The following is a 72,089-nucleotide window of genomic DNA, read 5'->3' on the forward strand; positions in this document are numbered from 1 at the left end:
TAAAGGAAGACAATTGTATATGCCAAAGTTTATCATAGGTGTGAAATAATTAAAAGAAAAGAGGTTTGGTTTTAAAAGTTGGATCCTGGGTCAGGATTTAGATGGTGAATATTTCCAAACAAACTTATTTTATTCATAATATCATTTTAGTTAGTCCCCATACATAGCCTCGTATCAACTGAGACCAAAGGGTCAAGGGTCATGCCCACCATCAAAACCAGTGCTGAAGACATCCTAACAGACTTAGGCAAGACTCAAAGTAATATGTAGCTGGGGCTGTTTGTGAAACACAAATATTTGGTATTAGACTGTGTCCTGGTAGAGAATCTAAGTGGAATGTTGAGGGAAAGGCCCGTTTCTTGGAAGTGTGGTTCACTAGCTCAAAATCAGGAGACCAGAGCTCTTAATTCCATCTGCGACCTTGGACTCTAACTGAATGTCTTGGAAATGTTCTTATAGTTTCTTTAGTAGAAAATGGTCTTCCCTTCCATGTAGTATCACAGGGAAATTTTTCTTCTGCAGTGGGCATAATAGTAATGTAATATAGGAAAATGTCAATAGCTGCAAAATATTTAATATCACTTATTTAGTTCTATTTAGGACAGTCTATTTGAAACTTTAAAGAAAAATAAGACTTTCAGAGTTTCATTCATGTGAGCATATCAAGGCAACTATAAGTGACAGGATTTCTTGAATATAGAGGAACAGAAATTAAAGTAATCTTTTCAAGAGGAATGTAAGAAGTGATACTCAAGAACCCGGCCAGGTACAGTTTTCGAAGGACTTGCTCTATGTCCTATGACTTTATTCTTCGAAAATATTTAGGTAATGCTTTCCTGTGTTCTCTGAGGTTTGTTTCTAATGGAATATACATACTCACCATGTAGATGGCTGCAAAGGTTCTGACCCTACCATTGTGATTTCCAGTTTAGTAGGAAAACTACCAGTTAACTGTTTTGCTCAAGGATCCTGGAAATAGGGTTGACCATCAAAAGACGAACAATAGTATCATACATAGCTGGGCAGAGAAAGCATATTTCAGAAATGCCATTGATTTGGGAAAAAAATGAAAAGTCAATAAGTTTTAAGGACATTCTCAAGAGGACTTATCCTTGTTCATGAAATAGTAAATGCTAGAGCAATAAAGCAATTGGTTAATGCTTAGTCTTTGAGGACCTAAGGGCAAGGTATCATTCTACACTGCTCCCTAATAAATACAAACTGATTACATTTTAGTGTTTTCACTGCCACTAGTATCCATTCTAAACTCCCAAATGGAAACAGTGATATGTATTCAATTATCAGACCAGTAAAAATTTGTCATCTACAACCCTCCATACAACTTGTATTTTCCATTAATTGTTCTTGTTCAAAAGGGTACCACAATAGGGATCCAAGCCAACATTCTAGTCTCACGTTCCCTTGACCCTGTGGTTGCCAAAGATGTTAACTCCCCTTCCATTTCATCAACTTGTACAGGATTTCTTACAGGAGCGCTGTGGACACTTTACATGGGCGCACTCCATGGTACCCACATTGCTCAACACAGTGGCTGGGAATCACACTACCATATTTCTTGTGACCCTCACAAGGCAGATCCAAAATTATTTTCTCTTCCATAGGTTTTTCTTTCCTCCTTGTTCCTCTGTTAAATCCAGTAGGATGTATCGGCATCTTTCTTGCTACACTCTGCAGGGTGTTTGATTCATTTTTTCTCTCTCTTCCTTTTTCCCCTCCCTCTTCCTTCTTTTTCTCTCTCTCTCTTTCCCTCCCTCTCACTCCCTCTCTCTGTTTCTCTCTCTCACTTCCTATTCCTCTCTCCCTAGTCTCTGTGCCAATTGAGGACAAGAACTGTGTGTGTTCACCTTGATATCTGCAGCAAACACCGAAGTGTCTGACACAGAGTGGGTATCCAATAAGTATTGTGGAATTGAATTAAATTGCTTTGCTTTACAAAGGACCGCAGGATTTTCCAACCCAGAAGTACTTTAATCACACCAACTGGCATCCGTCTAATTGCAGCTCCTAAGCCAAACCTGCCAGGCATGAATATCACTTAGAGAACGTTTAGAAATATGGATTCAAAGGACCTGCTCCAGAACTACTGAATCAGGATCTGCTGCAGAGAAGCCTGAGGAACAGTATTTTGAAAAAGTTCTACAGCAATGCCAATCCTCTTCTCAACCACAGCTTTTAGTAGAACCTTTTAATTTCACTGTACTATTAAGAAAATGGGGAGATACTCCTTGGGAATATCTCAGATCCTTTTCTATCTCATAGGGCAACCTACAAGAATGTGGGGTGACTTGAAAAGTATTCACAAAACAAATGCACTGAGCTATCATGTATTTTTGACTATATCAAAGTATACTGAAAAGCTGCTATCGAGATAGAAGCCTAAAATTATTCAAAGATGTGGGGAAAATGCTTGATAAAGACACACATTCTAAAATATATTTTCTCCTTTTTTGTGAAAGGGTTCAAAAGTAAACACACTTCTAACAATCCCAATACTTGGCAATGATTTCCAGTTATATCTATGTTTGAAACACTCCTGTTGCACAGCCATTTGTATATTGTTCTTTTTGCTCCATCAAATAGATTTTCAAATGTCAATTCAGGTCATGGAATTTGCATTTGGGCTTGGGCTGTTAGAAATCTGAGTCACTCTTTTCCTTCTCTTCCTCCTTGGATGCTCTCTCTATTCCTTCCATTAAGATGCCTCTAGGGTAATCACGTTTATGCACAGTAATGATCGGTGGGGAAAAAGGTATGAGATTGGAAGGCTGCTGGGGGAACTCTAGGCTGGGAAAGCCAAGAGGGTCCAAATCCTCCCTTGGCTCAGCAACTTCTCCTCCAAGTGAGTTCCCCAAGGGAGATATACCTACAGGGAAAGTGGAGTAGATTAAAGCAAAACGTCACTTGAGTTTTTTTGAGAAGTGACCCAAATTCAAAAATAGCTGTCATTAAAAACCTGGGACAGGGGCTTCCCTGGTGGTGCAGTGGTTGAGAGTCCGCCTGCCGATGCAGGGGACACGGGTTCGTGCCCCGGTCCGGGAAGATCCCACATGCAGCGGAGCGGCTGGGCCCATGAGCCATGGCCGCTGAGCCTGCACGTCTGGAGCCTGGGCTCCGCAGCGGGAGAGGCCACAGCAGTGAGAGGCCCACGTACTGCAAAAACAAACAAACAAACTTGGGACAGGGTACATGACGTTGGTTTAAGGAGGCCTCTCCATCCTTTCCTTCCAGCCAAGACCTAAATCTGACTATTTTCCCACCTTTGGACCCGGACGTATGGGACAGAACAGTGAAGGGATGAGAATGACGGGCTTACAAATGAGAAAGGACCTGGCCTTTCCCTGGATGGAAGATGTCATCCACCAATAACCACAGTCCTTAGAGGGAGGGAAAAGGAGTTAATTGGTGATTGTCTGGGCTTCTTTGTGACTAAATGAAAGGAGAGGAAAAAGAAAAAAGACAAATAGACAAGCTCCTTCTAATTTGAGACGATATTTCCAAGGAAAGATGAACTAAGCAGCGTGTGTGTGAACTTTAATGAGGGCAGTAAACCACCTCTCTGGGGGACTGGAGGTAGAAAGCTGGAAGATGAAGACCTCCTCCAAGGTGAGGAGAGAAGCGTCTAGCTCTTCTGTCTTCTAGAGGTCTGAGGCTGCCATTCACTAAGCCCTCACTAAATAATAGGCACTTTTCATGAGCCACTTATGTAGAAACAAACAAAGGCCAACCAAAGAAGAACAAGCAAGGGCTTTCTATGCAGAGTTTGCTATAGCAAGGGAGTCAGCCACCATCACTTGCATTTTGGCAGAGACTCAAAAGCAGGCAGAGGAGTGGAATAGTTTTTAGTGGAAAACAGGGAAGGCTTCGGGTGTGCCCTGATTGGAGGCTCTTGGCATGGGGATGCAGGAGACAGGCTAACTAGAAATGGAGCGCCCCATATGATTGGTTAAGGATGCATATTTGGCTTTGTCTAGTAGGTCCTAAATAGGAAGGCTAGACAAAAATTAGGGAAGCTGTCGGCTACCAGTCAAGTCCTGATTTTGGTCTGATTGCTACAGAAGTTATTGCTTGGCTTCCTGAATTATTACAACAGATAGCAGTCTGACTTCCTGCAGGTCTGACTTATTGTTGGCTGGCTTCCTGGGCTACTTATTAAATATAAGGGGTTGGCTTCCTGGGAAGGTTGCTGGAAGTTATGGGTCTAAGTTCTATTTTCATATATGGTTGGCTATTATCTATTTGTATATTCAGGCACCACTTACAATCTTCTACCACCCAGAGTGTGATCCACAAACCAGCTATGTTAGGGATCAACTGTGAGCTTGTTAAAATCTACCAAGTGATTCTTATACAAATTGACACTTGCAAAACACTGGGTCATAATTCACCTTCATTGTACCACAGACAGGCACTATCCTCATTTTAAAGACTGGGAAATGAAGGCTTGGAAGTGTTTAGTGACTCACCCAGGTACGTGTCTAGTAGGTGGCAGAACTAGGATATGAACCTGGCTAACTTCCAAGCTCTGCTTTTTGTCCTGAACCTAAATGCGAATACTAACTTTTCTCAACAGATGTCAGACTAATAAGGCCTTCTTTTTTTTTTTTGCAGTACGCGGGCCTCTCACCGTTGTGGCCTCTCCCGTTGTGGAGCACAGGCTCCAGACGTGCAGGCTCAGTGGCCCAGCCGCTCCGCGGCATGTGGGATCTTCCCGGACCGGGGCACAAACCTGTGTCCCCTGCATCGGCAGGCAGACTCCCAACCACTGCGCCACCAGGGAAGCCCAGGCCTTCTTCTTAACAGGAAGCATCAGACAATGAAATAAAGTGTCAGTGCAGACTTTGGTGAGGTCTTATTCAGGGACATCAAGACTAGTGAGCATTAAGTCCCCAAGGCAAGGATGTTCCTGCTATTATGGGATATCTTAAGAGGGCCCTTATTGGAGCAGAGACTATTGAGCTTTGACATGGGACATTCCTTTCTTTCCACAGGAAACAAATGGGATTAATAATCTATGACCATTATTCTTAAGCAAGGCATGTCCCTTCACAGAAAATATAATTATACAGATTGCAACAAAGGTAGAATCATGCAACGTACCCCAAGTTCCTGAATTCCTTCTTTGTTCAGAAATAATGCTTTAGCTATTTTACTCTATGTTTTACGGTGTAAAGAAAAACTTGCCTATGATGTCCCAATGAGTAGGAAAGTTGTGATTATGTCACTATTGAAACTGCTTCAAATACAATTAGGAAAATTTTAAAAACGTGACATCAAGGATCCCCAGTTTGTGCATCCAGTGAGGCTATGGTAGGGATGAAACCATTTTCTTGCCTCTGAAACAAGAAGTTGTGCTCAAGAAGCTTGGCTGTGGATTGCAGGATTTCCAGGTTCTCAATGGTCAGGTGAATTACAGCAGCTCCTGGAAACAACACAGGTGAGTGTTAAAGATTAATTAACAAAGATTGATATCATTTGAAGTTTAAAATGGAAGTAGTGACCATTGTACTTAGGTTTTATCCTTGCTTCTTGTAACCTCTCTTTGCCTATGTTCTACCTACAGTGAGGCAAGGAATGCAATCAATCAATGCTTTAGTTTTTTGGACAAAGAGTTACATATTTTATAGAAAAAAGTGGAAAAAAAGACTTTTTCTCTAAATTTTTGTGTAACCACATTTGGGGAAGAAATAAATATCTTTATCCATTCATTCTTTTTACAACACATTTATAAGCAAGGCACCATCCTTTACCTGATGACAACCCTCAGAACAGTAGGTATAAAGAGTATAGAAATAAGTGATGCATCTGATGGCAGATGCCAATATTTTTATTCTCTTCTCTATGAAAAAATATAATCAAAGATATCTTAAATTTTTATTTAATCCCAGTAGAGAAAAAAAATCTGATTTTGAATAAAGATCCTAATGAAATTAACTGAATTGTCTATTTAATAAAGAAACAAAAAATACAATCCATTGGAAATGGAATGCAGCATAACTGATACACCAGTTTTAAGTAAGAATTCACCAGTAAGAGTTATAAAAGAAGAGAAGAGGAAAGTTCTAATATATATGTATATATATATTTTTTTTATTTTATATATATATCTTTTCCTAAATACAGTTTTGGACTTTCATTTTTTCTGCATGGGATATGCAGTCTCATCCTTGACTTACAGGAAAAGACATTAGGAAAAAGGAAGCCATTTCACTTCCTTTTGAGACTTCAGACCTTCCCTAGGACATTGTGTTCAGGCTCATGTTTTATTTTACAGAAGGCTAAATGCTATGTGGTCATGGAAACTTTGGGGGTTATTTCTCATGCATCAGAATACTAACCTATAGGGATAACAGACCTAGAAGTGAACAGAGTCGAAAAAATTCTGTTGGTTATGTCTTTCAAAGTCTATTAGAGATGTTTCATGCAATGCTGGGCCCAGAGGAGGCTTAGTTTAAAAGTGACAAATCAATGTAGTAGCTGAAAACAATGGAGTCCTTTAATTTATATATAACTTTTTGTCACACAAACCCTGCATGTATTCTTTAAAATTTGTAAATGCCTCCAAAACACTACAATCTATCTTTTTGATACACTTTTTCATAGTTCACATCTTTTTCTAAAAATTAAATATACATATAAATGAATAAGACTGTTGGTAAAAATATTTTCCCAAAGCAGACAGAACAGTAATGAAATTGTAATACAAGACACACAGAGTGCCAGGGAGAAAAGCCTTAGATCCTGGAATCCCAAATGAAACCAAGCAAAAGTTATGGCCACACTCATTCCCAACTGGAAACAGTTATTAATGGGGAGGAGAGTGAATATAAATAAAGCACCGACATCACTCAGTACTTAGGGTCCCCAAAATGACAGAAAGTATTTTAATTATAAACTCAGTATACATCGCTTACATTCATTAAAGAAGCCAAATTGCAATGTTATTTTTACTTTATGAATTTTCCTTTTGGTATTCAAACCCAGAGAAGGCATCGTATTTCCACTTTGACTGCAAATTCAGTAGTGCTGAAGGATACTTAATAGGTGCTGTGGTGTTTTCAGGGTAAATTCAAAGAAAGTTAAAGTCTTGGGTGAGTCACAAAACAAACATCTTCAAGTACAATGGAAAATGCTTTACATATGGTGTGCATTTTTCCTATTAAGAGGAACGACATCTTAAGGAACACAGAAAATAAATAGATATAATGTTGATTCATCTGTGTCTATAAAGCAATAATTCATCCATCCAACATTTTTTTTTGGCCACACTGTGCAGCTTGAGGGATCTCAGTTCCCTGACCAGGGATTGAACCTGGGCCATGGCAGTGAAAACCTGGAATCCTTACCACTAGGCAATCAGGGAACTCCTGTTTGTCCAACATTTAAAATAATGTCTAGTGCTCTAAGCAACAGGTGTATAGTAAATTGGGCTAAAAAGTTATGATAAGAATTAGGTCCAATTTGGAGAATACATGTTTTGCAATGGTTGCATTCTTTATTAATTCTCAAAATAAAGTGATAAGCATTTTTAAAAAGATTTTAAATAAAAACTTCTCATTGTTGCATTTAAAGCTTAACCAGATCCACAGACTATATCGTATCTCAATGGAATGAAATAATAGTGACCACCAAAAAATACTGCAATTGCTTCCAGTGGTACAAGTTTTCTTCTTTTATCTATTTCTCAAAAACACTCTTGTTGAACTGAGAAGCAGCAAGACAAAGAGGAACACTGGAAAGAGTCAGAAATCTCAGGTCCCTCTACTAAAAACTGATATGATTTCAGGCAGGTCACTCACTTCACCTTACAACCTCAGGAAATGATGATGTTAGCATTTATCTCCAAAGCCTCTTGCAGTGCTAGTGTTTAGTGATCCTATTATCTCTTGGATGTTTCATCTTTATCATAATAACAATATTAACAGCAACAATATCAATAATAACAACAATAATAAGATGAGAGAGGCATTGGGGAGTAGTTGGGAGAACAAAACAATGGGAGTCAGGCAATGTACATTCTAATTACTTCTTTGTCAGTAGATTGTGAAATGACCTAGGATAAGTAGCTCCTCTGAGCCTTAGCTTACTTTTCTTTTTGCTGTTTGTTTTTTTTTTTTTGGATCTGGAGGACAAGAATGATGCTTTTCCAATGAAATTCTACATAACTCTTGGATTTCATGTAGGCGCTTCATGCAAAAACACACACACACACCCATGCATATATAATGGTTGAAAAGAATAATAAAGCAACATGGCTGCCTAACTATGTATTTCTTTCTAATTATAATATGCTGGAGCCCATCAACCCATTGATTAGTGCTGTTACATTACCTTGTTTTATATATATTGACCCCCAAAGAAAACACATCCTGGCATTTCTATTTAATGGGAGAATATCCTGAGATTTTTGGAATTTGGCTTTAAATATATGTTCCAACAAATACCTTTATGAGCCACGTGGAAATGAATTGTTTGATTTCAAATATTCATTTTATCAAAACTGGCTCTTTGTTTTTACTGACTTCACAAGAAATTACAGAAATTGAATTAGTAAAAAAAAAAGTGATACTAATAATATTGCTCTTTTTGTTTTATATATTAAAATTCCATGGAAAATTTCATGTGACTTTAAGGATTCATATTTTTTAAGCTTGAATATCTTGAATAAATTATTCTGTAAGTTCTCTTCAATCTTGAATAATTTTAGACAATTGACCAGAGAAAATATCTAAAAGTTATCTTAGACACAGAAAAAGCAATGTTTGTATTACCTATCAAACGTGGTTGCCTGCTGAGTTTCTTCTAAGGCATCTTTGAATGTAGACAAATGTCATTCTAATCCTGGGAAAGTCCTGACAAGAATCCAAAGTCTTTATTGACAAAGAATACTTTTTAGTCCATAATGCAAATTCTGTTCATTCTAAATTGAGCTAGAAAAAGTGGAAGCAGGGAAGAGGTGAATGGAAATCAGCATTTCCTTGGGGAAGAAACATGACCAACAAGCCAAGGATATCAGTGGGACCAATTCCTTTACGGGAGCAAGGGGTGATAAATACCTTCCTATGCTGCTGTTTCACTGGGACAAAATGGCATGACTGCTGCTTCCTTTAGCTCAATAAAATCACCAAGTTCATTTGTCTGAGGTCTTGTACACTTTGTACTTGGTCATAATATATTAATAATTTTGTACTACCTCTATCTAGTAAGTAGACAAATTCTCACAAAATGGGAGACAAGTTTTAAGGTAGAATGGAAACAGAAGAGAAGGGATGGAAAATAAAATTATTTTTTCTCTTTTTTAGAGAAATTGGGGAATAAAGTAAGAACAATGTAAATGATAAGCTACCAGATCAACATTTAATTCTCCATTGGATGGGTCCAATCCTAGGAATTTGTAAATGAAAACACTTGTTTGCCTGGCCTTTCTTAAACCAGACAGTTTCTTCATTTGTTGTTTCATTATTGCTAAGAGTTTGCCTTGCAAAGCCATTTGGGGTCCATCTCTGACTTTTGGGATGTCACCTCCTTTTTCAAAGCTCAAGTATCTCCTCACCTGGTAAGGTTCTTTCGATCCTCCCAGTGGTCTCATTTCTATCTCTTTTACAAAACCAATCAAAGCTCTAGTAGTGATAGTAACATGTCTTTCATGTTTTATAACATTATTATTTTAGGACAAAATAGAGGAGCTTTTTCAAAGAAGCTAACTATTTTCTCATAAAAGATGAGAAACGATGACATATGGAGTGGAAACAAAAGAGCTAAAATAGCATTTATATATTCCAAAGGAAGGAATATTACAGACAGAAGGAAAGAAACCAAGGAATAATCGGATACGCAAAATCAAGAAAGTTAAGATTCAAATAATTTGCAAAATGACTCCCATTTCTGAAACAGTTCATGGTTAGGAGTATTTCAGCAGGTCTCTCCAAAGGAGTGGGCAGTGTGCGCTCTTATGGAAAAGTAGTGCCTGCAGCTGGCGAGGAGCCTCCCTGTGACCACAGCTACCAGCACGCCCACTGCAGGGCACTGTGCATGGTTCTCCTCTAAGCAGACTGAGAACTCCTCCAGTGCAGCTGATACTATAGGAATCCTATGTAATTAGGGAAAAGAAGAAATGAATGAATGAGGCAATGGTGAACATGCTCATTATTCTCAGTATTTCACTTTAGAAAGAGTTTGTAAAACTTCCCATGTTCATGTTGAGTTGTTTAATGAAATACCTTATTTCAAAAAGTTGTTTGTTAAAAAAAAGAAAAGTTGTTTGTTATGCTGTGTCCAATCCAAGACATACCTTCACATCTGCTACCCTGTAAATAGCTTTAGAAGTTGTTTTTCTGATTTCCCTGGGATTAAGGCCTGAGGATGATTTCTGTCTCCAATCTGTTCCGTGAATATGAAACTGCAGTCAATCCCTGCAAATCCATGTCTCTCTGAGAGCAGGCAGAGGCAAAATAAACCTCTGATGAACTTCAGGCTGCTTTTATTCAGCCCATTTTGTTTGGTTCTTAGTATCCAGATTACCTGGAGTGACATGATTCAGGCTGAAGTTCTCGTATGGTTTTCTTCTCAGACTTGAAAGCAAAAAGCATAGCAACATGAAGCAAATAGTGGTTATTGACCATGATTCCATCGACAGCCTTCTCATTTACATGCAAATGAATAAAAAAAGAAAGGAGGCAACTCATCTTTGTGATCTTGCACTATTAAATGTAGCTATTCCAGGAAAGGTTGAGAGGAGGTGAGTAAACACCTCATCAAAATCTGTAGATGCAATCAGTGCAGAAAGGCTTTGTCAAACGTTATGTGATCACTTCCCTCTCAGTATCTTCTACTTGCTAAGCTCGCTCGTAGCATTTAGAGCGGTAAGTGGCTTGAATAGCAATGCATCCCCTTGTCATGGTAAGGCTGGCAGTGCAATGGCAATGATAATGGTCTGCCATTCCAGCTTATAGATGCTGTTAACCCTTAAGCAAATCATTCAGTCCATTCTGCTATGAGTTATTACATAGAAGTTTGACACTCAACCCCTAAGCAAACTCTGTAACTATATCCTACTGTTATTTTTTATTGAAGTTCAGAATTCAACACTATGCTACCTTTTTTTCCCATTTTCCCCTGATGATTTCTCAGTGTCTAATTTCTTTTACCCATAGTAGTCCACAAAGCATATTTCAAATGCTTAAATGTTCATGTCCCCTGCAATGTGTGCGCATGAGCATGCACACACACACACACACACACACACAAACTCATACACGTTGACATTTGCTGTAGCCCCTTGCCCTATTGACTGCTTCTCAGTTCCAAGAGATACACCTGAAACATATAAAGAACAAGGTTGTCACTTTTGCCTAAACCAGTATTTTGCAATGTGTAGTTTGTAATAGTCTGTGGACTATGTGCCTTGGCTTCACCTGGGGTGCTTATAAAAAGGTAGATTCCCTAAGCCAGAGCCTTCAATTTCACCAAATTGAAATTGCTGGAGGTGGTGCTAAGGAATCTGCAGTTTTTGATAAGTCAATTTCTTTGGGTGATTCTTCCATGAATTACATTTTGAGAGACACTGAAAAATGTAAACAAAAAATCTTCATTCTCTGTTTCCTCTCATGTCTCTCTATGAAACTAACCAAGGTTGCACGTACGAGCAGCATCAAATTTCACACTCTCCTATTGCCGGAAGTCTGGTCCACAGATGTCTCCAGTAGCACTCACTAAGCCCTGACACACAATCTTGCTGCTAGCTACTAAAGGTGCACTTTTACTTGACTTCGTGGCCAGGGGCCACTGGGAGTGAAAGCCATTCCCTTGTATAGTAAAGATAAGTTATCTCCACCGCCCCCCATAGTCACTGGAAGAATAGATCATAGGTGTCTCACAAGCTTCATCACCAGGTGTTCATTCCATCATCCCACTTCACTCAGGCCATCAACTTGCAGTCTGTATGACTTCTGTAAAGAGAGGCAGAGGTTGGAGGCTGCGAAGTCCTGGTAAATAACAGAGAGAGTCCATAGCATCCCTTGGGTCAACATGGTACCCTTTTCATTAAAAGTCATGATTCTCCTCTTGTTTAATTACCTATCATTGAGATTATCGCTCATGCTTTCACTAAATTCAATAAAAGGAAAGATAAACTCACACGCTCTAGTGGGTGGGGAGAAAATTACTAAAATAATAAGATGAATTGAGCAGAGGTTAAGGGAGAAAGCCCATGGTTTTTAATAGAAACCACTTATGGCTTAAAGGATTCATTATGTTAGCTGTTTAGTCAATTTTAGAACATTATAGTTGAAAGAGTCTCCTAGGTAATTAAATGAATTTCTTCACTGACTTCTAGCCCTCTCTTTGAAGATCTCAGGATTAATGAAGCTCATATAAAAAGTATCACATTCCAATACTTTAATTATTTTGCCGGAAAGGTCTTCCTTCAGTTGAACCAAATTCTTCCACTTTCTAATTTCCACAGAGGGTTCTGGATCTGCTCTCGGGTGCCCCATTATCAATCCCAATCCTAGACCTGTAGGATAAGCCCTTTATATAATGAAGACAATGCTCATAACCACATCCTTGAACACAGCAATCATTCCTTCCCGGGGACATTTTCAAGTTCCCTGGATCCTCACTGCATTTGCCTGTGGAGAAATGCATGTCTACCCATGTCTCTTAGAATGCAGTTCTCTGAACTGAACAGGATACCCTAGGTGTGGCTGGACAGCTAGGTTATCATATAATTTGTTCTGGATGCTGTGTTTTTATAGTACAACTTAAAATTTCATGATTTGTTTATTTATTTTTGCAATTATCACAATAATATATTCACATAGAACTTAGAATCAGCTAAAACTTTTAAGTCTCTTCTTCACTACATGCCACCTCCATGCTGGTATTTAGCCAAACCTCCCAAATTTGATACTCATTTCTATTTTTTAATGTTTAATGCAGAACCAAATGCATTTTCTGATAAAATCTTATCTTTCTTTCTTGAATAATTCAGTTCACAGAATGAACACAGATTCTTTGTCCAGTATTTAAACTCTTCTTCCAAGCACCATGTCATCCTCAAATGTAATAGACTTGTTCTTTTGGAGGAATATGTTATGTAAAGTAATGTTATTGGCAAATTTCTAGATTTTAAAAATATTTTCAAGATCTATTTATTACTAAAAAATAAATAGACCAAGGTATTATTTATCAAATCATCTGTACATTTTCATATATGTATATGAATCATAGAATGTCTATGCTATGTATAAGGACAAGTAGAAATTACATATTATATGTGTTATATATATATATTAATATATTATTAATTATTATTAATATAATTATATTATTTTATATATAATATTATATATTATATATAGGTATTTATATATAATATATATATATTACATATAATTACATATAATATATATTATTTTACATATTATATATATAAAATTTATATGGTATATATATATTCAGTTAGCTATATCTGTCATATCTACAGAGCAAGTTTATATAATCCAATTTAAGTCTATCACAATTAAATACTTATGAATGCTTGTAGTTAGTGTACTTAACAAATACTTATTCAGCACCTAACAGTGACAGGCATAGGTGTTGAGCACATACTAGTGATTAAATAGTCTTGGTATCTGGTCTCATGGAGCACATAAGTTACAATCTAGTGGTGAAGACAGAAAATCAGCATATATGCAAACAAATATACGTATAATTACAATGTGTGATAAATGTAATAATGGAAAGGAACAGATAGAAAAAAGCAGGATGGATGACCTATTTAAATAGGGTGGTCTCTACAACTTTTTAACCAACTCCGTACCAAGTATTCATTACCAATAAATAAAAATGAACTCCATTTCTGTCATAGTTTATAAAGGCTATTTGGAACTATGTATCTATTCAAAGGTTTTTGTGGCAATTTGAGTAAGCTTTAAAACACCATTATTATACAGTTTTGAGCCACACAATGTATTTGGTTTGAAAAATGGGAAAAAATGATGGTTGAAATTATTCTACTGCCTTAATTTGGATTCCGAATTTTCAGTTTTTGTGTGGAAGTATTAGGAACAAACCTATAATTGTAATCCTTTTTGGTTTGTCAAAAATGTAGAGCTATTGCCAAATGATATCCATTTAGGAAATGCATTACAAAGTCTTGAAAAGAGAGCTGTGCAATTATGTGTTCAGAGTTACATCCCTTGATAGTATTAGGTTTGCTAGGAATTTCCAGGCTGTAAGCAATAGCAGTTTTCTGAAACTTTGTAAAGCCATCATTTGGCTGTCTCATGTAGAGCTTGTTCCCAGTAAAATAAGATGAAAGACATAGTATTAAGTAATTTCATCTATTTTCATTAATGAAAATAGATGCATTGTGTCCGTTCTCATTGTGTCTGTTACTGTGGAGGAGTGATCCCTTGCTCTGAGTTTAATTTCACCTGATCAATAGCAGTGAACCAAGGGTCACACCATAAAGATGAGCCATAAAATCACCTTTACACATCAGTTCTGTTTTATTCCTCTTCAACATATCCCCTAAACCAAACTCCAATTTCAATCCGTTACTCATCCTCTAGAAATTATTAGTTTAATTTCCAATGGAATTTGTTATTGATTTTTTTATACATTACTATAATTCTTCTTATTCACAATTTGTGTTGAATAATATATTTCCATGTAAATCTAACTTTAAACAAAAACCTAAAACTAGGAAATGTCATTTTAAGTGGTAATTTAATTCATCTCCAATTAAGAAACTGAAGCGTATGGGCTATTATGCTTCATTGGTTCTATATATGGTTTCAATATTAACACTGTGTTCTCCAGACTTTCTAAAATGTGTTCAAGATAATGGCATAAGTCCATTTTTTAACGTCCCTTTTATTAAAAAAAAAATAGGAACAACAAAAAAGTCTGTAGTTTTCTTGTATTGAACTGCAGAAAGATCAAGGCTGGGCTTCCCTGGTGGCACAGTTGTTAAGAATCTGCCTGCCAATGCAGGGGACACGGGTTCGAGCACTGGTCCGGGAAGATCCCACATGCCACGGAGCAACTAAGCCCGTGAGCCACAACTACTGGGCCTGCGCTGTAGAATCCGCAAGCCACAGCTACTGAGGCCCATGCACCTAAAGCCTGTGCTCCGCAATAAGAGAAGCCACCACAATGAGAAGCCCACGCACCGCAGCGAAGAGTGGCCCCCGTTCATGGCAGCTAGAGAAAGCCTGCATGCAGCAACGAAGACCCAACGCAGCCAAAAATAAAATAAATTAATTTTTAAAAAAAGATCAAGGCTATGACTATGAGAGTTTGTATAATGAATGACCTCTACATCAATCCATTTTCTAAATAAAATATTGGAATGTGTATATTGGTAGACTTTTAAATACTTGAAGAATGCTGAAAAGAATTCCTCATGTTTGTGGACCACTCTTAGGAAAACTGAGTCTGTTCCCAACAGCTGGTTATCAGAACACGTCACAACTCAATCATTTTGGCAAGAAGAAATCTCCTCACATTTTGATTATATTTAATAGGATTTATTCTTGCAATGTCCTCAAAGAAAGCAAGTATTGCCAGAATAGCGTCCCAGCTTCTCCAGAGGACTACATTTCAAGAAATATAATCAAGGTGTCATAAAAATTTATTTTCTTCTTCATTTTTCTTTTCAACATTCATTTTCTTCTTTACAATCATGAGTTCATAATGACCAGAGGTCATGCTAATCATTAGAAATACAAAAGAAAAACAGATGTCTCTGAATCCAACTGTAGCACTTTATCTGTCTTTGTCTTAGCCACCTTCTTTCTTTGTCTTTTCACCTATTACCCGCTGGCCTTTTTTTTTTTTTTTCCTTTCTTTTCTGATATGATGTGATCTTCATGGGGTTAGGTCCCTGAGTGAACTTTGGTGTTAAGGTAGACGTTTCTACACAAAGGGCAAAATCATTCACAACAGTGTAGTTATAGGGGGTGGGGAACAATTTTCCAGTCTTCTAATATTTCCTTTCATGTGAAGGGAACTCCAGTAGAGGAGGAGGAGGAACTTAATCTGAAGCTGTACCTTTAGATGAAGAAACAGCACTTGGAGGTTTTCTGTGCTTTTTCCTGGAAGCCAGGCTGCCAATAGAGACCTGGGATCCTCCGAGATGTGTGGTCTGCCAGCTGGACACCATGCGTCATCAGGGGCAGGGTGGATGTTAAGAACCTAATGCTATCAGGAGCTAAGTCACATTCTCTCATGTCACCTTTATCAGTATGAAGTTAATTTTTGGCCTCATGTATCAATCGGTGGAAAAGCTGTGTGGGCCGAAAGCAGTGGAATTTATTGAGCTTCCTCAAATTCAATATTTTTTTCCCTCATGCGTTTCTCCCTGACCTTCAACCCTACCTCACCCCACCCCTCTTCAGGAGTTGAGAACTCGGGGTCCGAAAACTAGCTTCATTTGCATTTGGGGAATACCCAATTAAAAATGTAGTCTTTCAAAGTGAGATCATGTTACAATTCAGTACCAAATTCTCATCCACTGCCCTTTCCCCGCCAAGATTCATAAGTATCCCAATTACTCTTTTTCAGGCATAAAATCAGTCGAACTCTAGCCAGCCATGGTATCTCATGAAAGAAAAATATGGTACAAAAGATTACTATTGATTGACACACTTACTAAATATTTACTTCACAGCATTGACCCAGCTAGCATACATTTAGGTGACCTTCTGAGCTCTGGAGTTCTACCAGTTGTAGTTTTCTATTGAAATAGCAAGACACACATGCAAGCAAGTTAATCTTTATTCTTTCTTGTGCTGTTTCTTTTCTGTTTCCTATTCTATTGAAACAATGTCCTACTCCAGAATTAGTACCCAGAATCTATTAACACAAATATTAGATCAAATAGACCACAATCAAAATTGGGAATGTGAGGCAGAATCATCACTTTATAGTCACTAACCTATGGAAACTGGAAGAAATGAGAGAGGTTGATTACAGGTACAGTACTGATAGGTCTGCTTACTGATAAGCAAAGCTCTTTCCTCACTGTCATGAAAGCGTAACAATGACTCTTTAGTCAAGAGGGTAGAACTACCATGGAGGTGACAAGAGAAGTAAGAGAAAATTCCATCCCTGTGGGTTAGGGAGATTATGGGAGAAGAAGCTAAAAGGGAAAAGAGAGTCAGGGATGAGACATTTCTTACTGGATCACTTAATTACGCCTCCAGTAGCTATGTTTAGAGGAGCACAGTAGGGGTGGGGGAGAGTGGGAAGGAGGACTTTGGTCTGCTGTGAATGTGTGACACCGGCAGGAGATGGTCTCATGAGCTGCCTCTTCACCAGCTAGAGTTCAGGCAGGAGGAAGAATATTAAAGCACACTCAGAGATATGGTTAGGTAGGTAGTTGTAAAATCTGAACTAACCTTCCTAGGCTCTCTTCAATTCCCTTGTGGCATGCATGGGACACTGAAATTCTCTCTGCTTCCTACATAGATATACCATGCCACAAGTTGTATTTTGTATTTATTTGTTTTTATTTATCTATCATGTGTTGGTTTGATTTTTATTGACCTGCTAGCTCAGGGTCAAAGAATTTCAACCCGAATGGGCAAATCTGGGCTTGGTGATGGTTCAACAACATCTCCCTTCTCATCACCTCACTCTCTCTACCAACCAGATGTTTATCCTTATCTCAGCAATACTGAAGAGGAAGGGGTGTCTAATCTAGAGTCCCCCTGGGTCACTCTCTGGTGATTTCTGCACTCAAAGCCAACTCTTTCTGGGCAGGGATCCTTCTGTTGTCTCGGAAGAACACATACCCTCATGTGCCTTGAGATTGTTAGTCAGAGGCATAATGAGAAATGGCGTTCAGAGCCAGTAGCCCCTTGAATTCACTAGGATGTATACAAGCACCTGTAGTTCATCAGCTACCCTCTCAAACCTGACGACTCAGTTGAACGCCCCGGGAGGGCGGGAGTCACATCACTTTACATCTGGACGTTAGGGACCTAGGAGAAACACTTGCCAGCAACAGTCCTGGGAGGGATGTACAAACTGAAGTTTACCAAGAAGAGAATGAGAGCTCCTTAGCTTCCTAGAGGCAAAGGCCATGCTCCCAAGCACTCAAAAATGCTACATCTCCCTTTGTAGTGTTATTTCTTGACGAGGTTCTTTTTTTTTTTTTTAATTTAAATCTTTATTGGAGTATAATTGCTTTACAATGGTGTGTTAGTTTCTGCTGTATAACAAAGTGAATCAGTTATACATATACATATATCCCCATATCTCTTCCCTCTTGCCTCTCCCTCCCACCCTCCCTTTCCCACCCCTTTAGGTGGTCACAAAGCACCCAGCTGATCTCCCTGTGTTATGCGGCTGCTTCCCACTAGCTATCGATTTTACATTTGGTAGTGTATATATGTCCATGCCTCTCTCTCACTTCATTCTTTAACATGTATAAATAAATGCCACCGTCCTCACAGCACTTGGTGAGCAAGTACTTTGAAAATTCATTGTGAAACCTCACTTCAAGCTCTTTAATAAATTCTTCCCTGTTCTGAGTAAAATCTACAGAGATTTAAAAGCAAAAAAAAAAAAAAAAAAAAACCCTGAGGAATTTCAAAATTTTACATACTGTTAAGAAAGGATTTGGATGATTGAAAATACTAGTTTCCACATGACGAGTGTTTCAGTGGGGGCAGGTGGAAATTTTTGTAATACCTTGACGATTCCAACAGTTTCCTGGCTGGTTTCCCCATGTGTCCTCCTCCTGACTGTTTTTGACCAGCCGGAGTGTAATTTTTAAAAATATATCTCAGATTAAGTGATTTTCCTACTCAAAACCTCGCCATAGTTTCCCATCACACAAATTTATCTCCTACAACATTCCTTCTTACTCACTCTGTTCTAGTTGCATTTGCTGTGCCTTTGACACAAACAAAGCAGACTCCCTTGGGGCATTTGCACCTGTCGTTCTCTCTGCCTGGTATTCTCTTCCTCCAGATATGGACATGATTATCCCATCATTTTTTTAGGGTGTTTGCCAAAAATCAACTTCTTAAAGAGGGAGACTGACCAATGGCCTTATAAGAGCACCCTATAGTCATTCTATCTTCATTCTATCTTCTATTTTGCTTTATTTCTTTCAAACCACTGTCTGATATTACATTACTTATTTGTTTAGTTGCTGTCTCCCTAAAATAGAATAACTGCTCTGTAAGATCAAGGAATGTATTTGGTTTTCAGGGTACTGAATAATGCAATATTAGCCACTCAATAAATATTTATTGATTAAGTGAATTTTATTTTAGACATTGTTATAAATAAAATCAGCATATTTATGTGATGTGATCTTGTTTGTTACTTGGTTTTTACATTTTCAGGCAGGAATGTAATTGGTAGACATAAAACCATAACATCTGCACCTCATCAAATTAATTTTGTGTGTCATAAGTGGCAAGCCCACTTGCTGACTGTTTTCCAAAATTCAAACCATGATGGTCTTTTTGATGCGATCAATAAAAAAAAAAGAACTGAAAAAGGATATTTACATAGATTGTCCATCAAGAGATAATCTAATTATGTCATTTGTTATAAAAACCATGAATTGGAGGCTGCATTTAATACTTACTGGTAAAATCCAAACCAGAGAGTACTTGGAAAGAATCATTCCTCTTGGACTTTAACATAAATCATTTAATATCTTTTGGTGGAAGAGTTCCTTCTTATTTAAATTTTTCATCAATTATTATAAACAAAATATATTTTCCCCAAAACATGATAGTGTATATACAGCAAAGACTTTGGAGATAGTCTGATATTGTATTAGGGCACCCATCCCAGCATTTATGGGTTGTATGTTTCCATTTTTAACTTCAGTCTGTTTTTTATCTGTCCGATGAGGGTTTAAATACCTACATTGCAGTGTAGGTGGGAGGAGTTATTGTTTCAATAATCTATAAAGGACCTAGCCTAGTACCTGACACATGGCTAAACAATTTCCTTTCCCTTCCTTTTCATATCCCTCACTTTTATCAGCGGTTAAACCAAAACCTGTGTGAGAAAGTAAGGCCAGACTCACCCAGATTCTTTTCAAAGAATCTAGAAAAGTTACTGCATTTGTTTGAATGATATGAGAGGCGTGTATTCCACAATCGGTCAAATCATCTGTTCTCCTATGTATGTGTTTGTAGAGTGAGAAAATTGGCAGGTCGACATCAATTGTTTTTTCCTCCTCCATCCTTGCAAATGCAGCATTTTCTGTGGCTTTAGAGTTATCTGTTGATGTTACAGTAAGAGTTGATATATTGGACACATTTGACCATAGCCAGCCAAATCTAATTCTGATGAATTTATCCTGTCTAGTCTCTCATCTCTGTTTACTGCATAGAACTTGAAATCCAAGCACATGCCATTCTATTGCATGCCTCCAAGAGACTCAAGGGATTATATTTAATTACAGAGAACATAAATTATCAGTTCTGTTGTGGTTGTCTTAATCTGTTGAAGTTTTGTCAGATATCTTGGATCAATTGCTTTGAATATGGATTTGGACATATCCAAACTTGATCTTAGTTAATAAAAATGCAGTCTGTTAAGTATTAATCAGTTATCTTCCTTGTTCTACAAAAACAATATCTACTAGTAGAGCATTAAAATTGAACTAGGATAGTTTGGTGCAATCAACAAAAAATGTTATAACATTTCACCTGGCTTGTATCTATTGGACTACATTACTTTAACCTAGAGACACAAAAAAATTGAGTTTGATAGACATTTTTGATGAGAAAGGGGATATTCTTATAGGAATTTCCAAGCGTGGTTTAAAATGGCTCTAAAATCTATTCTAAAATTTAGCTGATGTTTCTTACAGGCTCTTTTAAGGCCACAAGACTGCTCCACTCCAAACAGCAATCACAATAATACTGGATTCATGACACTTGATATAGAAGTTGATTTTTCTAAATTATCAATATTTTGAAATAAAAATGCAAATATAATTGCTGCTTTCAAATTGAGTATAATTTTAAACATCTTAAATCACATCACGAGTTTTTTAAAAAAATTTTCATAGCTAGTCAACATTCTATACTTTAGTGACACATCTAAACTGAAACAATTCTTCCAACTATTAAGTCATAAAATCACAAGAGAGAAGTATACTATTAAATTGGTCTCTGGGGAAAATGATATTGAAGTTATTACTAAATATAATCAGTGTCTTTACCAACCCTTCATGTAGAAGGTGCTATATATGATCTTCTTAAAATTTTTAATTTAATTTAATTTAATTATTTTTTATACAGCAGGTTCTTATTAGTTATCCATTTTATACATATTAGTGTATATATGCCAATTCCAATCTCTCAATTCATCCCACCACCACCAAACCCCTGCCCGCTTTTCCCCCTTGGTGTCCATACGTTTGTTCTCTACATCTGTGTCTCTACTTCTGCCTTGCAAACAGGTTCATCTGTACCATTTCTCTAGATTCCACATATATGCATTAATATACGATATTTGTTTTTCTCTTTCTGACTTACTTCACTCTGTATGACAGTCTCTAGGTCCATCTATGTCTCTACAAATGACCCCATTTCATTCCTTTTTATGGCTGACTAATATCCCATTGTATATATGTACCACATCTTCTTTATCCATTCATCTGTTGTTGAGCATTTAGGTTGCTCCCATGATCTGGCTATGGTAAATAGAGTTGGAATGAACATTGGGGTGCATGTGTCTTTTTGAATTATGGTTTTCTCTGGGTATATGCCCAGTACTGGGATTGCTGGATCATATAGTAATTCTATTTTTAGTTTTTTAAGGAACCTCTATACTGTTCTCCATAGTAGCTGTATCAATTTACATTCCTACCAACAGTGCAAGAGGGTTCCATTTTCTCCACACCCTCTCCAGCATTTGTTGTTTGTAGATTTTCTGATGATGCCCATTCTAACCTGTCTGAGGTGATAGCTCACTGTAGTTTTGATTTGCATTTCTCTAACAATTATTGATGCTGAACAGCTCTTCATGTGCTTCTTGGCCATCTGTATGTCTTCTTTGGAGAGATGTCTATTTAGGTTCTTCTGCCCATTTTTTGATTGGGTTGTTTGCTTCTTAATATTGAGCTGCATGGGCTGTTTATATATTTTGGAGCTTAATCCTTTGTCGTTGATTCATTGGCAAACATTTCCTCCCATTCTGAGGGTTGTCTTTTTGTCTTGTTTATAGTTTACTTTGCTGTGAATAAGTTTTAAGTTTCATTAGGTCCCATTTGTTTTATTTTTGTTTTTATTCCATTAATCTAGGAGGTGGGTCAAAAAAGATCTTGCTGTGATTTATGTCAAAGAGTGTTCTTCCTATGTTTTCCTCTAAGGGTTTTATAGTATCTGGTCTCACATTTAGGTCTTTAATCCATTTGGAGTTTATTTTTGTGTATGGTGTTAGAGAGTGTTCTAATTTCATTCTTTTATGTGTAGCTCTCCAGTTTTCCCAGCACCACTTATTGAAGAGACTGTCTTTTCTCCATTGTATATCCTTTCCTCCTTTGTCATAGATTAGTTGACCATAGGTGCGTGGGTTTATCTATGGGCTTTTATTCTGATCTATATTTCTGTCTTTGTACCAGTACCATATTGTCTTGATGACTGTAGCTTTCTAGTATAGTGTGAAGTCAGGGAGCTTGATTCCTCCAGCTCCATTTTTTCCCCTAAAGATTGCTTTGGCTATTCGGGGTCTTTTTTGTCTCCACACAAATTTTAAGATTTTTTGTTCAAGTTCTGTAAAAAATGCCATTGGTAATTTGATAGGGATTTCATTGGATCTGTAGATTGCTTTGGGTAGTATAGTCATTTGCACAATATTGATTCTTACAATCCTAGAACATGGTATATTTCTCCATTTGTTTGTGTCATCTTTGATTCCTTTCATCAGGGTATTATAGTTTTCTGAGTACAGGTATTTTACCTACTTAGGTAGGTTTATTCCTAGGTATTTTATTCTTTTTGCTGTAATGGTGAATAGGATTGTTTCCTTAATTTCTCTAGCTGATCTTTCATTGTTAGTGTATAGAAATGCCAGTCATTTCTGTGCATTAATTTTGTATCCTGAAACTTTACCAAATTCATTGATTAGCTCTAGTAGTTTTCTGGTGGCATCTTTGGGATTATCTATGTATAATATCATGTCATCTGTTAACAGTGACAGTTTTACTTCTTTTCCAATTTGTATTCCTTTTATTTCTTTTTCTCCTCTGATTGCCACGGTTAGGACTATCAATACTGTGTTGAATAACAGTGGCAAGAGTGGACATCCTTGACTTGTTCCTGACCTTAGAGGAAATGCTTTCAGTTTTTCACCATTGAGAAAGATGTGGGTTTGTCGTAAATGGCCTTTATGATATTGAGGTAAATTCCCTCTCTGCCCACTTTCTGGAGAGTTTTTTTAATCATAAATGGGTGTTGAATTCTGTCAAAATCTATTGAGATGATCATATGGTTTTTATTCTTCAATTTATTAATATGGTGTATCACACTGATTGATTTCCGTATATTGAAGAATCCTTGCATCCCTGCTATAAATGCCACTTGATCATGGTGTAGGATCCTTTTAATGTGTTGTTCGATTCTATTTGCTAGTATTTTGTTGTGGATTTTTGCATCTATATTCATCAGTGATATTGGTCTGTAATTTTCTTTTTTTGTAGTATCTCTGTCTGGTTTTGATATCAGGGTGATGTGGCCTCGTAGAATGAGTTTTGGAGTGTTCCTTCCTCCACAATTCTTTGGAAAAGTTTGAGAAGGATGGGCATTAGCTCTTCTCTAAATGTTTGATAAAACTCACCTGTGAAGCTGTCTGGTCCAGGACTTTTTTTTGTTGGAAGATTTTTAATCACAGTTTCAATTTCATTACTTGTGATTGGTCTGTTCATATTTTCTATTCCTTCCTGGTTCAGTCTCGGAAGGTTATACATTTCTAAGAATGTGTCCATTTCTTCCCAGTTGTCCATTTTATTGGCATAGACCCATGTAGTAGTCTCTTATGATGTTTTGTATTTCTGCGGTGTCCGTTGTCACTCCTTTTTCATTTCTAATTTTATTGATTTGAGTCCTCTCCCTCTTTTCCTTGATGAGTCTGGCTAAAGGTTTATCAATTTTGTTTACCTTCTCAAACAACCAGCTTTTAATTTTATTGATCTTTGCTATCGTTTCCTTTGTTTCTATTTCATTTATTTCTGCTTTTATCTTTATGATTTCTTTCCTTCTACTAACTTTGGGTTTTGTTTTTCTTTCTCTAGTTCCTTTAGGTGTAAGGTTAGATTATTTATTTGAGATTTTCTTATTTCTTGAGGTAGGATTGTATTTCTATAAATTTCCCTCTTAGGACTGCTTTTGCTGCATCCCATAGGTTTTGGATCGAGTGTTTTCATTGTCATTTGTCTCTTGGTATTTTTTGATTTCCTCCTTGATTTCTTCAGTGATGTCTTGGTTAATTAGTAATGTATTGTTTTGCCTCCATATGTTTGTGTTTTTTACGTTTTTTCCCCTGTAATTGATTTGTAATCTCATAGCATTGTGGTCAGAAAAGATGCTTTATATGATTTCAATTTTCTTAAATTTACTGACGCTTGATTTGTGACACAAGATGTGATATATCCTGGAGAATGTTCTGTGTGCTCTTGAGAACAAAGTGTAATCTGCTGTTTTTGGATGGACAGTCCTATAAATATCAATGAAATCTATCTGGTCTATTGTGTCATTTAAAGCTTGTATTTCCTTATTAATTTTCTGTCTGGATGTTCTGTCCATTGGTGTGAGGTGTTAAAATCCCCCACTATTATTGTGTTACTGTCAATTTCCACTTTTAGAGCTGTTAGCATTTGCCTTATGTATTGAGGTGCTCCTATGTTGGGTGCATATATATTTATAATTGTTATATCTTCTTCTTGGATTGAGCCCTTGATCATTATGTAGTGTCCTTCCTTGTCTCTTGCAGCATTCTTTATTTTAAAGTCTATTTTATGTGATATGAGTGTTGCTACTCCAGCTTTCTTTCGATTTCCATTGGAACATCTTTTTCTATCTCCTCACTTTCAGTCTGTATGTGTCCCTAGGTGTGAAGTGGGTCTCTTGTAGAAAGCAGATATATGGGTCTTGTTTTTGTATCCATTCAGCAAGCCTGTGTCTTTTGGTTGGAGCATTTAATCCAATCACATTTAAGGTAATTATCAACATGTATGTTCCTATTACCATTTTCTTAATTGTTTTGGATTTGTTTTTGTAGGACCTTTTCTTCTCTTGTGTTTCCCACTTAGAGAAGTTCCTTTAGCATTTGTGGTAGAGTTGGTTTGGTGGTGCTGAATTCTCTTAGCTTTTGCTTGTCTGTAAAGCTTTTGATTCCTCTGTCAAATCTGAATATGATTCTTGCTGGGTAGAGTAATCTTGGTTGTAGGTTCTTCCCTTTCATCACTTTAAAAATATCATGCCACTCCCTTCGGGCTTGTAGAGTTTCTGCTGAGAAATCAGCTGTTAACCTTATGGGAGTTCCCTTGTATGTTATTTGTCATTTTTCCCTTGTTGCTTTTAATAATTTTTCCTTGTCTTGAATTGTTGTCCATTTGATTACGGTGTGTCTCAGTGTGTTTCTCCTTGGGTTTATCCTGCCTGGGACTCTCTATGCTTCCTGAACTTGGGTAGCTATTTCCTTTCCCATGTTAGGGAAGTTTTCAACTATAATCTCTTCAAATATTTTCTTGAGTCCTTTCTCTCTCTCTTCTCCTTCTGGGACCCCTATAATGCAACTGTTGTTGCATTTAACGTTGTCCCAGAGGCCTCTTAGGCTGTCTTCATTCTTTTCATTCTTTTTTCTTTATTCTGTTCCACAGTAGTGAATTCCACCATTCTGTCTTCCAGGTCAGTTATCCGTTCTTCTGCCTCAGTTATTCTGCTATTGATTCCTTCTAGTGTATTTTTCATTTCAGTTATTGTATTCTACATCTCTGTTTGTTTGTTCTTTAATTCTTCTAGGTCTTTGTTAAACATTTCTCACATCTTCTCGATCTTTGCCTCCATTCTTTTTCTGAGGTCCTGAATTATCTTCACTATCACTATTCTGAATTCTTTTCCTGGAAGTTTGCCTATCTCCACTTCATTTAGTTGTTTTTCTGGGGTTTTATCTTGTTCCTTCATCTGATACATAGGCCTATGCCTTTTCATTTTGTTTATCTTTCTGTGAATATGGTTTTCATTCCACAGGCTGCAGAACTGTAATTCTTATTGCTTCTGCTGTCTTCCCTCTTTTGATCTTTTAAACTATACTAAATCTGGCCATTTTCTTGCTGTAATAAGAAGGACCAGAGCAAGAACCTAAGTAGGTATAGGGAACCCCCCATTGCCTAAGAAATGGTAATAACTAGATGTTGCTGAAAATTATTCAAATATATTTACAATGATAGTATGCAATTTTAAAAGAATTAAAAAAAAAGAGCAAATAACAATCTTTAGGAGTACTGTATTATCAGGCCCTATAAAAATCTCACCTTTCCCTTCATCTCTCTGTCTTTTCTTCTCAAATGAGATCTTCAAATAGCAAGAGAACTACAAAACGGAAAGTAATCTTATGATGTCACCTATTATAAGCCTCTCAAAGAAAGGAAGGAGAGATGTCACTAAAAGACCAATACATATATATCAGCCTGGTCAGACTGGTGGTTTACTTCAAGTCTCATATATACCCCTGAGAGTTTGGCATTTCTTCAGTTCTTTACCTGAATCTGTGTCACTTCATATTCTATCTTTTCAATTAATTTTCCCTTAAATTATCCAGAGTCCCCTGATACAAGCAACTTGGAAAAATGGTGTTTTGACTGAATACTGAAAGGATAAAGACAAAAAGAACTATACATAAACATTGTGCTCTGGTTGGTAAATTTCCTTCTCACAGGGTACAAATTAGTAATTCTGAAACTACTTTATATGCATACTAGCATTGAATAACTAAATAAATTGCTTTTAAGGGGAGACAGGTTTCTTACACACAGTCAAAAAAGTTACAAATAAACAAGGGGGGAACCTGGAATGAATTAGAGTCAGAGATACCAGTAGGAACTTATGTTTATTTAAACATGAATACAAATAGATTGATATAAAAATAAATATATATATATGTGTGTGTGTGTGTGTACATGGGTTACTATATATATGTGTGTATGTATATATATATATATATATAAACACACACACACACACACATATATATACATATATATATACACACACACTTATATTTTTTAGTTCTGTTCACTAACAGAATCTAGAAGCAGTGACATCCCAGGAGCACATCTATACCCAGATCTTGGTTTCTAATACTAGTCTCCAGTAAAAGGAACCAGTGCTCCTTAGGAAATGGATGATCCTAGAACTAAGGTAGGGAAAGTAAAAGATGTTCCTGGAGCACCTTACAACTCCAGAAATTAAGGATGTGGAAAAAAAAAAAAAAGGTGGATTCAAAAGACACAGGAATCCACCCAAGTTTCCAATGGCCAGAGGTGGAACAATTTGAGCAACAAAATAAATAACCATGGTTTTTAATTACTATTACCCAAAGAATGAAACAAATATCCATGAGTCCACATTAACATAAAAAAAGATGGAAGAGAAAGAATAAATGATCCTTACAGAGGAATCCCAAATAACATATATTCCCTGCCTGTAGGAAGTGGAGCCTAATTCCAATCCTCTTGAATGTGGACTGGACTTAGTGACTTGTTCCCAAAAGATAAAGATGGAAAAAAATAGTAATTTGAGGGTGGAGAAACATGGAAGACACCACTTTAATTAAGTGGTCAAGGTTAACCTCACTAGCGATAAGTCATGTCAATATCATACATCCCTTGCTATGATGCAATGAGAAAGGCACCTCACCTCTGTGTTATTCTACCCTAAAATCCACAATTCCAGTTTAGTCATGAAATTGACCAAACAGATTGAGGGAAATTATACAAAACACCTGATCATTACTCATCAAAAATCAAGATCATAAAAAAATGAAGGAAAGACTGAGAAACTGTCACATACTGTAGGAACTAAAGAAGATATAAAGACTAAATGCAATGTGCTACCTTGGATTTGGGTTAAATCCTAGATAAACAGTGGACTTCATTGGAAAAAATGATGAAATCTGAGTAAAGTCTGCAGTTTAGTCAATAATATTGTATTAATGGTAAATTCTTAGTTTCGACAAACGCAGTGTGGTTATGTAAAATGTAACCACATTAGGGGAAGCTGGATGAAGGGCATATGGGAACTCTCTGTACTATCTTTACAATTTTGTTATAGATATAACATTTTTCCAAAGTAAAAAGTTAAAAGTATCCGGTTCTTTTTCTTGCTGATTTCTCCTTAAATGATGCCTGGTGCTAATGCACAAATTTTTCACAATCTCATTTAACAGTGAAACTAAGATTGTACTCACATTTTGTACTCAAAATTGGAGAATTTTTTAGTACCTGCTGCACTAAAAATATCATCTCAAATATTCTGAGTGTTTACCCTGATGTTGGTATATGGATGAAATAAAACATAGGTTGTTCCCTGAATGCTTTGTAGACTAAGTGTCTATGAAAATTCAAAACAGGTATTGAAGCCCCCCTAAGACACACCATGCTGAAGAGGACCTCACTGTAATAGTACATAAAATGAAGGGCATACATGTTGTAAATACTTGAATTTCTCATACAACTAATATGTATTAAGCATTTGTAATATTTCAGCTACTCTGCTAGGTAGTATGGATACAGTGTTGAATGGAGGTTTACTGTTTGATGGACTGGACATGAAGATATTCATCCCTTTAGATTCTAAGGCCAAAAAGTAGTTTTCTTCATGACTTTCACAGTCTTACTAGCTTTCATCAGGAGCATCTATTTGAGATTAATCACTTTCAAACCAGAACTAGAAATATGAGGAAACTGCTTTTTCATTAAGCCTATTCAGAGGGCTCAGAGTCAATCTTTTCTTCATCTCCTTTCCGAAAATATGCTGATAAATAGAATATTTATTCATGCCCATCCAGCTTATTTCAATAGAAAGGCTACTTTGGGTGTTGCTTCAAAAGTATAAGGAACCAAGTGAATGATCTAGATAGTAGAAAAAAATTTGCCTGTTAAAGTCAGCTTTTACTTTTAAGGAGAAAGATCAATAAGAGAAATATTTGATGCCAAGCACAGTATTTCTTTACAGGAACAGTTTTCTTTACAATGAACAAGGTTTCATTTCAACTACATCATTTTTCTCTAGCGGAAGAGTTTCCATAATTACTAAACATATATAATTGGCTTAATTCTAAAGGCTTTAGACTGTGCTGTTATGCTAGTATTTATATACCATTATATGTTACCTTTACAGTTGTCGGGGAGAAAGTCAGGAAAAGCAGGGCTGACTAAAATTCTCAACCTCCTCTTAAAGACCAAGATTGAGTTACAATATTTCAGTATAAAAACCAAACAATAATTACTCTGTGTTTATATGTAGTATTTTATAACAAATATCAAAGAGCTTATTCTGGAATTGATTATTAGAAAAAAAAATTACACTCATAAAAGCATTTCATCTTTTTTTCTATGACTTGTGTATTAGCTTGGACTTTTAGCTGCCAGTAATAAGGACATAGGCCAGACTTCCTACAAGTTTAAAAAAAGAAGGCAGGGCATAGAGAGTTATCACATCTGAGTGCCTCAAACAATCCAAGGACAATTTCGGTCTGGTCCTGAGGATGTCTGCTTCTTTCTGCATGTCTGTTTCCTCTCTCTCTTCTCTAATCATGGTTTTCAATGGCATCAAGCTTGCCTTTGAACTTGGTGCTGCCAATTACTAGCTTTTTATTTCCCCTTGGAGAAATTATTTAATCTTTGTGTGTGTGTTTGTTAATATATGAAATAGGGATGAAAATAGTACTTACTTCACTGAGTTGCTGCAAAGATTGAATGAATTGCTTTGTGTAAAACACACAGAACAGTGACTGGCCTGGTAAACATTCTCCAAGTGTTAGGTATTATTTGTATTGTAAGGTCACCCCGAAAGCTTTTTCCATAGCCATTAATTAAGAAAATAAGGCAAATGAAGATTTTCCCAAAATAGTCCATTAAAAGATGAAGGTACCAAAACCACAATAACGTTTACCACCTAATTAAATTAGAAATATTAAAGCTCCATTTTGTAAAAAAAAAATATTCTATGAAGGCCTTGTGCTCTAGAATTTTTACAGAGCCATTCCAGATTGTTAGGCCACTGTTTTGCAGATAGCAAATGCCTTGCATATAGCTCTCTGAGTCATAGCAACCTTGAGACACCCCTGAGAGCCTATGAAAGTCTGGGTGCTAAAGTGTCCACTGGAAGTTAAGTGAAAAAATAAGAAGGGGAAGAAGACACTAAGGATGTGAAACAGATGTCTCGTTTGCTCTCGCCTCTGCCCAGAATGAGAAACTGGGGAGTAAGAATAAACAGAAGCTGATGTTTGTTCTGTTTTGTTTTTCTCCTTGTATTCCTCCCAGTTTTCTCTCTTACTGGTTCCAGTTCTTAATTTCTCCCATTTGAATAACTCTGCAGGAGAGACAAATAGGGCCTTAGGTTATCTCATTTCCAGTCTCCTAGCCATTGTCAAATCTTGCATTTGACCATATTGTTTGACCCTTAGTTTTGAAGCTAAACATATTTGAAGTATAGCAGAAAGAACGAACAAGTGAAAGAAAGAGGCTGGATGAACAAGTGAAAGAAAAAGGAATTTCAGTACAAGATACTCTTAGCGAATAGCTGGTTAAGAGAATAATTCTAGGTGAGAAAAGGGGGTGAAAGGAGGATAGTATGGTTGTTGCAGGCTATTTCAGATGTTTCATAAGATTTGACATGCCTAGGTTTTGAAGGGAAAGTTATAAAATTAGCCACACTTACAATAGCAAGGTACTGTTCAATCAACCTCATATGTATTAATTTATTTCACTCACAATAACCTTATACATAGTATCTTATGCCCGTTTCATATAAGGAAGCTGAGCCCAGAACAGTTAAGTAAGTTTTCTAAAGTCACACAGCTTGTAAGAGTCAGAGCCAGGACTTGAAAATCAGATAATCTAGTGAGCCCAAGACCTTTAACACTACCCCTTACTACTCTGATTTGGAAAATAACTGAATTAGAAGCTTAATTCTACAAAGCAAAACTCAAGAATTAAAATAAACACATTAAAGTAAATGTCATTAAGAATTTTTACAAAGTTCTATATCAGACTGAGAACATGATCTGTATAACTATATTTGCCAATATAAAAAGGGAAATAATTTGATATCACTACTGTACTTTACTGCAAGTTCTGAGATTAAAAGAGTGCTTGTGAAAAGAATAATTAGGGATTGTTCTTCTCTTATTTAAAGAAATAATACAGAATATTTTAGCCTTTGAGAATGAAAATATTCAACTAAACTAAGGTTCAGAGAAAATTTAACAAATGAAGACAAGATATTCAAAGTTCAGCCTTAAAGAAAAAGACTAAATACTTGAGGAAAAATAGCTCTCCATCATGACTAAGTAGGATTTATCTCAGATATGGAAGTCTGGATTAAAATTCAGAGATCTTTTACTGTGATATTTTATTGCTAAGAATCTATAGTGAAAACCAATAACCAGTCTCATTGCTAACAGTGAAAATATCAGAAGTGTGATGAACACTTGAGATTGTATTAAAATTAGGAAATAAAGATGCTCATCATGATATGAAACAGAAACTAGTCATATAACTTTTGAAAACTATAGACATAAAGGCACTAGAACCTCACCATCACCCACCAAATCAAGTAAAAGCTTTTAGAATTAATAAGATAATTTAGTAAATTTGTTGTTTATATAATACACAAACATCAACAGCTATCTTCTATTTCAGCAGGAATCAGTAAGACCCATCTCACAATAGCGACCATAATCCTAAAATATCTAAGATAAGCTTTCTTCAGAGGCCTGTAGGGGAAAAACTATAAAACTCTACTTTAAGAGAACACTTTAATAATTGGAAGAATATGCCAAATTTCTAGAAAATAAGGTTGAATATTTTGAAGATATCATCTAAGCAAATTAATTTTAGGTTTCATGAGTCTAATAAAAATTAAAATGAGATTTTTTTTGGAACTTGATGAAATTATTCTAAAGTTCATAAGCCCAATAATAGATAAAATGTTCTAAAATATTCTTAAAAAGATGATAGCTAAGGAGGAACTTGCACACAGGTATTAAAAGATACTGGGCAGCCATATTTTTATGGCTACTCGAATTTTGATATTTAGTAATAATTCATATATTTTATACTTATGATTTGTTTATTAAAAACATATTATCAATGAAAGTTTATCTAAATGATTCAAAAATATTAAAACAAAGTGACCAAAGATATAGCATGTAGAAAATGAGAATTTCAGGCATTATTGACTCACCAGATTATAAGTACATGGCACTTAGGGATAGTACACAGGGACAGGTCATGGCTGTTATTGCTGCTGCCACAACTCAGGCATCCACCATCTCTCAGTTGACTATTTTTTTTTCCATGGAAAGGCATTTTATTTTAAATACAGCAGTGTGTACATGTCAATCCCAAACTCCCAATATATTCCTCCTCTCCACCCTTCCCCCCGGTAACCATAAATTCGTTCTCTAAGTCTGAGTCTGTTTCTGTTTTGTAAATAAATTCATTTGTAACTTTTTAATTCTTTTTTAGATTCTGCGTATAGGTGATATCATATGATATTCGTCTTTGTCTGGCTTACTTCACTTAGTATGATAATCTCTGAGTCCATCCATGTTGCTGCAAATGGAATTATTTCATTCTATTTAATGGCTGGATAATATTCCATTGTATATATGTGCCACGTCTTCTTTATCCAATCCTCTGTCGATGGACATTTAGGTTGCTTCCATGTCTTGGCTATTGCAAACAGCTGTGCAATGAACACTGGTGTGCATGTATCCTTTTGAACCATGTTTTTCTCCAGATATATGACCAGGAGTGGGATTGCTGGATCATATAGTTGACTACTGTAACACCTTTCTAACTGGTCTCCTCAGTTCCTCCAATACATCGACCCCATAGGTGAGAAAGTCATCTGCACAAAAATTAAAATAAATTCTGTTGCTTGCAGGCTTAACAACCATCGCTGGTCCCTACTGGCTACCCAACTTCAATTTATCACGATGGCTCACTCTGTGGCTCTAACCTCCTTCACTCCAGCTGCACAGAATATCTCATTCACATTCTCCTCTTTATATCTGAGCAGTAATATCACTGTTCTGTGCACAGGATTTTTCTTCTGCCCAGTATGTGATTTGCAATATGCTATTTAAACACATCCCAGTGTTTCAGGTCTTCATTTAAAGATCAAATTTTTTGATATTTCATGGGAGGTCCACGAAGGCAGAGTCCTGATTATCACTGTATGCCCAATACCTAGACCAGTACTTGTCACATAGTAGGAGCTCAATAAAATATTTGTTACATGAATAAATAAATGAACATCTCCCATAGGTGTATAACATTGTATTATAATCACTTGCTTATCTTCTTTTATCCTAACTTACAGCAGGAATGTGGAGGTTTTTGGGGGGTGTGTTTTTTTTTTTTGGAGGGGTGATATTTGTTTCCTTGTTTGTTTATTTTAAATTTTCCATCAATGCCTGGACATATGGTCAGGGCTCAAAAAATATTTGTTAAAGAGTGAATAAATAAATAAATGAGATAATGTTACAGCAAAAGGACAAGCATTATTTACCTAACAAAACACTATGTATAGTAATTTCTTACTAAAAGACCAGAAACATATTTACATATTTAGAATTAATTTATATTTATTTTCTACTGCAAGTAATTGTGTCTAGTCAATTCTTTCATAGTCACCATTCTTTTTACATATTACCTTCAAAATGACAATTTTGACTTTCTAGCAGTCATTTTATACTGTAATGCAGATGTTGTAGGCACTGGTACCACATGACTTATTGTTTCATCTCTTGGGTTATCATTTTGAATTAATAAGGACCTTCTGGAGAACAGCTTTTCCTAAAAGCCCATTTACTGGACAGAATCTTGCATGAATTTTGATACTGCAATCATTTGTCAGGCACTTAGTATTACTTGTATACCTCCCCTCCCACCTTGGAATGCGTTTTCTGAGTAAACAAATCTATAAAGGAGAAATTGGGGAAACACCTAAAAACAGCATTTTGTGAAAACTCTCCATCATTTAACATATCTATAAATATAGACAGTCTAGTTACAAATCCCACATATGTCCTTTACAGCAATTTTCCTAAAATCTCCTATACAGAAAGAATGTATATGTTTGCTTCCTTTCTGTATAGTCACTTGAAAATAATATGATTGGATGTTTTTCAAAGGACTCTGCAATTAAAATTTGTCCTGAATTCATACTACTCAAATCGGTCCAAATTACTGACATTTACTGTATTTATAGGACTTGTGTAGCTTAATCACACTCTGATACAGATTGCTTTTTTATGTAGCAAGCTGTATTTTAAATGAGCAGCTTCAAAGATTTAGATGGTTTTGTTTTTAAACGTTCTGTTAAAGATAGGCACAACCATAATACGAGTTTAAATGTGAGATTAAGTTTGCTCAGTGAAGTAGAGAGAAAGCAAATAAACTTAGGAAATTTTACATGGGCAGACAGCAGTGTCTGCATTCTTTTATCTCAGATGAATGTGAATTCTCACTTAACACTTCCATGATGATAAAATTAATCAGTAAATGCCTTCAAATCATTACCATTGACATATACCACTTTCTCACCTAAAGTCTAAGAATCTGGTGCCTATTAAAAATGAGAGGGAAAAAGACCTTCTGGAAGTAGCTCATGTTCTAGGAACAAATATAATGGAATGTAGCATATTATTTGGCAAAATCCTTTGAGGACACTCACATTTGGTATTGATTTTATTTATTTATCGACCTATTTCTTAAATTTTCCCTCAGTTTTCTTAATTTTTTGAAGAATACTTATTTTCCTATGCGTGTGCCTTAAACAGCTAGAGGACTTGGGCTGCCTATGTCTATTACTTTACAACAAACCCATTTTTGCCCTTTTTCTAGTCATATAACTGGATTTAGCATAGAAATACACACAGAATACACAAACACAGTCGTGACAGAAAATGCTTACACTAACAAGAATTGAACTAAAGGCATCTATTTACTTTTTTAAAATGCAAAATGTCATAGGAATTATTAACTATTTCAAATGTTGCTAACAGCATACATACAACTACTATTCCCTTTAAGCAAATGAGAAGTACTAGGCCTCTTATCTTCTGAAATTATGAAATGCCATTCTCACCCTTCCTTGGTGTCTACGTCTGGCCTCTATTTTTGCAGCCCTGAAAGATTGCTACCCCTCAAGCACTGAGTCAGTTGAACTGAGAATTTATTTGAACTGAATTTATTTATATTGGCTTTTGTTACCTTAGCATATGGGAAAAGCAAAAACTACCAGTAGCTATCGACACCAGAAGCCTTGATGACAAATCAGAAAAAAATATATCTGTTAATGATCAAAGAGTAACTTCTACCAATATACCAAAAATGCCTCAAAGTACGATAAAGGTTTCTTTTGCTTTATGTCCCTATTTATCTGTACATGGTAGCCAAATCCCCTAAATGGATTATCTGTGTGGAATGAGTTAAATCCTGCAGTGTTCCTATTTGCCTTGATACTGATTCTCTTGATAATTTCTCAGATTCATACCAATTAAGAATCAAACGTGAACACAAGGATAATGCAACACAATTCTGTTGCACTGATGAATTACATTGATTTCAAATGTCACCAAAGGGGCCAAAAACAAGACAGTAGGTGACAACATTCAGATTAATCCAACAGGGTCGATGAACCTGCACCTGGGACCAGGTGACATATTCAGGACTTGTCTGTGCTGAAACCAGGTGTCCTGCCTCATTTCTGTTACAGAAAAGCCAAGACGAAGAGCTTGAGATTGTGTTCTCCTGGAGCCTACATACCTCAGCACGGTGGCCACAAACCCCTATAGCAATTTCAAATAGTGACAAATCAGCAGATCTCAGAACGGGGCTTAGGACAAAGTCATCAGCACCAGCTGATTCGACAGATTCACATCTGAACTCAAACTGATGGAAAAATCCGATTTAACCCCTTGTGAAGGAGCTTCTAAGATTTCATAACAGCACCTTCTTCTAAAAGCTAGGAAAAAAAAAAGTGCCTGGACAAAGCTTTTGAAGTAAGCAGTGAACGTCAATATTGCTAACAGTCAAACCCCGGCAACTTGAACTTGGCAAAAAACTTTGTTGAGAAAGTGAGCATTGCTGAAAAGGGGTTTTGGCTGCTGTACAAATTTCTTGTTTTTTTCTTTTCGCACTTGATACACTGAAAATAGACATAGAAAACCCTTGGTTGAACCAAATAAACCCTGTGTATATCAGATTATTAGTCTCCTGTGTGCCTTCCGGGTGCATTTTTGAGGGTAGCATCCATCTTAAGGCATTTGAAAATTAGGACTTTCTCATGAATGTGGTAAAAATGGAATTTATAACAAGGTCACTAATGGAATGTATTTGCATGATTCATTTATCCTTTTATAGGATATGCATGGCCAGACACAGGGTGTTATCTAGAGCGTTTCTAAAATTACTTCTCTGGGGCTTTTGTCCAGCTTTAAGAAACTTCAAAGAAAAAGTAAGTAAGACATATTTCTTCTGGGTGACTTTAAAAACAGGTAAATGATTTTTAAATGAAAGAAAGATAATCTCTTGGGGATTGTGTTTATGAGTCTGCACTTTAACAAGTATTTCAGATGGCAGTAACAGAAAAATTAGGGAAAAAATCAAATTTACATGAAGACTTTAAACTTATAAATCTCCAGAAAGATGTTTTATGTATTAGGAAAACATAAGGAACTGTTCCTTTATATAGTCTATGTTTGAATGGTAACTATAACTGGAAAATAAAACAAACTAAAACCTTGTTTCAATTTTAAGCAGCAATTTGAGCTGGCAATGCCTTCTTCCTTATAATGAAGCCAGTTTCCACCCCCCACCCCTTCCAGTTAGTGAGTTTCAAGGAAAGCCTTGAGCCAAATATATAAAACTTCTACAGGCTACTTAAACATTTTATAATCTCTTAAAGAATTTATAACTCTAAATTTATAATGAACAAAAGATAGCCTGTTGGTGCTCTAACTCTCTAGGTGTAAGACCATTCTCCCTCTGCATTTTAATGTTTTATCTGCAGCTGGACAGTCAGTCATCACCAACACTGACCCTACCTATCATCATTCACATGGAGAAAATGAATTCATGGCACAAATTATAGGAGAGCCCAGGCAAACTGCTGATTTTCTTGATCAAATTCAGGATCATATTTTATTTCCTTCTTAGTATGAAAGTGTGGTTGCTTTCTCATGATACGAAGCTTGAGAGAGGAGGTCATAAAAAAAGAAATGAAGGTTACGGTCAAGCTCAAGTTCAACTGTACTTCAAAATGAGTTGGGCGTGTGCCTCAGGCTCTCGGGCATCTGATAAACCCGGAATAAGGAACATCGGCCCTCCCAGTTCCTTGGTGCTACTAGGAGCAAGTCTCAGTAGGGAACAACCTTGACAGATGAAAGTCACAGGGAGGGAAGGGGCTGCATTTAGCCTCACCTCCACAGCCTAGCGGGACATCAGAGCCCTGGGGCATATGTCTTCAAAAATAACTGAAAATAGGATGAAAGCAGATAGAGCTACAAAATGGAGATGGCCGATGGTAGGGGTCTTTTTTTTGGGGGGGGGCGGTGCTTTCTAGACCCAAAGTCGACCTGTAAATATTCATGATGTCAACTTTGCCATGTGTACTTCTGGGACCCAAGATGTGTGGCACCTACTTTAACCCACAACAAAGAATTTTGGTGCCCTTGGCCCTGGGAAGAGAGTTTAAACACTGTTTGCTGTTCGGTCTTTGCCTAAAACTTGGTTGAAACATTTGATATCTGAAAGCGTTGGTTGAAAAGATAGTTAAATATCCATTTCTCCAGCTTTACCTCTGTTTCAAGTTCTATCAGAAGAGAGCAGTGTTCCTAGATTACCTTAGCTTCTTGCAGAAACGTCTTCTGAACGTTAAGATTTAATGTGATGCCCTCGGCTTTTGTAGAGGTGAAATTAAAACCTTGGGTATTTAACTGCCTACTCATTGTCCTCTTTGTAAGAATCCCCATGATAAATTCCTCCTAGGCTTCAGTCAGGAATTATTTTTCTTCAGATAGATTTTAATACTATTTTTATGGGGCAGAGAGAAATTAAATAAACCAATCTGCTTCTCTTTTGAAACTGGCTTCCAAATTCACTGTGCAGCCACAGTAACAAAGCCATTTTAAATTCCTGTTATAATGGACTAGCTCTCTCTCCTTCTCCCTTTCCAGTGTTACTCATACCTGAGATCTATAGATTATCTGTCTCAAAGCTACCTAGAAGGCCTTTGAAAAACACAGGTCCCTGAACCACACCCCCGAGATTCTGATATAGTAGTTCTCAAAAGGGAAATAGTAATGTGCATTTTATTCAAACAGGCCTCATGCCTTAAGATGTAATGCCATTCTCCCTTTGCATCTTGATGTTTCATAAAAACTCGGGTTATTATGTACTCCTGAGTTTGAACCATTTCTAAGTGGTTCTGATTGGTCTTTTAGTAATGTTAGGGGATTCAGTTCTTTATTTTTTCCTAATCAAACAATATGACTGATTTGAAATATTCATGCACACATATACAGTCTTCTTTTTTTTTTTTTTTTTTTGTCCAAACAGGTAAGATGATGAGGTAACAGATGGCCAGAGGGAAGGAATAAACACACAAAAAGAACTGTTGTGGAAATGTGTAAAACTCACACAAAAATGTGTTGCTTATCAGTAAATCCAAATTAAGAAAAATACATACATAGAAAACCAAGGAATTCTGCAGAAAATCTAGCATGTCTTTTGCAGAAAGGGATAAGACTTCAGACCTCTAGTTTTCAGGTACTTAATGCCAGGATCTCTAATTATTTTAGTTTTTTTTTTCTTTAAAGCTTTTTCATGCAAATGAGTTTGTTTGGGTTGTAAACTAATTGCAGGGGTTTGATTACCAGATAGTTTCTAACTTGCCTCCGCAAATGGTTTTTACAAACATGAAAACCAGGGTATAGCTGATTTAGTGAACCCCATTGGTAAAAACCTGAGATATCTTTACGACAACGTATTTTTTTCTAGCACAATTAATGATTCTGCCCAGTTTGAACACAATCTAAACATATAGAAAGTTAGTATATAATTCACTTGGCCAAACAAATCTTTAAAATTTGTTAACTTTTAAACAAATTTTCAAAATCAAGGGATTGTGTTAAAGAAATGAAGGATTCTTTACAGCATTGTCAAAAGTATAAAATAGGTAATATAGACTAAATTTATTTTTTAAAATATGCAAATGCAATCTGATATATTCTTTATCAAACTAACCTTTCTTTTTTGTAGACTTCATGTACCAAAATATCTCACATGTCCGTAGAGAATGACATAAAAACAAACAGCCCTAACTTGTGGTCACAACTTGCCAATTGAGTTTGAAAATGCATACAAAATAAAAAGGTGGCAGTTAATTGGTTTTCAAATTTCTATTTAGACTTTTGAAAAATATGGTAGATGAGCACAAATATTCAACCTCCTTTGATGATAACTAACAGAAATAACCAAAATGGTAAAAACATACTATAATTATAATTTTTAAAACTCCAGCGACACTGAAAACTAGGGAAGGTGCCACCTATAGGCCACAGAATTCAAGAAATTTCTGCTTTATATAGTGTAAGTAGAACCAGGTGGAATGAAGATATTTAGAAGCAACTCAAAACTCACTTTCCTACAAAAACTCACTTTGCCTCACAAGCAAACAGCAGGCAGACCAGGAGAAGCCCAATTAATTTTCCTATTTTTAAGAGGCAAAGGTCAGGGAGCCCTTAGAGAAGGAAGAATTCCTGTCACTGCTGTAAATCAGCATCAGCTGAGTGAGGAAATGCCCAGGCAAGCCCAGCTATGCCTCAAGGAAAGCCAGCTCCTTGCTGGTTTGTCAATGGATTTTACTGTTGGATGAAGCCATTTCCTAAAACAGAAAGCACTAAAACTTATAATCAGAGAATATTTAGAAAATAACAACAATGAAAAATGTTCCACATAAAAATGTTGAGAGGCAGCCAAACTTACTCTCAGAAAAGAAATACTAACACACACTATTTTCGTGGTTAAACAGGGAGGAATAAAAATAAATTAACTAAATATCCAACTCAATAAATTAGGACTGGAATAATAAAATAAACCCAGGATATGCAGGAGAAATAAATAGCAACTAATATTTGAGTTTATTCTTCTAGTTTTTGTATATAGGATTTCACTTAATCTTCCCTACCACCCAAGAAAATAGATACTAATAATATTATGTTAAAGATGAGGAAACTGAGATGTTCAGAGCTGAATTTTAAAAATGCAGAAGTGGAATAATCAATAAATAAAAATACTTAGCTATTAGTAAAAATAAACACAGAAATAGAAATTATAGATACCCATTATTAGGAATACAAAAGATGATACAATTACAGATACAAAGCTATTCATAAAGTTTTTTTTTTTTTAATTTATTTATGCTGCATTGGGTCTTCGTTTCTGTGTGAGGGCTTTCTCTAGTTGCGGCAAGCAGGGGCCACTCTTCATCACGGTGCACGGGCCTCTCACTGTTGCGGCCTCTCTTGTCGCGGAGCACGGGCTCCGGACGCACAGGCTCAGTAGTTGTGGCTCACGGGCCCAGTTGCTCCACGGCGTGTGGGATCCTCCCAGACCAGGGCTCGAACCCGTGTCCCCTGCATTAGCAGGCAGATTCTCAACCACTGCACCACCAGGGAGGCCCCTATTCATAAAGTTTTAAAGAAGATGTGGTACACATGTACAATAGAATACTACTCAGCCATAAAAAAGAATGAAATAATGCCATTTGCAGCAACATGGATGGACGTAGAGATTATCATATTAAGTGACATAAGTCAGAAAGATAAAGACAAATATATATGATATCACTTATATGTGGAATCTAAAATATGACACAAATGAACTTATCTACAAAACAGAAACAGACTCACAGACATAGAGAACAGACTTGTTGTTGCCAAAGGGGAGAGGGGTCGGGGAGGGATGGATTGGGAGCTTGGGATTAGCAGATGCAAACTATTATGTATAGAATGGATAAATAACAAGGTCCTAATGTAGAGCACAGAGGACTATATTCAATATCCTGTGATAAACCATAATGGAAGAGAATATGACAAAGTATTCATATATATATTATAACTGAATCACTTTGCTGTACAGCAGAAATTAACACAACATTGTAAATCAACTATACTTCAAAAAAATAAAGTTTTAAAAAGATATCTATAAATTTTAAGAGGATATTATGTTTAGAGGGCATAGTCAAGATGGTGGTGTGGGAAGACACCGAGTTAGCGTCTCCCCACAACTAGGGCACCTGCTGCCCACTGGTGGGGGACCCTGATGCCCAAGGAGATGGGAGAAACCCCAAGTGAACTGGTAGGATGTGGGGAGACAGAGGGGGGAGGTGAAGTGGAGGCCAGACAGGATCAGTTCCCTTGAGGCCAGGGTGATCAGGAGAGGTAGATGGAAGGGGCCCTCTGGGAGGAGCAGGAGAGGAGCGGAGGGTGCTTACCCCACCCACTCAGCCCCGGGATCCTACTGAGCTTCCAGGCCAGTTGCCTGCCTTCAAGGCTCCAACCTCACCCCCAGCCACATTGGCCCTAGGGGCACAGGAAGGAGGTCGAGGGGAGTTCAGGATAGGGCAGCAGGAGGGACCATGTGGGAGGAGTGGGAGAGGAGGAGAGGGTGATTGCTCCTCCCACTTGAGCCCTCAATACATAAGGCAAATGCTAACAACCATGAAAAGAGAAATCGACAGTAACACAATAACAGTAGGAGACTTTAACATGCCACTTACAACAATGGATGGATCATCTGAACAGAAAATAAATAAGGAAACACAAGCTTTAAATGACACAATAGACCAGATAGATTTAATTGATATTTACAGGACTTTCCACCCGAAAGTGGCAGAATACACTTTCTTCTCAAGTGCACATGGAACATTCTCCTGGAGAGATCACATCTTGGGTTACAAATCAAGCCTTGGAAAATTTAAGAAAATTGAAATCATATCACGCATCTTTTCTGACCACAACACTATGAGATTGGAAATCAATTACAGGAAAATAACACAAATACAAGGAGGCTAAACAGTGTGCTACTAAATAACCAAGAGATCACTGAAGAAATCAAAGAAGAAATAAAAAAATACATAGAAACAAATGACAACAAAAACACGATGACCCAAAACCTATGGGATGCAGCCAAAGCAGTTCTAAGAGGGAAGTTTATAGCAATTCAATCTCACCTCAAGAAACAAGAAAAATCTCAAATAAACAATGTAACCCTACATTTAAAACAACTAGAGAAGGAAGAACAAAGAAAACCCAAAGTCAGTAGAAGGAAAGAAATCATAAAAATCACAGCAGAAATAAATGAAATAGAAATGAAGAAAACAATAGTAAAGATCAATAAAACTAAAAGCCGGTTCTTTGAGAAGATGAACATCGATAAAGCCTTACCCAGACACATCAAGAAAAAAAAGGAGAGTATGCAAATCAATAAAACAAAATGAAATGAAATGAAATTAGAAATCAGAATGAAAATTAGAAATGAAATGAAAATTAGAAATGAAAAAGGAGAAATCACAACTGACACCACAGAAATATAAAAGATTATAGGAGACTTCTACAAACAACTATGTGCCAATAAAATGGACAACCACAAAGAAATGGACAAATTCTTGGAAAGGTACAATTTTCCTAGACTGAACAAGGAAGAATCAGAAAATATAAACAAACCTATCACAACTAATGAAATTGAAAGCATAATTAAAAATCTTCCAACAAACAAAAGTCAAGGACCAGATGGCTTCACAGGCGAATTCTATCAAACATTTAGAGAAGAGGTAACAGTGATCCTTCTCAAACTCTTCCAAAAAATTGCAGAGGGAGAAACACTCCCAAATTAATGCTACAAAGTCACCATCACCCAGATACCAAAATCAGAAAAAGATATCACAAAAAGAGAAAATTATAGACCAATGTCACTGATGAACATAGATGCAAAAATCCTGACCAAAATACTAGCAAACAGAATCCAACAACACATTAAAAGGATCATACGCCATGATCAAGTGGGATTTATCACAGGAATGCAAGGATTCTTCAACATAAACAAATCAATCAATGTGATACACCGTATTAACAAATTAAGGAATAAAAAACATATGATCATCTCAATAGATGCAGAAAAAGCTTTTGATAAAATTCAACACCCATTTATGATAAAAACTCTCTAGAAAATGGGCATAGAGGGAAACTAGCTCAACATAATAAAGGCCATATATGAGAAATCCACAGCAAGCATCATACTCAATGGTGAAAAACTGAAAGCATTTCCACTAAGATGAGGAAAAAGACAAGGATGTCCATGCTCACCACTCTTATTCAACATAGTTTTGGAAGTCTGAGCCACAGCGATCAGAGAAGAAAAAGAAATAAATGGAATACAAATTAAAAAAGAAGTAAAACTGTCACTGTTTGCAGATGACATGATACTATACATAGAGAATCCTAAAGATGCCACCAGAAAACTACTAGAGCTAATCAATGAATTTGGTAATGTTGCAGGATACAAAATTAATGCACAGAAATCTCTGGCATTCCTATACACCAACAACAAAAAATCAGAAAGAGAAATTAAGGAAACAATCCCATTTACCATCTCAACAAAAAGAATAAAATACCTAGGAATAAACCTGCCTAAGGAGGCAAAAGACGTGTACTCAGAAAACTATAAAACACTGATGAAAGAAATCAAAGATGACATAAACAGATGGAGAAATATACCATGTTCTTGGATTAGAAGAATCAATATTGTGAAAATGACTGTACTACCCAAAGCAATCTACAGATTCAGTGAAATCCCTATCAAACTACCAATGGCATTCTTCACAGAATTAGAACAAAAAAAATTTTACAGTTTGTTTGGAAACATAAAAAAAACCCCAATAGCGAAAGCAATGTTGAGAAAGAAAAACAGCTGGAGGAATCAGGCTCCCTGACTTCAAACTATACCACAAAGCTACAGTAATCAAGACAGTATGGTACTGGCACAAAAACAGAAATATAGATGAATGGTACAGGATAGAATGCCCAGAGATAAACCCACACACATATGGTCACCTCATTTTTGACAAGGGAGGCAAGAACGTACAATGGAGAAAGAACAGCCTCTTCAATAAGTGGTGCTGGGAAAACAGGACAGCTACATGTAAAAGAATGAAATTAGAACACTCCCTAACACCATACACAAAAATAAACTTCAAATGGATTAAAGACCTACATGTAAGACCAGACACTGTAAAACTCTTAGAAGAAAACATAGGAAAAACACTCCTTGACATAAACCACAGCAAAATATTTTTTGATACACTTCCTAGAGGAACAGAAATAAAAACAACAATAAACAAATGGGACTTAATTAAACTTAAATTCTTTTGCACAACCAAGGAAACAATAAATAAGACAAAAAGACAACCCTCAGAATGGGAGAAAATATTTGCAAATGAAAAAACAGACAAAGGATTAATCTCCAAAATATACAAACAGCTCATGGAGTTCAATATCAAAAAAACAAACAATCCAATTATCCAATTAAAAAATGGGCAGAAGACCTAAATAGACATTTCAGCAAGGAAGACATACAGATGGCCAAGAGGTATGTGAAAAGATGCTCAACATCACTAATTGTTAGAGAAATGCAAATCAAAACTACAATGAGGTATCACCTCACAGCGGTCAGAATGGCTATTATCAAAAAATGTAGAAACAATAAATGCTGGAGAGGGTGTTGTGAAATGGAACACTCCTGCACTGTTGGTGGGAATGTCAATTGATACAGCCACTATGGAGAGCAGTATGGAGGTTCCTTAAAAGCCTAAAAATAGAACTACCATATGACCCATCAATCCCACTACTGAGCATACACCCTGAGAAAACCATAATTCAAAAAGAGACATGTACCACAATGTTCATTGCAGCGTCATTTACAATAGCCAGGACATGGAAGCAACCTAACTGTCCATCGACAGATGAATGGATAAAGAAGATGTGGCACATATATACTATGGAATATTAGTCATAAAAAGAAATGAAATTGAGTTATTTGTAGTGAAGTGGATGGACATAGTGTCTGTCATACAGAGTGAAGCAAGTCAGAAAGAGAAAAACAAATACTATATTCTAACACATATATATGGAATCTAAAAAAAAAAAAATGGTACTGATGAACCTAGTTGCAGGGCAGGAATAAAGAGATAGACATAGAAAATGGAGTTGAGGACACAGGGTTGGGGGGGGAAGCTGGGGCAAAGTGAGAATAGCATCAACACATATACACTACTGCTACCTAGGACAGGAAGATCAGCTCGGTGCTTTGTGAAGACCTAGAGGGGTGGGATAGGGAGGGTGGGAGGGAAGCTCAAGAGGGAGGGGATATGGGGACATATGTATGCATATGGCTGATTCACTTTGGTGTACCACAGAAACCAACACAGTTTTGTGAAGCAATTGTACTCTAATAAAGATGTATTAAAATAAATAAACAAACAAATAAATAAAATGTTTGAGATCAGCAATATTCAGAGGAAGCATATTACCATTGACCAAGCAGAAAGGACTTCGGAAATCTCTTTGCTCTGCTCTGTGACCTCGTTGTCCAATTCTTCTCTCATGAAGAAAGAATTTAACCTTCAGGAAGGATGGTCCGGAAATTTTCTCTGCATTGTAACAGTGATTTCAGCAGATGCAGTCTTGACTCTCTTACTTGCTAAATGGCAGGATATACAGTTTTTAAGTGTATCTGAAGGCTCCAAGGAGGGTCCTGAATACTCTCAACGTAAATAAAGAGTAGAGAGGGATCGCCCCCTCATTCTGGGTGGGGAGAGCTGACCCAAGATGCTCTCATCACTGATCTCATTTGCATGGCTGCCAACTGCCCTGTTAGGAGAAGTACCTGAAGGCTTCCTGGGCTGTCAGGGAAGGAATTTGATCACAAACTCTCTGGTGACTTGAGAGATTGAACTGTTTGTATACTTATTGGCTAATGGCACATTATCTTCTACATAGTGCCTGTTCAGATCTTGCCTATTTTTGGTCTGGTTTGTGTTTTTCAGGGAGTGTCTCTTGAACAAGGGTCAGAAAACTACATCCTGCTGACCGGCTGCCTGTTTTTTAAAATAATGTTGAATCAAAAGATGCCTGTTAAGAACCTTCCTACACTGTTGGTGGGAATGAAAATTGGTGCAGCCACTATGGAAAACAGTATGGAGTTTCCTTAAAAACCTAAAAATAGAGTTGCCATATGATCCAGCAATCCCCTTCCTGGGCACATATGTGGCAAAACTATAATTCAAAAAGATACATGCACCCCAATGTTCACAGCAGCACTATTCACAATAGCTAAGACATAGGAACAACCTAAATGTCCATTGACAGATGAATGGATAAAGAAGATGTGGTATATATATACATATATATATATATATATATATATATATATATATATATAATGGAATATTAGTCAGCCTTAAAAATAACTAAATAATGCCATTTGCAGCAACATAGATGGTTCTCAAGACTTTCATAATAAGTGAAGTAAGCCAGACAGAGAAAGACAAATACCATATGATATCACTTATCTGTGGAATCTAAAATATGACACAAAGAACTTATCTATGAAACAGAAACAGACTTACAGACATAGAGAACAGACTTGTGGTTGCCAAGGGATAGGGGACACGGGGCAGGGATGGATTGGGAGTTTGGGATTAGCAGATGCAAACTGTTATATATAGAATAGATAAACAACAAGGTCCTACTGTATAGCATGGGGAACTATATTCAATATCCTGTGATAAATCATGGTGAAAAAGAATATGAAAAAAGAATGTGTGTATATATATATGTATGTATGTATATGTATAACTGAATCATGTTGCTGTACAGTAGAAATTAACACAACATTGTAAATCAGCTATACTTCAATAAAATAAATTTTAAAAAGAGGCTATTATGCTTAACTCTCAATCTTGAAAGTAGTAAAGAAATTGATGAACTTTCTAGTAAAATGTAAATCACCAACTTTGGCTCAAGAAAACATAAATAAAAGCAACTATACTCCAATAAAAGATATTAAGATCAAAGAATTGAAAATATTGTGAATAAATGCTTCAAAATAATGATACAGTCCTGGATGGGTTTTAAGGATGGATGGGTGAAGAATCAATTCTTATAGGCTCACTTCTCACTGCTACACTCTCTTACCCCCTCCTGATTTCTTTCAAATTTGAGAGAACAAATAATTTCCAGGCTAAGATGGTTCCATTTCTAAGCCAAGTCATGGGACTGAATAATATATATATATATATATATATATATATATATATATATATATATATATATATATATATATATATATATATATATATATATATATATATATATATATATTTCCTTAAAAGCTTACTCCTTACCCAGGTACTACATTAAATGGTAATAAAGGAATGCAGAAGGTATGTACCTAAAACTACACACTAAATAGTAGGAAAGCTAAAAGCAGATGAGGATTTTCAACACATTTCTAGAAGAATTAAAGTGAATTATGTGTTTACCAGTGGGGCAAAGCTGAATTAAACTGGCCTGAGGCAGTTAGTGCAAGGAAAGAGGCCAACCTGCCTGGGAGAACAGAGAGGGTACAAGCTCATGGTTGGCAGGGGCAACAGAAAGCAGCAGGCACACGTGGGGTATTTATAGCCAGACTGATTGAAATTCAAAATATGAACAAATGGATTCCTCTACTCAATTATCCTTCCTCCATCCCCATCACCTGTACACACAGAAGAGTTGGGAGTCAGGTATCACTATAAGTAAAGCTTCTGAAAAAAGAATGAGAAGAGAGAAAAGGAAAAACAAAGAGGAGAAGAAAGGAGAGAGAAGGGGAGATAGAGAAAAAGAGAGAAAAAGGAAAAATGATAGCACAGTTCTCTGGGGAAAAATAGGGCAGGTTTAGGGTAGATATTCTTGTCCTCAAGCCCTCTTTTTTTGGCCCTTGAGGATCACCCCGTTTCACTGAGGGAGCCCTGCCCACCTTTTCTGAGGCAGTTGCTGTCAGTTGACAAACTATCCAGATCCACGAGGCCTCATTCAGCTCTCAGTGGCTTTATTCCTAAAGTATGAATGGCTAATCCACAATCATCAGAATTTGAAAAAAGAGATGTTTCAACAACATGAAAGAGAAAGACCGAGAGAGAGATACAAACTGAAAAATTATAGCAGAGGAAAGAGCAGTAGTTTGGAGAACGGGAGAGAAAAAAAAAATTCTCAAAATCAAGTTCTTCTATAGATTCCCTATAGAAGGTCATGTAAGTGCAAAGTCCTCAACAGTCAATAGATAATGTCTACGCTAATGAATGAAGGAATATTATTCAGCAATATGGAGGAAACTTTGAGAAACTGAAACAGAAATGGATAAAAGAGGTTGCCTCTGGGAAAGAAGACTCAGGAAGAGGAGGAGGAATGAAAAAGAAAATGGGTAAATTTTATTAAAAGCCCTAAATTTGTGTCTGTGCACTTGTGTTAGTTTGATAAAAATGCAATTTTTGAAAACCTATTTAAGAAACATTAAACAAGGTAGGAAGTTTTGCAATAACTTTTTGAAGCTAGAATAACCCTGACATTGATAAAGATGAAGTAATATTTAAATTGCCAACCAGTACACTTATGAATATAGATGAGGAAATCCTAAATAAAATATAGTATTGTTAAATTGGGACTCAAAATAGTATTTTAAAAATTAATATAGTGTGACCAAACATGGTTTCTTCTTGAAATGCATGGTTGATTTAATATTTGAGAATATATTAACACAGTGTATCATATAAAGAGGGTGAAAGAGAAAAACAGCAGGTCATCATGCAAGATTACAAAATGGTATTCGATAATATTAAATAACCTTTTTGATAAACAAAAGAACTCTTAGGATAATAGAGCATCTACAATATCACCTAGCTCAGGTTAATCACGTGCCCTTTCATTTCCTTATTCAAAAACTACACTTTTGCGTTAGTTCCCGCCCACTTGGACCTCCCTCCCATCCCCCCATCCCTCAATCCCACCCATCTAGATCACAGAGCCCCAAGCTGAGCTCCCTGTGCTATACAGCAGGTTCCCCCAGCTATATATGTACACATGGTCGTGTACATGTGTCAATCTTAACCTCCCAATTCTTCCCACCCTCCCCTTTCCTCCCACCCCGTGTCTGTCCTCTACATCTGCATCTCTATTCCTGCCCTGCAAATAGGTTCACGACATTGTAAAGCAAGTATACTCCAATAATAATTGTAAAAAATCCAACGTCTAATTGTTTTAAAATAAATAAATAAATAAAATGTCACATTATGGAAAAAACAAAATACAATTGAGTATAGTACCATCCTGTGGTGGTGATTTAACAGTGAAGGAAACAGACTAAATCCTTGAACTTGGGGGATTTACCTTCTAGTGAGTAAGGTGGCAAACCATTAAGTGCCATAATTGCTGGTTGTGTTAAATTTAAAATAAAATACCTAAAACAGAGAGAGAGGCACTGAGGTTTCTATTTTAGATGAATTGATGAGGCTCTGATTTGCTGAAGCAGTGACACCTGAGGAGCGGGTGTGCCATGTGATTACCTGGGGTACAAACATTTCAGGCAACTGCACAGCACGGGCTTTTTTGGGATGAATGAGGGGAAGAGTGACAGTGGAGAGATTTGAGAGAGATCCAGGTGCCAGATCACGTACGGTTTAATACCACACTGAGGGGAACTCCCTGGTGATCCAGTGGTTAGGACTTGGCGCTCTCACTGCCAGGGCCCAGGTTCAATCCCTGGGTCAGGGAATTAAGATCCCGCTAGCCACGCACTGCACCAAAAACCAAAACCAAAACCAAAACAAAACATCACACTGAGGACTTGCTGGATCAATTAATCCATATTCCAAATGGCAGCACAGCAGTCCTGCCCCTCTTACGAGAGGTCTCTTGATCTCTGAAGAGTTTCTCTTTTAAAAAAAAAAAAAGCTAATTAATGCTTTGGCCCATATTTCTGCCTTCTTTCTGTTCCAGGAGTCTCTCTCACTTGTTTCTCCCAAGCTATGCCTAATGTCATCTGTCTACTGCTTTAAAGTCACCTGTGCTATCCCCCCAACTCTCCATTGCCAGCCTGCCCAATCTGCACATAGCTACACTGACCCACACATCACCTCCAGTCCCATCACCGTCACCCTCTCCTCTGCATGGGCATCGCTTTGCTGTTACCTGCAGTGGTCCTGCTTCCCAGGGGCTATATATACCCTGGTGTCTTAACTGATAATATGTGTAGGTAAGACTTTTGCTACATGGAAAACCTACGAAATTCAAGCAAAAACTGTTAGGATTCTTTGGGAAGTTCTGCAATGTGGATGATTTAAAAACTCAACATTCATAATCAGTAGTTTTCTAATGTTGGTAACAAACCATAAAAAAAAATTCCATAGCCATAAACAACTACAAAAGACTTAGGCATCAATTCAGTGATAACTATGCAGGGTATATGTATTTACAGTCTGTAACATTTTACTGAGGTGAAATAGAAGGTAGGTGTGAGTAAAGGAAACACATGTTTTCCTGGATAGAGAAAGCAAAAGCTCAAAAGTCTTTTTGAATTTGATTGAGTGAGTCTAAATGTTATTTGGAAGGAAAATAGGCAACGTAGGGAAATATTCATAAAGAACTTGCTTCAGACTGAGTTTCTCTTTCTTTCTTTCTCTCTGAATATATACACATATACACACACATATTCATACATAGATGGTATATATATATTCTTATATGCTATGCTAATTTCCTAATTAATTAATTAGTAATTTAAACTGTAAAACCAGCAAAAGAGCACATTAATAGATCAGTGCCATTGAATAAAAACCAAGGAGGAGACATGTCTCCTGACTTGTTAGGAGTTATTTCTAACTAAGGATGTGGAAATAGTTAACTGGTAAACCAGAGTATTGGCTGGACTCTCTGGGAAGCAGACATTGAGATGGATTTTTAGAAGCACAAAAGTTTCTTGGGGACTAACACTTGGGAAGGTAAAAGGGAAGAAGCAGGTTGGGCGGGGTGAGCTGTCAGAGCTTGAAGCAGACCTGACCTGATGACAGTCCAAAGGGGAGGGATGGAGCTCCACAGCACTGGGGGAGTCCCTCATTGACTGGAAAAAAACAGGCCTTCTACAGCTGCCTGGCCTGGTCACTGGCCAGGGGCCAGCCCAAGAAAACTGTGACCTTGGCTTGAAAGCAGAGGTGGACTCTGGAGGGCCTAACAGCTGGAGGCTGGCAGCTAACCACAGCCCTCACAGCAGAACAGCAAGTTTCCTTTTCAAGGTGGATGCTCATGCTGTGTCTCTGTGTCTGTCACAACCAGTGAAAAGAAAAGGTTCCATTTCTACCTCACTCTCCAGGCTGAAATCAATTCCAAAGGATTAAAGAATTAAGTGTGAAATACAAAACAAGAAAAGAAACAATTTTTTTCTAGAGTTGTATAATCTTCAGCTGGGAAAAGGTATAACATAAAAGACAGAGGTAAAAAGGGAAAAATAATAAATTAATTACATAAAACCCACAATCCCATATATCTTAAAACAACATAAAAACTTAAAGGCAAATGAGAAGTTTGACCAAGATAATCGAAACAAAATTTAAAGATAATGGTCATTTATTTTGCATAAGGAGTTGTTACAACTCAGTGCAGGGGGAAAAAAAGATAAATACTCCAATGAAAATGGCTAAGAAGATGAATATGCTGTGAAAGTAGAAAGCCAAAGGTGATCAACATGGAAATATGATAAACATTGTCATAATAAGAGAATGCAAATTAGACTAAGAAGGCACCTTTTTCCTACCAGACTGGCATCATAACACCCAGAGCTGGCAAAGATGGCAAAAATGAAAACTTGTATGTATCATTTAAACATTGTTTTTTTGGGTGATAACTTGCCCAAACTAAAACGTCACTCTTTGTTCATAACGAAATGTGTTTATGGAGAGTCACGCTAATAGCCTGAGTGAGAGCTAATGACCTCTCCTTGACTAAAACATTTTTAAAAATAATAAATAATTATAAAAAGCTACCTTAATAATAAATAGGAGACTTCCCTGGCGGTCCAGTGGTTAAGACTCTGCGCTTCCCCTGCAGGGGGCCAGGGTTTGATCCCTGGTCCCTAAGATCTTGCGTGCCACATGGTGCAGCCGGAAAACAAAAAACAGAAAACAAAAAACAACATAATAATAAATAATACTCATTTGAAAAATAAATAAACTTCAAGTTTAGAGTATGTGTTTGGACAATGAGGGAGATCCTAGTGACCTAAAAAAAAAGATCAACTGATCCTAAGAGGCTTTATATAAGTGATAGACAGAAAATAGTCATTCTCATTGCAACCTCGGAGGACCAAAAAGAATCTGTGGAAATCAGTTGAGGAAAAAAAAAAAAAAGAAAAACAATATACATATAGAGAGAATATATATATATATATATATACACATATATATGTATATATAATACTTCATTAGGAAGACTGGGGCTGACATAAAGGGAAAAACAATGGAAGAGGCAGTGTGGTGAATTGGGAAGAACACTGGGATGGGCGTCTGGCCCCCATTCTAGGACTAGGAAATTTCCTGTGAAAATCTCTGGAGCCCAGTTAGTCCCCTCCGCTGTCGCTGCCTAATGTCCCCTTGGTCGGTCTTCCCTGCTTTTGTTCTTGTCTTCCCACCACTCACCCTTCATTCTGCTGTTAAAAGGATTTCTCTGACTTCACCAAAGAAGAAACTTCCTCAGAATCTGGCTTCATTGTAGCTACATCCTCTTGCCACAGAGAACTACTTCAAGTTTCCTCAATGCACCAGAAACTGTCTTTCATGATCTTGCTCATGCTATTTGCTGTCTGGAATTTCCACATTAGCAATCTATTAAATTGCTACTTATCTTTCAAAGTGCAGTTCAAGCATCCCCTCTGATTAAGAAGCTTCCTAGATTATCCACTATGAGTTTTCACTGGACAGTGCCTCATCCATGTATTTAATTTACCCACATTCTGTTACATGCATTCAATCAAATGAGAAAGTTGAGATAATGCAAGTAAGTGAACCACCAGCCATTCTGTCTACAGGTATAATCCCCACAGCGGCAGTGACAGGGAAGACTTGAATCTGCTCTCCTTTGTTGGCCTGCTCCTATGTGTCTGTCATAAGAAGGGCAACCTGCATTGCTTATGCAACTGTTAAAACAGGCTTATTTCATAAAACCTAGTGGCTGATGCAAGCCAACTGCTTCATCTGATACCCAACTGAAAAAAAAAAAAAAAAAAAAAAAACAATCTTTTCTAAATGCTTGAAGAAAAGCAGGCTGGTTTAGAGTCACTGAGAAACAGTATGTAAGCCTCCAAGCTGATAGCTTCTTTTGGGATTTTCAAGGATAATTTTGACTACATTAAATGTTTTGCCTTAAATGTTTACTTTATATTCTAACCCCGTATAAAACGTGACTTTTCTTTACCCATCTTGTAATTTTGTTTTCTCATCCTGCAAGATTTTATTTATATGGTTATAAGCTCATTGAGGAATATGTCCCGAATATACCAGGTGTTCAATAAATGTTTGTAAAATGAACAAACTGTGTGGCTCATGAGCTCAAGGATCGGCCCTCGGCTTGAAAACAGCTACCAAATCTGAGAAGTGACTAGTCAAGATGTGAAGTGATGCTGCCAAGCAAGGTTCTTTAGAAAGCTCAGAGATAACAGAAGCTTTCAAAAGACATGACCCCATAATTGACGTGATGTCAAATGTTTACGCCCCGGTGAAAATATTTAGAGTATGTGACGGTTTGGGTCCTCCTTAGGCCAATCAGACCAAACATTCCCCTATTTTTCCTGGATTTAGACAGAGTTTACATATAATATATTTGCTTGTTTCTGTAAGCTGCTTATAGATGATGACAATGATCTTTCAAAGTATTTAACCCATCATTTAATGAAAAGTTTATTTGCAACTGTACTGACAGCTCTGTATATATGGCAGAATGAGTTTTTGGAATTTTCCAAAAAAAGAAATGAAAATTTTATTTATTTTCTACTTGTTTTATATGTGTAACAGCAAGTCCAACTGGGATTTATGACTATGTACATCTATGATGAAGCCCCTTTAAAATATACACATATACTACATACAAAGGAGTGTGTTTTTTATGCTAGAAAAAGAAAATGATCAAGAAATTAGGTTATAAAAAACAATCTAATTCACAAAGAAATGTTACCTTGTTTCTGGAAAAGTAACAGTTACCTCTTATAGTTATTGTAAGAGACTAGTTAACCAATATTTGTGTATATTATTACTTCTTAATAATTACTTACAGCATTGAGTAGCATAAGTGGTCATATATTGAATATTTTATTAACATTATTAGCATTTTACAATAAAAACAATTCTCTGCTCGACACATATGGAGAGGACTCAAAATTTGAGGTTTTTTTTTGACTCATGTCAATAAAAGTTATTTGCTTTTTATCTGACAAGATTTAGAGGTGTCCACACGACATTTGAGACTTTAAACGCCAAATTACATATTAGCCTTTATCATGTTTCTCTTAATGTAGGAGAAAGACATGTCTTCCCAAAGTCCTGTTTATTTGTTCCATTTAAACCTCATTAAAACACTCACGCCTCATTATATCACCATTTATTCAAAATTGTGGCAGGCAATGTCACGAACACCAGGTTGAAGTAAAGCTAGCAACCATGTACCTTTTCTAGGATGTCAAATGTATATTGTAAACAGCCAGCAGAAAAGTCAGATGCAAAAGAGGATGTTGAACTGTGGGAGAGGCACATTTCACAATGGACAAAATGGAACTGAAAGTAAGGTTGAGGGTCGTCCTTGTCGAGGGACACTCGTCCAGAGTGAGGGGTTCACTTTCTTAGTCCCACAAGAGTGACTCCTGTACCCAGAATGTAAATGCTGGCATTCCTCATGTTCCACCCTGGCCTGCTCTGCCCCGTTACATGCTCTCCCAGGTCATTAAGGCTCCGAGTGATTTCGGTTGTTCAAAGAATTACTTGTAAAGTTAGGAATAGCTTTAAATCTATTCCTTATTCTTGGAACAGTTGCAATGGTATCTGGTGCCCCGTTCCTCTATAATTAAGGAACACCACTTCTGTGAACCTTCCTAGCACTAGACAAACATGTTTTTTCTGTCCCCAAGCCATCTGCTAAATCTCTAACTGAAGAAAAGAAAATCACTCATTGAATTTCTTAAGGCCACCCCTATACTACATTTGTATGGTGCAAGTTTTACTTATAGCTTATCTAAAGATCCTTGAATCTTATGGCTGGGAGAACCAGAAGGATGTTGTAACAAAAATGGGGGTGGGAGTGGAAGATGGTCATTTAAAGTAGATGGGGGGGGGCTGGTGTCCACAGCTATGACATGGCACTCACAGTTCTTCTTTCTATTTTTTAAAAGTTTCTCCCTTAAGGAGAAAAATACCATTTTTAATCACCAAACAAACTAAGCCAAAAAATTATTCTAGTTATACAGATAGTTTAATGTACTATCATTTTTCTTGAGTTGGGTGAATTTTTCAATACCTCCTAAAACATCATGATGTGCTATTACAACAAGACCAGGACAGAGTGTGTTGTGTGTGTGTGTGTGTGTGTGTGTGTGTGCAGGCACGCACACATTTGTGTAGGGGTAGCATTCTGATAAAGGGGGAAGGCAGGAAACATACTTCCCAGAACCCCTAAAACTACTAATTTAACGACAACTCTATTTCTCTCCCTCCTTTGGATATTGGCCCAATAAGCAAGATATTAATTGAAGGAAGAAAACGTCCAGTTTTTTTTTCTCTAAAGCATCTGGTCCTAACTGCTACTCACAGTGAAGAATAATTCCTGTTTCTTCTCTTGCTCACACACTAATAAAAAATAATTCTCCAATGACTAGTTTATCTTTGTACCAATCCGATCATAGTAGCACATTTTTTATGTTTACAAAAGCTGGACAAAATTTAAAACAGCTATTTAAAGGCAATGAAAAGCGCCCCAAAGCAGACAGAACCAGGGGATAAGTTCACTCTTAAGAAACGGCTATTGTGACAGGTAAGAATTGGGTGTGGCCTTTTTTCTCAAAGGTGCTCCTCATGGAAAACTGCAACCTTACTAGCTCAACGTGGCAGGAGGCAAAGTTAAAAGACTTCATAGATAGAACAAAGAAAGCATGAACTATAAAAGAAATATTTGATAAACTGCAGTCATTAGCACATGAAAAGATGCACATTATTCATCAGGAACATAAAAGTTAAAACACAAGGCAATGAAAGAATTGCAATGCCAAATGTTACCAAGGATTTGGACCCACTGGAACAAAGTGGGTCACTGGAAGCACAGAGCTCAGGGGTGGGATGGAGGGACACTGATGAACAAGGCTCACATGAGAGTTTTGGGGGTGAGACATCTGTATCTTGACTGTGATGGTGGTTACTTGGTTACCTTTGTCAAGGCTCATTGGACCACACACTTAAAATGGGTGCAGGTTATTGTACATAAGTTGTACCTCAATGGAGTTTCTTTTTAAAACAGTGAGGAGGTGGGAAACATAAAACTCAGATCGATTTTGAATACATATAAAAATGGACCAACAGAGCCTCCTAAACCTCCCAATGAATATTTTATACAATCCCTCGAGCTGGGATTTAGAGCCCAGGGGATAACCTGCAGAGTTACATCCATAAACGCAGCTCTGCCTGGCACCCTGCTTGGGTCTTGTTTGGCAAAATTCAGGTGACAATTCTGTCTTCTGCTGGCCAGGTGAGTGTGCTCTTTAGTCTGTCCCCTCATGGGTGGAAGATTTAGACTTAGGGTTGAGTATAAGAATCCTGATTTTGGCCTCAGACCGAAGCTAATTTCCCCAGCCCAGCTTTACCAGTTTAAAAGATAAATGAATAATGCTGGTGCCTAAGTGAAGCCTGAGTCCATTTAAACTGTTTAAAAGTCCTGAGTGTGATGGTTAATTCTGTGTATTAACTTGACCGGACCATGATATTTGGTTAAACACTATTCAGGGTGTGTCCATGAGTGTATTTCTGGATGAGATTAGCATTTGAATCCACAGAGAGTAAAGCAGATTGCCCTCCCCAATGTGGGTGGACATCACCAATCTATTAACATCCTGACTAGAACAGAAGGCTGAATAAGAAGAATTCTCTCTCTCTCTCTGCCTGACTGTCTTTGAGCAGTGACACTGGTCTTCTCCTGCCTTTGGATTTGGACTTGAACTGGAACTAAACCATTGGCTGTGCTGGCTCTTGAGTTTGCCTGCTGATCTGGGAGGATCTTCTCAGTCTCCATAACTGCATAAGTTAATTCCTTACAGTAAATTTCCGTACGTACATATATATGTATACAATATGCATATGTGTTATCTCCATATCTTTATACAAATGTACATCTTCTAGATATTCATATATATGTATATATAAAATTGTTTCTGTTTCTTTGGAGAATGCTAATATGTGGATCAGGCCCTCTGGAGAGGTCTGGAGAGCCTATTAGCGTATGACACATTACACCAATTGAAAATCAGTGGCTAGAATGTTCTGAGGCCTCCATCCACAAGAATTTTTCATATTCTGCATTTGATATTCTTTGGTACAAACACTGAGAAAATAGAACCTTGAATAATATGAACAGAAAGCTCTAAAACCAAAAGAAAGAGCAACCTTCACTCATTTGCATGTTAGACCTGGTCTAGTCCTTGGAAATAAGCCATAAACTTAGGATAATTTTAATTCAGAAATGTAAGTATTTTGGACAGGGCAGATTTGCCTTTAGCAGAGTCAGTAAAAAGAATTTCAGGGTCACTATTTTAGGCTCTACAAAACACTGATAAACTGGCTGATGTTTTCTGTTTCCTGTACCCCCATCTCTATCCACCTACTTCACACACACTCTGTGAGGGAAAATTCTCAGTCTCAAATAAATTTGTATATTGTTCCCTTTCTCCCTTTATGAGTGGCTTTATCCTGAAATAGGCTCTAGGAAAGAAGTAAGAGTCATAACAAAATACATCATAAAATAGTCCACACAAAAGAATCAGCATTAGTTGTGAGGCATATGTATATTTAGCTCAAAATGTAAAATAAACAAGGAAGCCTTTGTATTCATCTGTTCTAAAAACGCCTTACCATACATAAAAAGTTACATAACTCTAAATTAGACATATATTTCAAATTTTCCAAGAACCTTGGGTAATACATTCTTTTATAATATTTAAATCATGTATAAACTTTATTAAGAATTGTAAGCAATTTCTCTATTATTCAATATACCCTTTCTACCGGGCAACAGAACAATAGCCTTTCTGATGGCTGACAGTCAACTCTAAGGGACCATGTGTTTTAAGATGCGGGGCCTCTGAAGGACCCTCTCAGGCTTTAAGTCTCATCTGTTAACATTCATGGAACTGCATAATAGCTCCTTCTAAAGTCCCTTCTTGGTGGCCAAGGTGATTGTTTTTATTGGTAAATTCAGAAATAGTAATAAAATAGAAGATTTGAAAATCCTCAAAGAGAACTAGGGTGAACAGTCTGCCCAATTCAACCACTGTTTGCAAATATTTATTTTTTCATCTCTAAACCTCAGAGTGTGTTTGATTTGAAGCATTAAAACAGCAATTGCTCTGACCCACAGAAAATGTTTATGCTGAATAAACCACCTCCTAAGCCGAAGCTTAAACATTGAGTATGGATGTCTTCACACAGCAGTCCCCTTGTGAAGCATCTGGAATTTTGGTTTTCAATTGACTTAATTGTCATGTCACCTCAGAAAACTTCCTAGGACCTTGAGAAATGCAGGCCTTATGTTTTAAGGGGTGGGTCTTCATGAAACAAAGAGTATGAATTGTGTTTCCCTAGGATGAAATATGAAGTGTTTGCTCTTTTCTGATCTAATTTTAAAAGAGGATATAGACACGGCTGGGTATGCCTTGTCTCTTCAGACGCAAAGGGCAAGGTAAACAGTTGTACTGTTCTCTCTACTTCAACTTATTTCCCACAACTATAGTTTTCATTTTTTGAGAAAGCCTATTTTACTCTGGTCATCATATCCTCCTCAATGAATTAAAGAATAAGAATACATTTCCATTGATGCATTAGAACCAACTGAATCTACACACTAGATTTAATTGATTTTAAAAATACAGCTTTTGGGCTTCCCTGGTGGTGCAGTGGTTGAGAGTCCGCCTGCTAATGCAGGGGACACGGGTTTGTGCCCCGGTCCAGGAGGATCCCACATGCCGCGGAGCGGCTAGGCCCGTGAGCCATGGCCGCTGAGCCTGTGCGTCCAGAGCCTGTGCTCCGCAACGGGAGAGGCCACAACAGTGAGAGGCCTGCGTACCGCAAAAAAAAAAAAAAAATACAGCTTTTATATCATCAGCATTCGTAGTACCTAGCTGAACTAAAGAGCTGGGGTGACTTCAGAATATTTCTTCTCTCATCTTCGAAATTTATGACTTGATTTTCTACCACCTCTGCAACATTTTCTGAATTCTGTTGGTGTTCACCTTTGTGATGACAGGTATATTTCACAGGAGGAGACTGAAACTGGATCAGGTGACCAAGTGATTAAAACATCATCAACTCTGTCAGCCGTGTACCAGCCAGCTAGTAAGTTAGCAGGGATACATTTGGAAGATCAGGTCTAAGGACTCAAATAGCTATTACGAGGCATAACAGAATTAACAGCATCAAAGGAAGATATTCAACTATCTTCATAGAACCAGGTTGTGGGTTGGAATGCTGTTCTTCCTGTAAGTCTTATGGCTGTCATCTCTCATCCTCTTGCCTTCATCTGAACTGTTACCTGCCCTGTAACACCTCCCTTAACCACCCCAGCTAAGTATGTCTTGCCCTAACCCTGTTATTCTCAATCATGGCACCTTTTTTTGTTTATTTGTTTGTTTCATATCAGTATTACAATTAGTAATACTAAATGCATCCTGGTTTACATTTTGATCATCTGTGTTCCCAACTACATTGCAAACTCTGTTAGGAGAGAAACACTTTTATTCAGTAGAGTAGATATTCTGATGGTAGTACCTGGCTCATACAGGCATACAGTGAACATTTGTTGATAAATGATTAAAAAAAAATTATGACTGTGTACATCTTCTTCAAAAAAACTGAAAGTATATACAACAATCTCTACTTTTTGTGGAATTTTAATTGATTTTCACTTTTATCTTTATCCATGTCTATTTTTTTCAGATTTTCTATACGAAGATATATCTATCATAACAACATTTTCAAAGACTGTAGAAAGTAATAGAAAAAAAACAAATATAAATACTTCCCTAAAATACAATTTATCTCTCCAAAAGAAGAGCAGAATTTAAATAAATTATGGTATTTTGAAAGCATATTTTTATATTCAGTGAGCATAAAGTATATATTTGCTGACTAGAAGAATAACTCTATTATTTTGCTTGAACAAATGTCATTCTGCACATTTTATTGCCCTTTCTGACTCCTAGAAACAAGAGAATTATTCCTCAATGTTCCATACTTACAGAAAAGGACAACTGTCTTAAGATAAAATGACAACTATTTTAGCAGGGACAAAGGTGAACCTGGCTTCACGTTTTCAGCTTCCTATTCTTGGAATGAGGACAGTTTGGGGATGCATTGAAATGAAGTGATCAAAAGTAAGACTCTCATTACATTAACATTTTATACTTAGGAAAAGTTACAGGTAACTAAGTTGCATCACAAGCAGTAAAAACCAACTGACACTAAAAACTGGATGGAAATGGGTTCAATTTTCAACATTTAAGAATAGAGATAGAGATTGGAAAAGGTTCATAAAGATGACTAAATAACGCTTATTAAAGGACTAAAAATAGGTATATGGACTAAAAAAGAAAAACAAAAATTCTGATTCTTTAAGGAAAAGAAATGTATGCATTTTTATTGATAGTTTCATGACCATTTCTTGGAAGAGGAAGGATTATTTTGAAGAAAACATTAATCCATTGATCATTTACTTTATCAAAACTTAGATAACAAGGAGTATTAGTTGCAGAGAATTCAGTCAGATATAAGGAAAACATCTTCTTCCTTATATTTACCATTCTTGACAGTTATTTTTCAAGGTTTTTTCAGGAAGAATTTCCTGAGGTAGTATGAGTCAACACTGAATGGAGATGCATGCAAAGTCATGGTGCTGTAGACCTTGGAATTCATTGACAATTTGAAAGTTGATTACTAAAGCACAGAAGCTAATACTCTGCTGACCTTGTGGCCAAGAAAATCGACACGGTGGATACTTCCAGCTATAATATTCTATTATATCCTGCCAACATGGGCTAAGGCTAAGAACTTAGAAGAATCGAGGACAAATTGCAACTAAGTTCCCACCCAACCACTTTCTTGCACCCATATACCCTGCCCAGGACCATCTGTCATTTTCCTTCAAATCATTTGTCTGACTCTCAAATAATCAGTGAAGTTCTGATTATTTGAATGCTAATATCCATGAAAGATCAAGTAAATGTGGTTTTAATATTGATTTGGCAAACCGTGTACCAAGAAAAGTAGATAGGGTTCTCCCAAAAATTAATCACGGATTATTGGGTGACAAAGAGTACAGGGCCACACTTGCTTTAGTTGAGTCAGACAAAGCACAAATGTTTGACGTTTTAAATCTACAGTGATACAGAGCCCAGAGATATATGCAAGAAATCTTACCCAGTTGGTGGTCCTTGTTTTACTTACTACTGTTGTCAGGGCAAGCACTGATGATTTCATGCACTCTGCAAAAGGCCATAAATTTAATGTTAAGAAAATATACACTGAACAAAGAAAATTATTTCAAGTCAATGAGACCAATGAGCATGTTGTCATTCTGATATGTTTGAATCATCAATATTGCTGTTCAGATCTCTTTCAGTTATGGATTGGTTTCATATCACATATCCTATTTCAGACCAAATGACATCTTAAGTCAAGCTAGAAATGTTTAAACATTTTAAGACAGGTGTTTTCCCACAAGACTTGCATCAAGAAATTATAAGTCCTAAAAAACCAAAGGAAAAAAATCCATCTGTGAAGTGTCTATGCAGTTGATATACTTTATGGCAAAGAGCGAGTGTTTTCTCAGTAGGTCATTATGGTTTTGATTGTCAAGTTTCTTTACATTCTAAGCCAGCTCTTACAAGATACTGCATATTTCCAAAGTAAGTGTATACCTGCTATTTCATGGAGGTCTTGCTTTCCTATAAAATGAGCCAATGGTAATTCTTCAGTCTTTCATGATGTAAACAGTGCTGAGAACCTTTATTTACAAGAGAGGAAAGAAAAGATAAGACATAGAAAGCCATCAAAGTTCTGTAAACCAACTATTCTTATATGATGAGTTCTACTCAGCATCCACTGAGAGAAACTCATACTAAAGACTATTATCAGCAAAACAAAACAAAACAAGCACTCTTCCAGGACTGAGATGGAGTTTCCCTTTATGCCAGATATATGAGGAATGTATTCTCTACCAAGAGCAAAACAAACTCAGGAATTCCCAAGTCATTATCATTATCTAATTCTACACTGGATTTCAATCCTTCCTAAAAAGGATGTATTCTTAATAACTTTAAAGATTCCATCAGATTTATTCCTACTTGGTCTGCAGTAGCCAAACCCTGTCTTTTAAACTTCTAAAATAGGGTCCGATAAATATTTTTCAACTTCCCTAACTGCAGAATTTCATTTTCTAATGCTAGAGTGTTCTCATTTTAGGATTTCTGATTACTCTGTCTTTACTGATACAAGTTCAAAAGAAAAACTTATTGTTTCTCTAAAGTCTCTGACTGAAGAAGAAATGTCAGTAAATGAGTATTTGCATCTAATGTCACCAAATTATCAAAGACCAACCCATGTAGCTTTAGATAATGCCCTTATCTTTCACTTACATATCACTACATGCAAAATATATCAAGACATAGTTGATCAAAATATTGACAAATATTTACTTTACTGGGAAAAAACAGAACAAATACTCTTTGAGTAGAACATTGGCTAAAAAACATCTATATTGGAATAGGTCCAGGTTTGGAAAGAAATTAATGTATCAGAGAGTATCTGTATTTACTTAGGTACAGACTTTCATGGGGAGAAATTTGAGAAAATCTAAGCGCTTTTGTTTCTTATCAAGACTTACATATTTTGACATCAGTTCTCATGGGCCCTCCTCAACATACACAGAAAGGCAAACAGTTCTGGGTCCCCTGTATCACTTCGTAGTTACTCAATGAGATTAGACCTTATTGTTCTCTACTCAAAGACTCCAAGAAAACCAAAAAGGAGATTAAACTCTTTCATAGATAAAGAACTGGAATGACAGAAAATGTCTACCTATGACCAATGTTACACCCTTAGAGCTTTTTACAGCAGTAAGATTTAATGACATCCTTCCACTGTCCCCCACCAAAGTGTTAGGTTTCCTACCTTCTCAATTCGCTTTGTATAATGGTAAATTCCCACCATTCAATACAAAATGCTGTAGTTCCAACTCTTTTTCTCTAGTTCCAAACTTTAGTTGGGTCCTATTAGTAATTCATATATGTGTATGTACTGACACCAAACTATGATTTTCCTTTACTCCTCAGCAAATGACTTCTCTTCCACTGTCATAATTCCTTTTTCTCCCTTCTAGTGTGAGTGAGAAGGCTCTGGCATCAGACCCTAGGCCAGTTTTCCATGTCCCTGGATGGATTCTGAAAATCCTGAACGTTAGGGGAAGCACAGTTCTGATATGGTTCTAAACATCAGAAAAAGCTGTTAACTAACCAGAGTACTGACAGGCCACAGGAACCACCTATATATTCACATATACATTCAATCAATTATTATTGAAGCTCTCTGGAACAAAAGGACTTGACAATTGGGATTTGGGCCCCAGTTTTACCTCTTACTAATTCATGAGCAAGTTCATGAACATGAGCAAGTCACCTCTGTCTATCCTTCCATTTTTTCCATTTTGCTGTTGCAAAGACATGCGTTCTGCCTGAGACCTCACAAACATCCAGCATACCCAGGCCCCTGTAATGTTGTTAGCTTAAAAGGAGACCATGTTCCAGAAAGTATTTGGAAAATATTAGGTGCAGTACCAATGAATGTGGGATTGCTTTGCACAAATCACTGTTCTAGATACTACAATGGGTATAAGGAATCCCTACCCCATAAGGGAGATAATGCATGTATTCAAGGGTGATACATAGCAATTAGCACTACAATGGTACCAACCAGGGAGACAGTGCCAGAATATACCAGCAAAATATCAGTTCTAAATGAAAAATCATAGCAATGTATTATAAATCAAGGAAGGTCTTGATTTTCAGGGCAACCTGCTCTTTTATACAGTGAACATTGTCACTCTTATATTATAGTGGCTAAATTCAAAGTTTCAGATGAAGGGTAAAGAATTAGTATTTGCAGCTAACACATGTTAGTCAGTGGTCCAATTCTGTAGCATCACATCTTTGTATAGCAATGCATATTTGTTCAATTATGATGATTTTTTTTAAGGAAGATATATTGTATTCAACTTTTTCTCTCAACAATTTATTATGAAAAATTTTAAAAGTAGAGCAAAATCAAAAGAATTTTAGAGTGAACACTTATATACCCATCACTTATATTCTACCCTTAACATTTAAAAAAAATAAATTTATTTATTTGTTTGTTTGTGTATTTAGTTATTTACTTTTGGCTGTGTTGGGTCTTCATTGCTGTGCACGGGCTTTCACTAGTTGTGGCGAGCGGGGGCTAATCTTCGTTGTGGTGCACGTGCCTCTCATTGTGGTGGCTTCTCTTGCTGTGGAGCATGGGCTCTAGGCGCGTGGGCTTCAGTAGTTGTGGCTTGCGGGCTCAGTAGTTGTGGCTCGTGGGCTCTAGAGCGCAGGCTCAGCAGTCGCGGCGCACGGGCTTAGTTGCTCCGCGGCATGTGGGATCTTCCCGGAACAGGGCTCGAACCCGTGTCCCCTGCATTGGCAGGTGGATTCTCAACCACTGTGCCACCAGGGAAGTCCCCTACCCTTAACATTTTATCATACTTTTTAATCACATATTTACCCATCTGTCCATCCTTCTATCTATCTATCCACCAATCCATAATATTCAAATTCTGTTATATTTGAAGAGAGTTGAGCTATATATTCTGTTTTGATTTTAGGTGAGTTTTATTTTTCCTTTATGTAGTAGTAGATAATTCTTAGGAATGAATTATAACTGATTTATAATGTTCTGCAAACATTTGGATTTCAGATGCAAATAAATCTATTTGTCTTCTCTGTCTCTAGTTCCAAAAGATCAGTTGTGGATATTCAGAAAACAACAATTTCTTAAACAACCAAATGGTGTTGGACATGATCCTTTACCCATTAAGTGGAATCCACCAGACCATCAGCTGGGAAACTGTGGCAAGGCTTGTGCCTGGATTAACACCCAAAGAGGTAAATAACAGTCTTCCAAGTATCTACTGAAAAGAAATCAGAAAAAGTGATCAATTTAAAGGAATAACTGTTATACTAAGAAGAAATATTTGAGTTTTACATATTCATATGCATATATAAATACTGAATATGCATATGATGCAATTTGGCTAAATATAATCTATGTAAATTATATGATATATTAACCCACCTGGTATGTTTATTATTATGATTATTGTGATATTTAATTGTGTTTTAACTTATTGTTTCATAACAAGTGGTAAAGATTTTTTTTTAATGTAGAGAACCTAATATTAAGAATTATAGATCTCACTTTTAATAAAGTTGAAAAAAAGGTATTATTGAGTGAGCCAAATTTTTCAAATTATAGCTTAGACACTTATGAAATTAAGTATCTTAAAATTAAGACATCAGACTATATGTTCAATTGATAAGTGAAGAAGAAGAAGGCTTGGAGAGTGTCATCAAAGACTACCTTGTACTAAAGGGTGAGGTAAGTGTTTAGATTTTACCATTTATAGTAGTATTTTTAACACAAAAAAATATTTGAGCATGTTAATTGGCTTCTAATATCTTTAATTTTTCAACCAGTTTTCAGGAATGCATTTTCTGTGGGAGAAAACTGATAGAAAAGTGCTGTGGAAATTGTCAGGAGAAAGAAATTTCTAGATGGAAGGATAATTACTTAGTTTCAAAAGAGAACTAGAATCTGAACTTATAAAGATGAGAAGGACATTCTAGAACTTGATCAAAAGCCAGGGCTTATGCGAGGAATGGGCAATCACTGTTCCTGACTAGAGAAGGTGACGCCTTCTGAAAGGCAGTGGAAACTCATAGTTGGGAAATTAGAAATAGTTGCAAAATATTAAGCAAGATATCAAACACTCAACCTATCTTTCTGTAACCATTTTTCTCAATTTTCCCTACATGTTTTCTTTTTCCACATGTTTTCTTTTTCTAAAGACACTTGACCATCAAATGTATGCTCTGAACTCCATTCTCAGTCTTGAGATACAACTCTTAATCTGAGCAGGAGGAATTTAGGGAACTCAAGTCCAAAACACTGCAGCTGACAAGAAGTTATAGTTGCTGTTCATGCATAAACACTTGCTATTTGTAAACTAGTCAAAAATGTACATTTTAATTTTGGGATTCTGATTTGGTCCCTGCTAAGTGGGTCTCAATTATGGTAACACGGACTTGTCTTGTTTCCTGGCCAGCCATGTTTTGGATTACTTGCCTATTACAACTTGACTAGTGTTCCAAACCATTTTGGAATAGAGTCATATTTTCCCTTTTGTCCAGCCCAGTGGTTAAAGATCTTTCCATGTGAATCAACTTATTTCTAGTACTAGCTGCCTTTTTGTACCCAAAGATCTCTAACTATCGCAAGACTCTTAGTTTCGCATCGCTTTCCTCTGTCCACTTATTAGATCCCCAATTGTCGTCACTTGCTTGGTCAGTGTGACTATTGCTTGCCCCTGGGGGGAAAATGTTCTTCCTGTTGATCTGGTCTTTTTCCTCATGATCACAATTAACTGACTCCTATACTAGGTCCTATCGCCCTAATCTTTTAATAAGGTCATTCCCAGCCAGGAACTGACAGATGATACATTTCTTCTTCCCTCATTCTGACTTTCTGAATTTTGTAAAATATAACCAACACACTGTACCTTTTCTCAAGGCTTCATCATGAACCCCTTGCCATTTGTGGTATAGGCACTAATATAACCATTACCTTAAAAAAAAAAAAGTGGTTGAGACATGCAAGCAGGTGTATATGATTCCTCAGTAAAGAATCAGAAACTTAGGTATTCGGGACACCGCCACTGATGGCACCTTGCTTCTATCAGTGACAGGAGGGTCACTGCACTTGAGTTTCTGGGGCCAGTCCATACTTACCATGCAGAGGTGGACAATAATTGATCACATGAGTTTTATAAAGTATGTGATCACACAGCAGGGAGTGAGGGTGGATCAGTTGCTCAACCAAATTCCTGAACCTGCATTATCTGAAGAACTGATAGTAGCGCTAAGGGAGTGGAAAGGAAGAAAAATACACTGCTTCCTTCCACACACATCCAAGAACAGTGGTTGACAACCCTGGTGAAGATCAGGATCAGCTGGGAAGCTTTTAAAAACAAGAGAACCCCAGGCTCCGCCCCTGGGGTGGAGGGGGAATTCTGATAAGAAGCCAATGTCGGAATCCACTGCTGTACGGTCAAATGGGGGAGCAGGCAAAGATTTATGGAATCAACATCTAAAGACAGGTTAATATGCACAGCAGCTAACAATGTTTGTTTTTAACAAAGATAAGCCAAAGATAGTAGGATTTTAAGAAATTCTACCATGTTACAGTTTGCCATTTCTCCACTTCCTGTTTTTCGTATCGTTTCAGAATTATCCAAACCTTGTGAAAAATCGATGAATCCCAAACAACCCTGATGATAAAAAACACCTGGAGGTCTCTTTAAGAATGCACATTCCAGGGCCATACCCCAGTCTCACTGAATCAGATGTCCCAAGGAAAGAGCCTGCGAAGCTGAATTTTAGCAAATATTTCAGGTGATTCTTATCATCAAGGATGTTTGGAAAACACTGATCTGGTACTGAACAATTCAGGTGGACTTTGTTTATGATACGGGGCCTGTGAGCACGTTATGAGAGGCGCATGCAAGTGTGAAGCTCTCCCACAGCCCGGACTGCAGTCACTCAGACGTCTCACAGTTCCTTGATCTTTCCCACATCAGGGACTTTGTATCTGCTCTTTACCAGTTTGGAAACTCCCTCCCCCAGTTCCTCAACAGATGGGATCCTATTCATCCTTTGCCACTTTCTCAGAAAAGCCTCCCCAGCTCTGCTCAACTAAATCAGGTGCCCTATTAAAATCTCTTTGCACCTTTTACTTTACTTCATGGTAGTCATTAATGTTTTGGGTTATCTATCTCCGGTGATAATGTTTTCCTACGATAAATGGTAAGCCCCCGTGGAGTAGGGCATGGCTTACATGTTCACAGCTTTTTCTCCAGCATTCTAGAACAGCAATGCATGCATAAGTAAAGGAATACATCAATGAATAAAAGTGCTCGGTGGTAGCATGTAAAGATGGAGCAAGGTAGAGGGGAGGGATTTGCTGGGGGAACAGAGATGAACGTGGGCAACGCCAGAAAGCCTTTCTGAGGGAGGCAAGGATTGTGCCCGGCTCTGAAGCAAGCAGCCAGGGAACTGGCATTGCCGGAGGAGCGGAAATATGCCAGGTGGGTGGAAGGCTCTGCGAATGCCCTGGAGAAGAGAGACAGCGTGTGTGAGCTCCGAACCAGCCAGGCAGCTTGAATTAAGCAGAGAGAACAATCAGCCTATGATGAAAGTGGAGGACAGTTAGATAAAGAGTGACTCATGATCAGTTTTGATTTGACGTCAGCAGAAACTCAGAGATCCTGCAGGGTTCAGAGAAGGAGAGAGATGATCAAAACAGACCTCTCAGGGGATGACTCATGCTCTTTGTGTAGGACTGAATGAAGGCACAGGACTAAAGATACATGAAACCAGCCAGGAGGCTGCAGCAATCAAATTGCAGTGCCATTAGGAATCAAAATGGGTGCTCTATTTTATTTGGGTATGTCCTACCCAGTTTCACAAAAACTTTGACACACGTGAGTAGAAATAGGATTACAGCTGTTGACTAGAGGAAGGGAAGGGGTCCTAGGAAAGTATCAATAAGATGTGGACAAAGTTTCATAGAGGAAGAGGGAAGAGAATCAGTGAAGATACTAATTTAGAGACCCAAAGGCTACATGCAGCAAAATAGGATGGAGAAATCCACAGGCGGGGAAGTCTGAGAGCCAGAGGAAATAATGACCTGCCTTCTTAGCATGGAGTCATGGTGTGACATTTAAGGAAGCTTATCCTTTATGCAGGAAGCATTACAGGACATGTAAAAGGGGCTGGAGAATAAGAAAACCTCAGTTACCCCATGACCATGATCTCTGAAACTTGAAGAGATATCCAGGTTATCAGGGTGCTGGAGGGAATAGCAATAAATCCCAAAGGGAGTTTTCTAGAATCCCTTATCTTTCTAGAGTGTTCCATTGTATGGCTGCTCTTGACAACTCCCTTCTTTTTATCATTATATTTTTGGCAATTGCTGAAATCCCCCCCTACTTACTATTACTGTTTACTATTGACTAGTACTAGTGCACTATTATTTTTACTATTGCTATTTTCTCTCTCCTCTGTAGAATGCCTCTAGCTTTACTATTTTTAATTTTTAATAGCTCTACTGAATATCCAGTCATTTGAATGAGTCCCTAAAACACTCTCTGCCCCTATACAGTGTTGCTTCATCCAGACCATCCTGATTCGCTTACCCAGATCATTGAAAACAGCCTCCCCTCTGGGTCTCCCTGCCTCTAATCTCCTGCTACCATTTTATACTCACCCAGCAGCCTCCTTTCTAATTCAGATATAATCATACCTCTCCTCTGCTTAAAATCCTTAATTGACTCTCTCAAACCTTCACGACGAAGGGCAGATAGATTTGCTAGGACAAGAGGTCTTTTATGATGTGTCCCTTGCCCCTCTCTTCTTCTTTTTCTCTCTCCTTGGGCAGCTTGTAGTTTTCCCTACAGTCACACCAGTAATATTTAATTTCTTGAATGAGACTTTGCCCTCCCTCCCTGCCTAAGTGGTGCTACCTCTAGCTATGTTAACTTTGTCATCCTTTTGTTGCCTGATAAATTTTATCCTTTTTCAAAACTTCAGTCGTCATCCCCTGTAGGATATTTTCCCTAGATTCCCTCTGTGGCTCTCCCATGTGTTCAGACAGCTGATTGTAGTTTGCCCCAGAGTGGAAAACTCTAATTTGCGTGCTTACTTTTTTTTTTTTTTTAATTCTAACTAAAATATTATCTTCCTAAGGCAAGGATGGTATCTCTCATACCTCTATTTTCTATACCTGGCGCAGTGCCTGGCACATTGTAGAAACTGATAGACCATTTGAAGAAGGAAGGAAGGAAGGAAGGAAGGAAGGGAAAAGGAAGGAAAGAAAGGAAAAGAAAGAACTAAGGAAGAAAGAGACAGCTTCTCCTCCCTCTAAAAACAAACAAAAGAAATTCTTCCAAAAGTCTGAGAAGAAACAGGGAGAGAGAAAGCAAAAGCCATGTCAGCTGGTATAATCTAAATTGAAGAAAATTGAGTGAATTAAATGAGTTTGGCAGTTTTTATAATTTCTTCTCATTTCAATAATTCCATGTGGAACACTGCATTAATCACCGACGCCAGGTACTGTGCTCGTAAAGGGAGGGGATATAAAAATGAATGTTTCAGTCTCTGCCCCGAGGCTCTCACAGTTCCCTCAAGGAGACATTCAGACATACATGGCATCGGTGCCTGACCAAAGTACACACAGTACAGAAGAGGGAGTAGCAAAGCATTCAGAGAGCAGCGTGGTTCATGGAGGTTTCAAAAGGCCAAAAAGGAGGAGTAGGAAGGTACCAGGGATGGAAAGGGAGGACATTCATTCCAGAGACAGGACCAGGGCATCCTGGGGAATGGCAGAGACTTTGAAATGACTGCATTTAGCTAAATGCTCTTCCTTTGTTGCTATCAGGGCTTGGAGGTAGAAAGATATTAAAATATAGATTTTTCGAAAAGATACATGAGCCCCAATGCTCTGAGCAGCACTGTTTACAATAGCCAAGACATGGAAGCAACCTAAATGTCCATTGACAGACGAATGGATAAAGAAGATGTGGTACATATATACATACATACATACACGATGGAATACTACTCAGCCATAAAAAGAATGAAATAATGCCATTTGCAGCAACATGGATGGACCTAGAGATTATCCTATTAAGTGAAGTAAGCCAGACAGAGAAAGACAAATATCATATGATATCACTTATACGTGGAATCTGGAATATGATACAAATGAACTTATTTACAAAACAAAACAGACTCATAGACATAGAAAACGAACTTATGGTTACCAAAGGGGAAAGTGGAGAGGGAGGGATAAATTAGGAGTCTGGGGTTAGCAGATACAACCTACTGTACATAAAATAGATAAACAACAAGGTCCTACTGTAGAGAGCAGGGAACTATATTCAATACCATGTAATAAACCAGAATGGAAAAGGGTAGATAGATAGATGTCTAACTGAATCACTTTGCTGTACACCAGAAACTAACAAAACATTGTAAATCAGCTATACTTCAGTCA

The sequence above is a fragment of the Hyperoodon ampullatus genome (genome assembly GCF_949752795.1).
Source record: "Hyperoodon ampullatus genome assembly, chromosome: 12".
Classification (NCBI taxonomy): domain Eukaryota; kingdom Metazoa; phylum Chordata; class Mammalia; order Artiodactyla; family Ziphiidae; genus Hyperoodon; species Hyperoodon ampullatus.